At 34.1% G+C, this 63,351-nt stretch overlaps 2 protein-coding genes and 2 long non-coding RNA genes across 4 annotated transcripts; 1 reads left to right on the forward strand and 3 right to left on the reverse strand.

Moving 5' to 3' along the window:
* Positions 1-2,825: 2,825 nt before the first annotated feature.
* On the forward strand, positions 2,826-3,230 carry LOC120580182 (uncharacterized; the record flags this gene model as incomplete). Its single annotated transcript, XM_039833599.1, has 1 exon — positions 2,826-3,230. A coding segment is annotated over one exon (405 nt), but the record flags the coding sequence as incomplete, so codon positions are not given.
* A 12,001-nt stretch (positions 3,231-15,231) lies between these two features.
* LOC112421200 (uncharacterized) lies at positions 15,232-19,463 on the reverse strand. Its single transcript, XR_003011358.2, has 3 exons — positions 17,845-19,463; positions 17,624-17,703; positions 15,232-15,741 (listed from the first exon to the last, which is right to left on the reverse strand). It is a non-coding gene; the product is annotated as an uncharacterized lncRNA (long non-coding RNA).
* Positions 19,464-32,309: 12,846 nt separating this feature from the next.
* Positions 32,310-41,896, reverse strand: LOC25492123 (uncharacterized). The gene is made up of 4 exons (XR_003011197.2): positions 41,786-41,896; positions 40,333-41,686; positions 33,351-33,423; positions 32,310-32,547 (listed from the first exon to the last, which is right to left on the reverse strand). It is a non-coding gene; the product is annotated as an uncharacterized lncRNA (long non-coding RNA).
* An 18,158-nt stretch (positions 41,897-60,054) lies between these two features.
* Positions 60,055-61,867, reverse strand: LOC25492126 (vascular-related unknown protein 1). Its single transcript, XM_024783059.2, has 3 exons — positions 61,374-61,867; positions 60,862-60,930; positions 60,055-60,737 (listed from the first exon to the last, which is right to left on the reverse strand). Exons 1-3 carry the CDS (start codon positions 61,698-61,700, stop codon positions 60,579-60,581), a joined length of 555 nt encoding a protein of 184 aa, XP_024638827.1. The 5' UTR covers positions 61,701-61,867; the 3' UTR covers positions 60,055-60,578.
* Positions 61,868-63,351: the final 1,484 nt, after the last annotated feature.

Below are 63,351 nucleotides of genomic sequence, written 5' to 3' on the forward strand. Positions count from 1 at the left end.
ATTTGAGATATTGTTGGTGATGTATTATGAGACCTGAGACATGGTTTTTGAGATTCGTTATATGCGGTTGAGATATTTATGATGTTGTTTTCCATTGCGAGTTTTATGAAAACTGAAATTATGCATGTTTTTGAGAAAATGAAGACGTAACGTTTTGAATTCTTTTGATTATTTAATTCATTTGCATTAAATATTTCTTGTGTGGTTCAAGGGTGTTATAATGTTGGTATCAGAGCCATGTCAGTCTAGTACAGACCAGAATTGGGTGATTTTTCCTATTTGTATGGTATCAGAGTACGTTCGATACTTGTTATGTTGTTCGTATTTGTTGGTTGTTTTTCTTGTTGTATGCAACATGTACGAAAGTACTGTCGATACTTGTTATGTTCTTCTATTGTGAGTGTGAGCGAAGTGGGGGAGAAGAATGATGCTTCAATTGTTCTGTTAATTATGGTAATGTGGATTTTGCATTGTCTTTGGTTTGCTTTCCTTTGGAGCACATGAATGTGATTTTTGGAATGCATTGTTTAACAAAAAGTGTAACATTCTCTTAGAGGGAGGATCGGGTAGCAGAGAAGTTCTTAACCATAGGGTAAGTGGAGAAGTTTTTGGATAGGGAAGCTTGTGATCGTTGTTTCGTTGAAGGAGAAGAAGTTGCATGCTAAGTTGTCGAAGTGTGAGTTTTGGTTGCGTGACGTAAGTTTTCTTAGTCATGATTTATCGAAGGTGGTATAGCAGTGGATCTGTATAAGGTAAACACAATCTTGCAATGGGAGACTCCAATGTCAGTTTTTGAGAATAGAAGTTTCTTGGTTGACGGATTGTTATCGAAGGTTCGTAGAAGGATTGTTCTCCGTTGGATTTATCATTGATGCAGTTGGCTCGGAAAGGATAAGCGTTTGTTGGGATGCTAAGTGTAAGGAAAGTCTCCAAGAGTTAGATTAATTGAGCAGTTTTGAGATTTGAGTTTGGTGAGAGAGTTGACGTCGGGTGGTGTGAAGTTGAGAATGTTGAAGTTGATGAGTAACATTTTGGAGGAAGTCAAGCAAGGTCAGATGGTTGATTTGAAACTTGTAGATCAATTGGTGTTGGTGAATCAGGGAAAAGTAGTGGACTTCATATTGGGTGAGAACAGTGTTTTGATGTTTGGTGATCGGGTTTGGATACCGGTGTTTTGGCTATTGCAAGTAGGATCAAACAAGAAATTCTAGGACATGTTGTGCAAAGTTTTTCCAGAAAAAGAGTGCGCCTTCATCAAATTTATAGGTTGCTTTATGAACAAGACGTGTTCGTATGACGTCTTTCGATATAAAAAAGGATAAAACAAAAGGAAACCCATTAAATGAAAAATAAAGACTAAAAGTTTAAAATGCAGAAACATAAAGAAAAGGTAAATTGTATTGCATTTAAAATAAAAGTGGTTCGACAAATCATTTTACATACATTCTGTATAACTCTCTTCTCTCGCACCGGTACTTCGAGTGTTTTAGAATATCTATAAGGGATTTGTGACCCGTTTTTCATATGGAAAACTACTATTTATATAGCAAAATAAATGGAAAAAGCCTAACTCTGCGATCATCACTCCTTCCATTTGGAAATTTCTTGTCGCCCACGTTTCCATCAAGGAAACGCTTCTCTTTGAAATTCAAAATGTTCCCGCCTCAACAGTAATTCTTTAGCTTCGACGAATTTGGGTTCTTGCCTCACGTCTTGTTGAACTCCCGGGCCTTTAGACCCTTTCACGTGCTAAGTCAGAATCTCATCAAAATCCTCATGTTCAAGTGAAAAGACTTCGATTCCTGCAAAGATAAAATTCAACTAATGTTGACTGCATTAAATGAGCTAGTCAAAATTGCACGCTAACAAATTGCCCTCCAAAAATGCATTTTTCAACTGAAAAAGTTCGAAGGAAAGACTTGACATTTTTTTAAAACCTTAAGTATTCTCTTGGGAAAAAATGTGTCACGGTAATCATGACTTCCAAGAGTAGTCTTTTCAAATTTCCTTTCGTTATATGATTTCGAGACTTGGTGGGACACCACTTCCGCAGTTGAAAAGTTAGTGGGCCTCTCCATTTACTCTAAGGTTCCAAGTGTCCCTTGCAAACCTTTGGTCTTCAAATTCTTATAGCGCCCACTCTTCATCATTATAGCGCCCTTTTTTTGTCGATCGGTTTCCCTTGAGACTTTCAACTTTCAACTAAGTCAAGAAAACTACCACTTCCTTATAATCATGTTGTGCTAATCAATCAGGGACCACGACGAGCTTAACTTTCTACACTTTCCATTGCCTATAAGGATCGACTCTTTATTTTCTTCCTCAACACATCTTCCAATTCGAGTAAGAAAAATTTACATTTTCCTTCCCTTGTTTTAAAGACGAACAACTTTTGCAACAATGGAACAACTCCTAAAAGATGTTTTGCTCGTTATCGTCAAGAAAGTGGCAGCCTCTGGGACTCAGAATCTTTTGAGATTCAAATCTACTTTTATTTACCACAAAAAAAACTCGCCAACAAAAAATCGGTGCTTAGGGCTCTACCAAGAAACTGCTTTTGGTACATTTCTGACCATTGGCCCTGCGTAGAAAAATGAAATTTCATGCAACATCTTTCTCATAGCGGACATGAGGCATATTGTGTGGTGGTGGCGGCCAAATTTATTCACAGGGGACGCCCCAATCTTGAGTGAGTGGTCTTAGGACCAGAGATTGTTCAGCAGACTACTGAGAAAGTTAAGATGATTCAAGAGAAAATGAAAGCGTCGCAGAGTCGACAAAAGAGTTATCATGATAAGCGCAGGAAGGATCTTGAGTTTCAGCAAGGAGACCACGTGTTTTTGAGAGTCACTCCTGTGACTGGTGTTGGACGTGCCTTGAAGTCAAAGAAGTTGACTCCGAGATTTATTGGTCCGTATCAGATATCGGAAAGAGTTGGAACGGTGGCGTATCGAGTGGGATTACCACCACATCTTTCGAATTTGCACGATGTTTTCCATGTGTCGCAATTACGGAAGTATGTTCCGGATCCATCTCATGTGATCCAAAGTGATGATGTGCAAGTCAGAGACAACCTTACGGTAGAGACTTTACCGGTGAGGATTGATGATCGGAAAGTGAAGACGTTGAGAGGCAAAGAGATACCCCTTGTTAGAGTCGTTTGGGTTGGAGCGACTGGTGAAAGCTTGACGTGGGAGCTTGAGAGTAAGATGCTGGAGTCTTATCCAGAGTTGTTTGCTTGAGGTACATTTTCGAGGACGAAAATCTTTTAAGTTGGGGAGAGTTGTAACGCCCACTTTCGTTTAATTAATTATTTAATCGAGTTTAGACGATTATATTATATTTATATAATATATGTGTAAGTTTTGTTGATTTGGATGATTTTGATGTGTTTTGATGATTTGATGAGATTATGAGACTTATTTTATTGTTAAATAAAATAAGATTTGAAAATAAAATAAAATATTTAGTTGAGGGCTGTTTTGAGATTTTAGAGAGTTTTGGGGGAGAAAGTGAGATAGGATAAGATATTAAGAAGAGATATAAAAAGGAAAGACCTAGGTTTAGAAAACGTTTTGTACGTACGACTGTTTTTGGAGAAAAGGAGGAAAAACCAAGAGAAGAGCAAGAGAGAGTTTTAACGCCCACTTTCGTTTAATTAATTATTTAATCGAGTTTAGACGATTATATTATATTTATATAATATATGTGTGAGTTTTGTTGATTTGGATGATTTTGATGTGTTTTGATGATTTGATGAGATTATGAGACTTATTTTATTGTTAAATAAAATAAGATTTGAAAATAAAATAAAATATTTAGTTGAGGGCTGTTTTGAGATTTTAGAGAGTTTTGGGGGAGAAAGTGAGATAAGATAAGATATTAAGAAGAGATATAAAAAGGAAAGACCTAGGTTTAGAAAATGTTTTGTACGTACGACTGTTTTTGGAGAAAAGGAGGAAAAACCAAGAGAAGAGCAAGAGAGACCTAGGAGGGCTGCGATTTCTACACTTTAAGGTAAGGGTGAGACTAATAATTCAGTAATGTTGATTGCTATAATTCTGATGATTAATTGACAAAGTTAGGATTGAATTAGAAAAGTTTTGTAATTAGGTCAAATCCCTAAAATTGATGATCAAACGGTAAAAATTGAGTAGATTGATGTAGAAACTGTCCTATAACCTTAGAATATGTTTAGGATGAATTCTGGAATTGAAATTAGGCTTAGAACCATATGAGATCATGAAATTTTTGTAGGAACTGCATTCTGCCCGAGCCTATGTTCATCGCTCGCCATAGCGAGCAATGATCCTCGCCTCGCGAGTGATGAAGTTCATCGCTCGCCACGCGAGCCAAAACCCCTCACCTCGCGAGTTACATGTCGTAGCTCGCCACAGCGAGCAACCCTACTCGCCATAGCGAGCATGACCAGAGAGCATGTCGAATTCTGAGTTTTTGACTTTTGAGTTGAACCTTAGATGCTTTTGAGTACCTTTAGGTGTCTATTAAAGATTAGCGAATGATTTAGAACATGATTGAACCTGGAACAACCTTAGTTGGGAATCTGGCTTGTACTCGCCATGGCGAGCAGATGCTCTCGCCTCGCGAGCACTTCCAAAACTGAGTATTTTTGAGAAGTTTGAAACCTGAGTTGCTTGGATTGATTAGGAAAGGAACCTCTCCAAACTCACTACTAAGGTTGATTCTATCGCCACACACACTAAAATGCTTGAGACCCAAATCTCCCAAGTGGCCCAACAAGTAGCCACCTCTTCCCAAACATCGGGAGTATTTCCCGGTCAACCCGAAACAAACCCCAAAGCTCATGTCAATGCCATTTCTTGTGGGGGTAGTAAGCTGGAAGAGACAATTGCTAAAGCCAAAAGAATTTAAGGGAGAGAGTGTTAGGCTTTTTGGTAAGAAAGGTGTGATAGAAAGTGAGAAACCGCTTGATAAGAACAAAGCCCTTAACCCATTAAGGCTTACTAAGCTTAACTTGGAGGCTCAATTCGATAAGTTCGTCAACACCCTTAAGAAAATCTGCATTAAGATTCCCCTTGCGGAAGCTTTGTCTCGAATGCCTCTATATGCCAAGTTTATAAAAGAAATTTTTTCAAAGAAAAAGGCTATAGATCACAAAGAGACAATAGCTTTAACTAGGGGAAGTAGTGCAATCATCAAGAAGCAAACCCCAAAAGCTTAGAGATCCAAGTAGTTTTGCCATCCCTTGTGAGATAGGGAAAGAAACCGTAGACAAAGCCTTGTGCGACTTAGGAGCCAGTGTTAGTTTGTTGCCTCTATCCCTCTTTAAAAAGATGGGAATAGGAGAGTTGAAACCTACCGAGATGACATTAAAGTTAGCCGATCGTTCTGTTATCCCCATAGTTGGATATGTTGAAGACATCCCCGTTAAGATAGAAGGGATATACATCCCGACTGACTTTGTGGTTGTTGACATCGAGGAAGACCATGATTGCCCTATGATTCTAGGAAGACCCTTCCTCGCCACTGCGGGTGCTATAGTTGATGTTAAGGGTGGTAGGATAGTTTTTCAAGTGAGTGATGACATGGTAGGATTTGATATCGAAAATGTTAAGGAAGGTCCCGCCCTTTATTATTGCAATATGGTCAAAGAACATGATGTGAAAGAACGCTTTTTAGCGTCATCTACACAATACAATATCTTTGACCCTTTCTAATGGACACTTTCTTTAACGTCAAGCTAATGACTATAAAGAAGCGCTTCGTGGGAGGCAACCCACACATTTAACTGCTTTTGTTTTGTTTTGTTGTTTTTGTTTTTAATTATTTTGTAGGTAATTGTCCGAGTATGATTCAAGAAAACAGAAAATTTTGAAGTCAATCTATCCAGAACCTTGGCACGGCCCGTGCTCACACTGGCACGGCCGTGCTAGATCTTGCCAAAGCCAAATCTCCCCACATTCCAGGAAGTTGGCACGGTCGTGCCTGACCATCAGGTTTGCATATACACATCTTTTGGCCTTCTTCTTCCTTCACTCTCAACCACAAACATCTCTCCACCTTCAAACTTCTCTCTAAAACCTCCATAACCACAAAACCTTAAACCTCCATTTCTACCCCAAAACCTTACCAATTCACAAAATTTCTCCACCCAATCAATCACAAACACCATTCCACTCATAAACCCCCATTTAGAAACAACTTTCATCCATCCAAACCAACATCACCCAAATTCGTAACCCTCATTAACCTAACCCAAAAACCAGAAATTCTTCACCAACCTCCTTAACCAAACCCCTAAAACTCACTTAAACCTTCACCACACCACTAAACCAACCTTTTCCACCAAAACAACCCAAAGACAAACCATCACCGCCACCACACCAAATCAAAAGCAAGGTCAAGGCAATGGTTCAAAGAGAAGTGGAAAAGAAGTTGCAAGCTCATCAGGGGGCCCTCCCCCAAAGAAGAAAACACAAGCCAAGAATCATGGCATCACCTTCAGGGACAACAAGCAAAGAGATAGGTACAAAATTCTAATCTCTAAACCTTTACATCCTTGCAGGTACCCTGATAACCATGACTTGAATAAGCTAGGACTTAAAGACAATGTGTTTAATCTACTAGAAAGGTTAGGATGGGTTGATATGTTAAGACCTATGAGAGGGTATGAGAATTTCACCTACGAATTTTTAAGTTCTATTGTCTTTGCGAAAGATAGGTTGAATTTTGATAACCCTAACCATAGAGTTTCTTTCCGGCTTATGAATATTGATTATGAGATGTCTCTTCAACACTTTTGTGATGAGATGGGCTGCGCAAATGCGGGGTTCATCCACGACTCTTGCAATCAAGATTTAAAGCCGGTTGACTATCAACCCGAATTACCGGTCTTGACCAGTTTAACACACGTGCCAACAAAGCTAGCAACATTCACAACCCTGTACTTAGGTACCTTCAAAGGGTTATGGCTTATACTATTTGGGGAAGGAGTGAATTAGGGAACACTAGGAGTGATGAAATCTTCATGCTTTGGGCTATGCTGCACAAGCCCCCCGTTAACACTTGTTTTTACTTGCTTGGCTACCTTTCCCATATAGGAAATAGGTCCAATAGTAGGGGAGAAATAGTAGTTGGTGGTATCATAACATACATAGCTAGGCAACTAGGAGTGAGTGAAGACCAAGGGATAAAGAAGATTGAGGGAAACAATAGGCTAAACATAGACACCCTTATCTCTATGAATTTCATAAAACCTCGAATCCCCTTTGTTTATACACTCAAACTCAACGTGCCCACTTTGATATTACTGCCTAACCCATCTCGGACTAACACCGAGGTGGAAGAAAATTTGTTGTATGTTAATGATGACCCACAGGTGCATGTAGAACATAACAATGAAGACGTGGAAGGTGCCCACTTGCACCAAGAAGAGGAAGGTGCACAATTGCACCATGATGAGGAGCACCATGACCATGATGAAGGTGAAACAAATGAAAATGCAAGATGGGCATGGATGCATACCGAGGTCGAGAGGATAAGCACCGAGCAACAAAGGCAAGGTGTTGAATTAATGGGACTAAGGAATGATGTCCAACAGGGCAACCGCATATCCGAAGAAAATAACCAAATGCTTCGGAACATGATGCACCACTTTCACCTCCAAGGTCCTCCCTATGGACCTCAATGATAAAAATGTGAGCTTTCCTCTTCCTCTCTTCCCTTCTTTCTCCTCCTCCTCCTCCTCCTCCTCCTCCTCCTCCTCCTCCTCCTCCTCCTCCTCCTCCTCCTCCTCCTCCTCCTCCTCCTCCTCCTCCTCCTCCTTCTTCTTCTTCTTCTTCTTCTTCTTCTTCTTCTTCCTCTCCTTCTCTTTTATTTTTCTATCTTGAATCATTGAGGACAATGCTTCTCCTAAGTGTGGGGGAGCCTAATAAAGTGTCTTTAGTCGTAGTGTTTCCAAACTCCCTTAAACTTTATTCTTTTGTTTTGTTTTATTGTAAAAGGCATGAATAAGCAGCTTGTTTTTATTGTTTTATTATGACATAAATTTTTTGTTGTCTCTTCAATGGTCATTTCTTGTACATGAAAGTGATTTCTTGTGTTGTAAGTGTTCTTGCTATACCCACATCAAGTTTTAATGTGAAAATTCTCCAATGAGAAAAGCACCTAGTTGCAATCCTTGAGTAAGTGTATGAATAGGTATTTTAAGGAACACGTTCTAACTTTAATGGTAACTTGGACCCTTAAAAATCTTCAGAGTAAAAGTAGTATAAGTTTGTGTGGGAATAATTCTAATGTGCTGTAATGTGTAAACCAAAATGGGGCAGAAGAATATCACCAGCACGTGGAGGAAAGGATACCCCCTCACTAACTTCCTAAATGTGGTGATGACTTCTCAAACAAATTGTGCTTAAATTAAACCCTCTAAAAAGTGGAACTTCCTAAGTGAAGATGAATAAGTTGTAGCACTATTTAGGGTGATCATGGAAACTTGGAGGAAAGGATACCCCCTCGCGGACTTCCAATGTGAAATGATAGCCCCTAGGCATCTACAAGTCCCTAAGTGTTTAAATTATCAAATCTATCTAAACTCTCCCATCTCTCTTATATGAAATGAAGAAAGGATTTTTCTCGGTCACTTTAGTGTTACGGTTAGAACCTATTCCTCATAATATCTATCTTACAACGGAGCAAGAAAAGGGTTGGACTACACACACACACACACTCACTTAAGACTTGTTGTTAGGTTGAATAAGTTTACAAGGAATACTTGAAGTTGTGATTAGTGTACATTGAAATGAAACCTCGAGGGAGACATAAGCTTTTATTTGAATTGTCATATATTAATCCTTTTTTGTTGCTGCCATGTCTATGCCTTTTGCTTGAAGACAAGCAAAGATTCAAGTGTGGGGGAGTTTGATGAGTCATTTATTGCTTATTTTTATATGCTTTTTAGTTTAGTTTTAATTAGATTTTATTTTATTTTATATTAGTATTATTTCCTTTTTAGAATAGTTTACTACAAATTGCATTTTATTTTATTTCAGGAATGAATATTGGATGGATTGAGTCTTGGAGCAAAAGAAAGGGACTTGGAGCTTATTGAATGCGAAAATACGAAGATTGAGAGACAAAAATATGTCTCCCCAAAGTCAGAAGCTTGGCACGGCCCGTGCTACCCTCCAGAGTTACTTTTTGCTGCTTTTGCTTAGATTTTAAGCTACTCTATTTTTAACCCGAATGTAATTGCTTAGATTTTAAGTCGAATGTATGCTATAAATAGAGTAGCCATCCATCACAAATATTCATCTTTTCTCGGAATTCAATAAGTGACAATTGCTTTTCTAATTAAAGTTCTTTTCTTTTCCTTTATTTTCTTGTCATTTACCTTTATGCTTTCTCTCTTCTCCCCCATGTCTACGATGAACATGAGTGAGTAGACTTCTCCTTGTCTTGGGATTGTTGGATAAGTCTAAATGACATAATCCTAATCAAGCCAAGCTCTAAGCCTTAATCTTATGTAACCCTAATTTCTTATCTAAATTCACCCCTTTAACATGGATCAACCATTATCAAACTGTGGAAACGAAAGTGGAGGGTTTGATAATTGTTTATCCATTATTCCAAATATCAATTCATAAAACGAAAGTGGAGCTTTGATATTCGAACAAGTGAATTTAGACAAGGATTGCAAAGGCAGCCAAATAGTTTTTGCAATCTTTGAGACATATAGTTTCGATCTTCAAGGGAACTAATAATAACCAAGTCAACGAAATAGGCTTGGTTGTTAGAGGAACCAGAATCTAATAGTAATCAAGTCAGCGAAATAGGCTTGATTGCTAGAGGAACATAAGAGAAACTGTCTTCAGAAATTAGGTCTAACATAACATTATAAGCTTTTAGTTTGGTTTGTGAAGGACTTGTTATTTAGATGAAACCAACGATCCCAAGGCTCCTTTTATTATTATTATCTTTCAAATGCTTGAAAACCCCAACTTGCAATTCTTTTCTTCTCTAATCATCTCCAAAGGTTAATTGAATTAAACTACTCCCTGTCGGAACGAATACTCTTTTCATACTACTTCGGTAAGACCGTGCACTTGCGGTTTTATCTCATCAGAAACCCTCAATAACATTTTGGCCGGTGATGTTTCACCAACCATTAGGCCGGTTAGTGGAGTTTTGATACGTTTTTTGGACGGTTTTGAATGAAAAACATGTTTTCCTTGACTTCCAAATTACCTATGACTTGTTTTAGGCTATAAAAAGGCTTGGATCTTCAACATTTTCCTTCATTCTTCTTCACTCTCCTTTCTTACATTTTCTTAAAAAAAAAATTAGCTTTTTAGGTAGATTTTAGGAGAGTTAGTGGTGTCATGGTTATTGTTGACCGCTCATACGACCCCTACAATTGCGTTGCAGCTTATGCGGGGGGTCGTATAATGGTCAACAGAGACCCTTGACATCAAAGAAAGACACAAAATATTCATATCGTATTTGTCCGGATTATCTGTTCCGGAAACACTAACAATCTGGTATGGAATACGAAATCTGGACCAGGGGTAATTTTGGAATTTTTGCATAGCGCGTGAGAAGGCAACATGGTGGAAAAAGTAATAGTCAAATATTTATACTCACTTAACTAGGTAAAACGTCTAATTTTTACCATTCTTAAATAATTACCGCCAGTTACCTCTAACTTAGTAAAGATAACTATTCACATCAAAATACTTAAATAATCTCAATTCGAAGGTTACTAAAATATCCTTACTTATCAAATGATCAAAATACTCTTCAAGACTAAAAATCCACTAATCCCAAATCAAATACACACAAAGACAAATAAGCACATATAAACACATAAAACAAATAAATAAAATAATTCTAGCGAAAAACGGGCTATTACAACTCCCCCACTAAAAGAATTTTCGTCCTCGAAAATTACCTGAAGAAAACAACTACGGATACGAATCCCTCATACAACTCTCTGATTCCCAAGTAGCAATCTCGCCAGTTGGTCCAACCTAAATCACTTTCACGAAAACGATCTTGTTTCCTCTTAAGCGCTTAACTTCCCGATCTTCAACCCTAACTGGCCAAGTCTCAATAGTCAAATTATCCCGTACTTCCAAATCATCCACTTGAATCACGTGAGACGGATCGTACACATACTTCCTCAACTGAGATACATAAAACACATCATGAAGATTCAACGACGACGGCGGTAACGCAGTCTGATACAATATAGCTTCAACCTTCTCTATAATCTCAAACGGCCCAACAAAACGCGGTGTCAACTTCCAACACTTCAAAGCACACCCAACACCGGTTACATGATTCACTCTCAAAAACCCATGATCACCAACTTGAAATTAAATATCCTTCATCCTCTTATCATGATAAATTTTCTGCCTACTCTGAGACGCTCTCATCTTCTCCTGAATCATCTTAACTTTCTTCGTAGTCTCTTGCACATAAATGGTCCTAACAAAGCACTCTATCCTGACTCATACCAACATAACGACGTTCTACACCTCCTTCCATACAAAGCCTCAAACGGTGCCATACCAATACTATAACGAATATTGTTGTTGTAAGTAAACTCAATCAACGGTAAACATTCAACTCAACTTAAACCTTGCTCCAAAACACAAGCTTTCAACAGATCTTCCAAAGATTGAATAGGTCTCTCCATCTGCCCATCGGTCTGAGGATGATACGCATAACTCAACCTCAACTTAGTTCCCAAAGCTACTTGCAGGCTCTCCCAAAACTTCGAAGTAAACCTCGGATCTCTATCCAACACAATGCTAGATGAAATAGCCAAGCAGTTCCGCCACCGAAGCATTTTGGATCAGTTTTAAAATCATTCACTTTTAATGTGTATAACAATTACTTTAGTGCCTTACAAATAAAAAAAAATTGGGCCCCAACAAAATTTAAGCTCAGTGGCATAGCCTAGCCTTGACGGGCTATAGGCCGGTCCTGTCAGTTAGCGTTGGCTCCTCAAGTTTGATTCTCCTTAAGGGCAATTTGGATGGGCTGGTTTAGTTTCTATAAAGAAACTTATTTAAACTCCTGCAATCGTATTGAATAACGAATTATTTGTGTTTGATTTGTTTGAACTCCGGACCTTACCTATATTATGCATTGTCCATATCAACTGATTTAAGCTCACGAAGATATATATATATATATATATATATATATATATATATATATATGTTTTTTTGGTAGTAATATATACTGATATGTACCCATAGATAATCATTTTCTTAAAAGTATGTAAATCGGAAACAAGACACCTAAAGAGATGAAGAAAATCTTTTTTTAATACATTAATTTTCTTTAACGATTTGGTCTCTTAAGACTCAAGTGACCGAAGTTTAAGGCTACAACCAACTTCTGCTTCTGATGTTTGCCAACCAAATCCCAAAATTTTAGTTATCAAAACTAACTAACCACATTATAAAATAGCAATGTCCTTGTCCTTAAAAATTGCACAAAGAAATAGAATCTAATAGAGAGAATTTCTTGTGTCGCCATGCTTTATTGATCTTGACCTTTCCCATAAACCAACCTTTGGCATTGCATAATTAAGTTATACCAAATATCCCACAGAACCAAAAATCATGATTAGTAAATGTTTCAAAATCTTTTTGTTGGTTTCAATAATTTCGTTGATCATTGTTTCCATTGTCATTATATTAGTTTTCACAACCTTTGAAGCCAAGAACCCAGTTGTACATCTCTATCCAGTTGACCTAGATAAGGTTGAATTTTTCACACCCGGTGTAACAATTGTAAATTTAACCATGATAATCAGTGTAATGAACCCTAATTATGGAATCTACAAGACAGAAAATACGACCGGTTTCGTTAGTTATCAAAAGACTGTAGTGGCCATGGTTCCTGTTGATGCACAAACTTTGCCTGGTCATGCAACAACTAATGTGAGTGTTACTGCGGGTCTTATGAGTCACAAATTGATGACTAATGAAAATTTTGTGGCTGATGTTGGAGATGGATCTTTTAATATGACAACAAGAACAACATTTCATGGGAAAGTGCATTTGCTGAAGATTATCAAGATAAAGGCATTGGTTAATATGTATTGTGATATATTGTTTAAAATGGATCCAATGGATGCTGTTTCTAGCTGTGTAACCCATATGAGGGTTCTGTAATTGGGGCTTTTTTTTTTGTAGTTGCTTGCTATTGCAATTTTAATAAAAATGCTTCTGGTTAAGAAAAAGAATTACTCCTGTTTATGGCTTCAGCATTTCATTGTATATATTATTGATACTTCTTCTGATCTTTCTATTCTAAATGTTTGTAACCAAAGTTGGAGTACTCGAGTTAACGATCACATGTTTCTTTCAGACATCATTGATGTGTTTTGTGGTACTGTGGAAACAGTTATATCGACATGCATATCAATTAATCTCATAAAAATTGCTTCATGTTTCATGCATGGATACTGCTGCACAAAAGCGTTCCTTGTCACGTCGTGACTGTGAGATTAATCTCTAAAGAATTCTCGCACTTTGCGCTAAGTTTCTAGAGAACGGTTACAACATCCCAGGATATAGAAGCGCGACTTAACGTCACACTCAAGCTACGATGACAATTTCACCACTTTTCGCACACTTTCCTCCTCATTTCTCGTCACTCATTTGAGCGTTAGAGTGCTAACTTGTTTTGCAAGTCTCTTTCCGCTCGCCAGAGAATTATCTCATCCGCTCCATAATCTTTCCTCCCTCGCACTTGACTCTGATCAATAGCATGATCATATTCGACAATGCATCTCTACCCTGGTCTACTCCAAAACATTGGCACTGGAAGGAGGGAAAACTTCATCGTTTCCATCGGAGTCCTTTGATTCAACCACCATAACCGTTTCGGTGTTTCCATAACCATTTTTTGCTACGCTCTCTCGTTCACCTTGTGCTAAGAAAACCACTGATGAAAGCTACAACATAGTCGTGGCTCTTCCTTTGGGATCCATACTCTTTAGAGTTAAGCTGACACCATCCTCTCTCCCGTCGCAGAAGGGGACGTCGATGTTGCTTCTTCTCATGCGCGCAAAGAACTCACCTCCGTGACCACTGTTCTTTCTCTGTAAATGTTTTTGTTTAGCAAAATGACAAACATCACAAACAGTTTTATTGTCATTATCAAGAGTAAGTTTGTAGTACATTTATCAGGTGAAAATTGCATATACAAGACAAAGATATGCAAAGTTTGGCAACAAATATGATGTTCAACTTAAAATCAAAAGAATATAGAACATTAGTTAGGTAAAGATGAGGTGTGAAATGAATATTACCAACATGATTCAGAATGAGACAATTACCATTAGGTAAGCTAACTCTAACATGTTTCATGCTATAAAAATAAAATGAACTAAAATAGTGAAGAGAGGAACAAATATGGATACTGACACCATAATAATTAAGCCAAAAATTAGAGTTTGTAAACAATGAACATGAAACAACATTATATATTCCTGATGTGGATGATTCAATTGGAGAATAGCCTTAAGTGGTCACAGGAGACACAGTGACATGATTTGAACTATGAACAATTTGGTTGGAATCTGGATGGAACAAGTTGGCTTGCTTCCCTTGAGATAAACCATAACAGGGTCTTGTTTCAAACCCATAAGTGTTACCATTAGACAATGGTACCTTAGAAACTTCACAAGAAGATGCATTGATAGAAGAGTGTTTCTTATTTGTTGTGAATTCGTTGAGAAAACCACACCAATAAAAACTTGATGCGTGGAGCAAATTAATATCAAGTAATCGAATCAAGCGGGTAGCAAATAATCCAAACAAAAGTAAACAGCAAGAGATAAAAGGAAGAAAGAGAACACAAGAATTTGTTTACCCAGTTCGGTCTAATGATGACCTAGTATGAGGGAGAGAGCAGCTCTCCGTTCCACTATAATGATATGAGTTTCTTTACAAAGAGATATTGAGTTACAAGAATCAGTCTTCAAACCTAATTCTACCCAAGTCCCAGCCTCTTCCTGTGACCAAGAGACTCAATCCTAATAGTGCTTTGTTCAAGGTGAATCAAAACAATTCCAAACCTAGAGTTGTTGCAAAGAGAAATTATCTATAAACCCTAGTTTGAATGTTGGTTTCTAAACCCTGTTTTTCTACACACTTTATCATCTGATACAAGGCTTATATTTATAGTGGAAAGTAACCCCTTAAAAAATTGAAACAAATCTTCACTGAAAAATACGTTTTTATTTTATCCTCAATCGCACCATCGTGCCACGTTGCGATTTCATCGTGGCACGATTTTTCCAGTGACTGCTTCAAAAACTTGCTTCAACAATCGCGGAACGAGCTTCTCCATCGTGGCACGATTCTCCAGTTTTCAGATTTTAAGTTAACTCTCACATTATTTAAACTATGATAACCATATTTTGGTGATAAAGTTCAACGGTGTGTTCATCACGTTTGCAAAATGTTCAGAAGCTTGAACCACTCTTGTGTGAAAGCACGCCAAAAATGATTTGCCACGTCTTTGTGACTTTCTTGTGTGTCATATACCATACTGGAAGAGAAACATTGTTGCTTTCTTGAATGAATAACAAGTGAATACACCTTGTTGATAGAAGGAAGATGGTCCATAAGCAATACTTGGATCTTAACAACTAAGAATTGATCCTTCAATTCTGTTACAAATTGAATGACCTAATATTCAATTCTATAATTGTGTCTGACTCGCATAGCTTCACATCTACAAGGATGTTCACATGTACAATTAGGCATACGCCTGTGAGAGTTCAATTCTTCCCATGAAGGTAAAGAAGCAAGTCAGATTCTATCAGCTTTATAAAATCTTTCTTGGAGATATTATCATACATTTATGGAATATTCATGAAAAAAATGGTTCTGAGACATAATTAATTAATAACCAAGAATGAGTGCATGATTACACCTTCCCCATGCACCTCGACTTAAATTGAATTGATGAATAAGAGTTGATCCATTGATGAATGCAAGATTAACAATGTGATCTTCAAAAAATGATGAAGAGAACATAGATAACGTTAATTCAAGGCGAAATCAGCAAGAAAAACTCACTACAATCAAATGATTGTGATGAAGAATAAATAATCAAAGAAGAACGATGAAAATACGCAACAGAAAAACGATTATGAGACAGTTACAATCATGATTCAGTGGATTCCAGAGAACATTTAGAGAAATGGGACTCCCCTGTAAGATTAATATTGCATCATGAAGAAAACAATGTAAAATAGATAGTTAAACTCACTTACTTACACTGCAAGTTATCTACCAAAATTGTTAGTTACAGTTATTGAATGCAGTTAGTTTCACAATAGCATATCATAGTGCATCTTTTGTATATAAATAGAACTTGTACTCTTATTATTATTACTCAATGGAAATACTACATTCATTCAATTCATGTTATGGTATCAGCTTCCTTTCTTCCCTATCCATGAGAAAGAGTTTGTGACGATTGTAACTGTCTCATAACCGTTTTTCCGTTGCGTTTTTTCATCATTCTTCTTTGATTATTTATTCTTCATCTCAATCATTTGATTGTAGTGAGTTTTTCTTGCTGATTTTGCCTTGAATTAAATGAGTGAGTAATTTAAATGTTGGATTGCTTGTAGATTTATCACTAACGCCAATGATTTCACACTGTTTCATTGAGATTAAACTTAATACAGATTTATCACACTAATTTTTAATGTTAAATGAATTTATTAAATGGGAGTCCAGAAGTGGATGGTGGGATTGAATTCCTTAGATTAGTCGGTCCTTAATTTAGATATCGAGTTTAGAAAAAAATAAATTTATATGATGATAATATTCTCAAATCATAAAGGTTTAATTACATTTTTGGTCCTTGTGTTTTGATCTACTCACGAAAATGGTCCTGCCTCTTTAAAACAAAACAAAATTATCCTTCAATTATCATTTTTGTTGCATTTTTCGTCCTACCCCCGATTTTATCCTCCAAACTTATGTCATGCCATATCCATGATCTATTATGTTGTTTTCAAGTTAATCAACATCAGCTTTAAGAACATTTCATTACAACAAACAAACAGCTCAAGATTTATCAGTGGAAAACATCAGCTTTAAGAACAATTTATAGGGGAAAATATCATTTCATTCATTCTAATTGTCACATCTTCATCCTTCCTTCTTTTTAGCAAATTTCTCTCTTCTTCCTCGTCGTTTCTTCTTCAATTTTGTTCTTAAATGATGAAATGATGTTTTCCCTTATAAATATAAATTGTTCTTAAAGCTGATGTTTTCCACTAATAAATCTTGAGCTGTTTGTTTGTTGTAATGAAATGTTCTTAAAGCTGATGTTGATTCACTTGAAAACAGCATAACAGATCATAGATATGGCATGACATAAGTTTGGAGGATAAAATGGGAGGTATGACGAAAAATGCAACAAAAATAATAATTAAAGGACAATTTTGTTATGTTTAAAGAGGCAGGACCATTTTCGTGAGTAGGTCAAAACACAGGGATCAAAAGTGTAATTAAGCCAATCATAAATCATAGAAAACAAGTTTTGATGTTCAATCTCATCAACACAACTGTCAATTAAATTTTCACAACTTACTTACTTTTCCATTCACCTGGGTTAAAAGTGAGGGTGACGTTTTTTCTTTTCTTTTCAAGCGGGGCAAAGAGAAACATGATGTCTCTACAAGTCAATACCAAAACACATCATCATCAAGAGTAATACAAAATTTATGAATAAATAAGTGAACGGAGTTAAAGAGTGGCACATGGTACATTGGTGGGGAAGGTATCATTTGAAAATGAAACATTCTTTTTTACTTACGTGGCTTTTGCCTCAATGACTTGGCTTCATATCTTTGCTTTCTAACTGGTTCGACGGCTATTGCCCGAAAATTACGGGAACATGTTACCTTGTGTGTTTCCGAATGTGTGTTTGTTTGATATAGAGGGGAATGAATAAATATCAATAAGTAAAGGGAAATGTTACTTTATGCCTTTAAGACATAAGTTTAGAAGCCAAATATAAAAATTTATTTTTGAAAATTGTGCATTCAATATCTTGAAAAGTTAAAAATTTATATTTTCAATACAAAACTTATGTTTTATTTCTCTTTTTAGATTCTTAACTTGTGCCCTGATGGCACAAGTTAACACGACCCATAAGTAAAAGAACAAAGCAATAAAAATGCAAGAGCTAGGGTTGTTATAATAAATATAATTTATTTAGTTGAATAGTATAGTGATCAGAATCACACATATTAAATGTCGATAAATAAAACAGGCTAAAATGTATTTTTGAACTCTAAAGTTTTCAAAACTTGCGATTTTGGCCCCTTAAATTTGAAAATATCACATTTGATCTCCCAAGTTTCACCCCCTTTGCAAAACCATGACCCCCTTGATTTTGACCTGGTCAAAGCTGATGTGGATCCTTTTTTTTTTATGAAAAAATTGGCAATTGTGCATACAAATGGAAATTAATTAAAATTCAAAATTCAAAAATTAGAAAACGGAAATTAAAACTAAAAAATAAATAATAAACATTGAAAAATCTTCTACTTCACCATCACCTTCATCTTCAACCCCAGCATTTTTCTTCTTCTTCAAGACTTCAACCCTAATCTTCATCATCAACAATCAAAATCACATAAACCAAACCCAAATTTTATAACTTCATATCCGGATAAAATCTTTTGTAAACACCGACGCCAAACTTTTAATTGGATCTCCAAATCTAGATTTGCTTCCTTATTATCTAGCTACTAGGAAGATAAAAGTTTTCCAGTACTCAAACCAAAATTCCATTTGACTAATTTTTTGGTGTTGGATTGTTTTAAATCCAGTTTGATAAACCTGAATCTATGGATAATCTGAACCCAAAAGCGACAGAGAATGATGATAAAAAACCAATTCAAATCCAAATTCCAAACCAGAAATTTAAGAAAACATAACTTCAAATCTAAACTCAAACCCAAAAAAAAATTACCCCAAATTTAATTGGTTGAAGTTATTTCTTTTGACGTCGGTGATGTCGTTGTATTGTCAATAAGAAATCGAAAAACTCACAAAAATCTTGACCCATGCTATCAAAATCAATGCAAATTGGTGCTTGATCGTTTAAGTGGTTCTTCAAACAAAACAAAAAAACAAAAGTAAGATTTGATATGTGATGGAATTTTGATAAAGGTTGATGGTGGTGAAGGGTATGAAAATGGTATTTTTTGGGTGAGATTTTGAAGATGAATGTGTTGAAAGATGGTGATGGAAGATGATGTAGATGTTGAAATAATCGCTAGAAGCAAAGAGAGAATGCTTCAGGTGGGAGAAGAAGAGATTATTCTTTTTTTAATTTTTAATTTAAACTATTTTACACGTATGCATGTAGTTGGAATTTTTATGTAAAAGAAATATCCACATTAGTTTTGACCATGTCAAAACCAAAGGGGGGTGAAACTTAGGGGACCAAAAGTGTTATTTTCATATTTGGAAGGTCAAAATCGCAAGTTTTGAAAATTTGGGGAGCCAAAAGTGTATTTTAGCCAATAAAAAATTAGAGGTTGGAATATGCGCTTCAACACATCAAAAGTATACATAGCTACTAACTGGATTATACTTATATATTGAATTAATTCAGTGTTACGGTGTATGATCATTTCAATTCATTTTTATGCTTTATCTATTAAAATGGCTCTTCGAATTATAAATATTATTAGTTACTTTTTTTTTTTTTGGCAAAAAAAAATCATAATAAATTAAAACAAAGAGATACAGAGATTGAGGGGACATCCTAATTCGGGAATAACCCAAACGGGAGTACATCTTGATAAAAACAGATCAAGTGGATCAGCCATAAATTATCCTACCAAATATTCACGCATTACGCGCACAACCCAACAAATTCGTGTCCGGTCGCAAAACCAAGTTACAAAAAATATAGCAAGTGAACATTTGCAAAGAACAATAGGGTTTTAAAATTGGCAAATGGATTAATTGTCAGAACTGTATCAAAATCCAAGTGTCAGCTGCTCCTTAAACAGAAGTAAGCATAAAAGCTCTCTCGAGCAACAACAGTACCAGAGTGGAGGCAGACATAACGCCTTGAAGCCTGCAGATCTTAACAGGTCAGGAAAATCAGAGAATCGAAGAGGTCATCCTACCAAACACAATTAATTTCAATCAGACGCGTAAAAACTCAGATTGAGGATGAATCCAATAGTAACCACAAACCCTTTAAGGTTAACATACCAAACATTAACTATAAGTGAGGTCCACCTACGTCTAGAATTGAACAAATTATTTCATTGGCTATAGGATCTTATCCTTGGACTGGAATTTGAGATTAGTATCCAACCAAATAATTTTTATTCGATTCCATCTAAAAGAGAAGAATTAATCATAAATCTTGTATTCACAACAGAAAGACTACACCTTTGAATAATAAACAAGCCTTGTCCCATTATCCAAATAGTATTTTCTATCAAGTAATGGATTTGAGTTATATGATCTTGATAAACTCATCTAAAACATATTATCAAGGATCAAATAAGATTTGAACCTTAAGTATATTAGTGGCATTATTATTTGGTACAAATAAGTGTAATTTGCATTCTAGAGTCTATGTTTATTGACTATTAGACTCATTTAAAGGATGTGAATTTTACCTTTAAAAATACTTCAGTGTACCACCAACTAAGGTGAAACTGCATATGATATATTTGAACTATATACATATGATATGTATAAAGATATGATATGTATATAAACCAATAAGTATTTGCTAGAGATATTTTGCTCTCTTATTTCATCAACATTACTAATAAATTCTGTAGATGATAATATGTAAATTGGACACAAGTTGAAAATCTTTGAATGTGTTCAAAGATCTCAAGAATGAAGTAAAAAAAACAATTTTAAAAAGTATAAAGACCATATGAATAGGCAGTGATGGTAAATAATTAAGGAAAGACTATAATAAATAATTATATTGCAATTTGTTTTATATGATTTGATCTGAAATAGTTCGATTATAACTCTAAGACCATACACAATACGCACCCCATTTGGATGCTTAAACGAGTCTCGACCGTACACGTCATTCATATTATAATTAATACTGAATAAGCACCTAATCTCTTCAACCCAACACCTCAAAATAATTATGAATTGGGTCCCAACAATATAACTCTATATCATTAAATTTTAACAATAATTTATATACTCATTCATAATTATTAATTTTAAAATATTGAAGTAATTTAATTATAAATTATAAAAAAAAATAAAGCGAACATTTTTTTATTTTTATTAATAATTCAAGAAACTATTATTTGCTACTATTTTATAATTTAACTATTATTTGCAAATATTATATAATTTATTTTTTAAAATTAAAATAATACAATATTTGAATATAGAGAAAAAATAGAATTAATTGTATATGTGAGATCCATGAGTAATAGGAAAGAGAGAGAGAGAGAGAGGATGCCTATAAAAGCATCCATCTTTATAATCATCATATTCATTGATGTCACAATAAAGATGTCTATTTAAAACGGTGTTAAATAAGGGAAGGACCCCTATTGTAGATGATCTAAAACTCTTTATGTCCAGTATTGTTTGATTATAACTATAAGACTCTTTCTAATATTGATTTAGTTACATGTGTTATTTAACCACAATGAATTTCAATTGAATTAATCATAAAGACACAATATTTGATAAGAAGGTTAGGGTACTTAGTTTAACCTTATGATAAATTATAATTGTAAGATTTGTTAGATAAACTTAAGGAAAAAAACAGTATAATATATATATATACACACACACACAATCATGTGATGAAGAGATTGACCATCGATTGCAATGACTTGAACTAGTCTTCTCATGGATTCTTTGTTTGGGAAGTTGAACCTCCATTTTCAGTTTTGAGCATGAGTTAGACTTTTGATCTACCACCCCATTACTCAAATCACATCATTAGTGGTTGTTAACTATGTGATTGGGTACCTAACATGTGATGTTAACCATATTAGCCAAGTGGTTCAGACTAATTGTCTTTTTAAACTAATAGCCAGTTTTATCCAATTTAAATTGAAGAGGCTCATATTGTTTATTAGACGTAATGCATTTGAACTTTCCTTTTCATTCGTCAATTATTAGTCTAATCTCTAACCCTATCATGTTAATTATTAATTAATTAAAAGTTAGATCCTGCTGTAGCATGCGTTTATACGGAGATCGTTATCAATAGTTTCGTCCCTCTTTGGTAGTATACGCTCTTGGATTGAGATAGGCCAATTAACGATAAATTCCACCTTCAAATTATAATAAATTGTGTTACAACTTTCTTAATGTCTCATTTTCGATTCTCTTCGGTGTTAATTTAGATGGACTAAGACCATTCACAATGCCGCACCCCATTTGGGTACTTAAATGGATCCTGACTGTACATGTCATTCGTTTTACAATTAATATGTAATAAGCACTCAATCTCTCCAACCCAGCACCTCAAAATAATTATTAATTTGGTCCCAGCAATAAATCTATATCATTACATTTTAACAATAATTTTTATACTCATCCATAATTATATAATTTTAAAATATTGAAATAATTTAATTATACATTATTAAAAAAACAAACATTTTTCTATTATTTTTATTAATAATTCAAGAAAAAGTTACAACTTAAAAAAACAATATAACATGAATGATGAAAATTTGCATATTCTAAATAACAACTAATCTTGTTGACTATGACTCCCAAAACGTTGCCAAATATGCTCCACAAGATCATGTTGAAGTTGAAGATGAGTTTGTCTATCTTGAATTTGTGCTCTCCTTTGTAGGTACGGCGCAAGATTTGGATGAGGACCATTATGTATTTCACTCCTTGCAACATCATTGTTGGAATGATCATAATTAAAAATACCAACATATGTGTGTCGTTCATCTTCTACAATCATATTATGCAATATGATACATACATATAATATATGTTTAATTGTAATCATCTGCCTACCGGGCCACGTATAATTGCGAATCGAGATTGAAGAACTCTGAATGCACACTCCATATCTTTTCTTGCTGCTTCTTGATGTTGGGCAAATAATAGTTGAATAAAAGAAAATTATTTGCTCAACATCAGTAAGATAAAAACATACAATCGTAAACACATAAGCTGGTATGATTTATCAAACTCGTATGTTTTAAGACTAAGCTAAAGTAGAATCGTAAACTCCTAAATCATCAGTAAAATCGAGTATACTGATTTTATTAAGGTTTCCGTGAACTCATAAGAATTGACTAAAATTTGAGTTTACAGACGAGTTAACCCGTTTTCACGATCTAAAATCGTAAACTCTACGATTAACTTGAGAGTTTAACCCTAGCTCGCATGTACAAAATAGGTGCCACAAAAATAAAAAAAATCTTTTTTCCATATATCAATTCCCCATTCATATAATTCCTTTATGCTATGGCTAGTTTAAATTAGTGTTGCAGAAGCAGTTCAGCTCACTCGGCCTTTTTCTTTGGAGGAGGTTAAGAAGGCCGTTTGGGATTGCGATAGTTTCAAGAGCCTGGATCCAAATGACATCAGTTTTGGTTTCATAAAAGATTTTTGGAACGAACTTCAGGTAGATTTCATGCGATTTTTATCTGAATTTCACCACAACGGGAAGTTTTCAAAAGGAATAATGCAACCTTTATAGCTCTAATTTCAAAGGTGGATAATCCTCAACACCTTAACCACTTTCGCCTCATTTCTCTAGTAGGTTGCATGTACAAAGTGTTGGCAAAGGTCCTAGCTAATAGACTACGCCTTGTCATTGGCAGTATTGTTGCCTCACATGTTCAATCTGCTTTTATCAAAGGGAGACATATTCTTGCCGGTGTTTTCATTCCAAATGAAATGGTTGACGAGGCCAGAAAATTACACAAGGAAATGATGCTCTTTAAGGTGGATTTCGATAAAGCTTTTTACTCTATGGATCAGCATTACTTAGACGATGTTATGAAAAATATGAATTTTCTGGTTTTATGGCGCAAATGGATCTCAGAATGTGTCGGATCAGCAACGACATCGGTCCTAGTTAATGGATGCCCTATTGATGAATTTTCCTTGGAAAGAGTTTTAAGAAAAGGCAACCCTCTTTCTCCATTTCCATTTCTCTTAGCAGCGGAGGGGCTGAATGTTCTTGTACACTCCCTGGTTGATAACGACCTTTTTAGCGGCTACTCTGTAGGTTCGACTACTCTAGTGCATATTTCCCGCTTGCAATTTGTGGACGACACCTTAATAATTGGAGAGAAGAGTTAGGCCAATGTCAGGTCAATGTGAGCCTCTTGATCTTGTTCGAAGAAATTTCTGGCCTGAAAGTTAACTTTCAGAAGAGTTTGTTAACTAGTGTGAATGTTCCCAATTCGTGGTTGAGGGAGGCATCTCGAGTTCTGAATTGCAAGACCGACAGACGTCCTTTTTTGTATTTAGGGATTCCTATAGGAGGGGATTGTCGCCGGTTAAAATTTTGGGACCCTGTGCTTGATCGCATTAAATTGAAGATGACTAGTTGGAAAAGGAAGCATCTTTCCCTAGGTGGCCGTCTAATCCTTTTGAAATCTGTCATGTCTTCTCTTCTGGTCTACTTTCTTTCCTTCTTCATGGCTCCCTCAAGTATAATCTCTTCTATTGAGTCTATTTTTAAAAGATTTTTTTGGGGGGGTTGTGAGGATCATAGGAAAATCTCTTGGGTGAATTGGGATTCTGTTTGTCAAAGTAAAGAGGATGGTGGGTTAGGCGTCAGGAGGTTAAGGGAATTTAATTTATCATTACTAGGTAAATCGTGCTGGAGGTCGTTGGTTGAAAAGGGCGGGTTGTGGTATAGAGTCCTTATGGCTCGTTACGGGGAAGAAGGAGGGCGGCTCAAGGAGGGTGGGAGGATGGTTTCATCTTGGTGGAAGAGTTTAGCAGCTATTCGTGATGGTATAAGATGGGCATGGGGAGTTAGTTTGACGATAACATTCTTAGGAAGATATGTAATGGTAGTAGTGCATATTTTTGGACGAATAAATGGCTTGGAGATGTGTCATTTAGTGATATTTAGTTAGAGACGTTAACCTTTTGTTTACAAAATCTGATCACAACGTTGAGAGGTCTACTACAACAAATATTTGGCTTAAACATGTTACCCTAAAATTACTCCCTTCGTGTGGATCCTTTTTCGCAACTATCTCCCAACTAAGGATAACCTTCTTTCACTGGGCATCATTCCAGAAGAAACAACCATATGTGTTGGTGGCTGCGGGGTTCAGGAATCAGTTGATCACCTCTTCATCGCTTGTAGTCATTTTGGTCAGTTGTGGCTGCATATTCGGAGTTGGCCTGGTCTCTCTTAGGTTGATCCATACAATGTTCATGATCACTTTTACAAGTTTGCTCATTTAGGAGGGTTTCCTCGCCATACTCATCCGTTCCTAAAACTCATTTGGCTCTATTGTGCTTGGACAATTTGGAAGGAAAGAAATAATCGGATTTTCAACGACAATGTCTTGTATTTACATAAGTTGATTGATCAAGTTAAGTTACTTTCTTTTAATTGGCTCAGGGCTAAAATGATTAATTTCGCCTACACTTATCATGAGTGGTGGCGTCATCCTTTATTGTGTATGGGTGCCTCTATATAATTTTTCGTTTTTGTGCGGCAACTTCCTTTTGTTTTGGGTTTGATAACTTTGTAAAGACTCTAGTTGGCCTCCTTTAGCATACCTTATGCACGGGGGGTCACTTTTGTTGTGTTAATTGGTTTGTTAAAAAAAAAATTAAGAAAAAATAGTACATTTTCTATCAATGTTTTTTATTAGTGTAAAGTTTACTTTTTAATGAAAGATGATAAATATATATATCTTTAGACTCTTTTTGAGAGATTCATATTAGACAACTCTTAAAGTAGTTCAAACACATCTAAAAAATACCAGTGTCTTCTAGACTTAATAAGTGGCCGAATAAGAGAATACTTGGATCAATAGGACACTCGTTTTAAGGGTGTGGTTGAATGATATCATTTTTCAATTGGGTAGTTTATCTTCAATGTTCTTCCTTTTTTCATTTTTTTTTTTCAGGTTTTTTGGCTTTTTTTCCTTTTGAGGATTTTGGTTTCGCCCTACTTTTGTACATAATATGTTCTTTTTTTAATAATATTTGTGAAATGGATAGCAGAGGATGGAGGTTTCTTAGAGATGTCAAGTGTGTTTAAATGTCTTAAGTTTCACCTTGATGTTTCAACATTCTCTTAGTTCATAATAAATATATAATACTTAGTTGATCTACATGAGCATACCTCAGTTGATAGGGACAATATATTTCAATATACAGAGGTATAAGTTTAAATCCTAAATTTCACACTTATTCACTTTAAGAGTGAAATTTTATATAACTAAACAACTTGACAAAAAAATTAAATAATAGTGATCTATATTTGATATTACCATAAGATTTTGGGGTTTATTTTATATGGGCTTTTAAAAAAGGTTTTAAAAGTAGATTCTAACCATTTGTAATGAAAATAAAAAGTAAATTTTATAATAATTTGTAACAAAGGAAGAGTAAAAATAATATATTAATATTTACTAAAAATAATAGCGGTCTTTACGGCTTTTGAATCATTTTTTTGAGGCCTATATTAAGGTTCCGTTTGGATTGGCTTATTTTGAGCTTATGTGGGCTTATCTACTCCCATAAACCTTTTTAAAGGTGTTTGGGTAAATAAATAAAAACAGCTTATCATAGTTTCATAAGCTGCTTATGTCATATTTTAATAAGCCTAAATTTTCAGCTTACCCTCTAGCTTAACAAGGAGCTTATAAATTTATGTAACCTCCTTCGATTCTCTCTGGATCCACTTTTTCAAAACATATATTTTATTTTATTTTTTTGTTTTTAGAAAAAAAAACATATATTTTTATTATAATGTTAGTTATCTTTAGCGGTGCATAAGTAACAAAATTGCTATATGTTTATCTTACTAAAGTAACATACGTAACTAAGATTTCTTTTTTTGTTTTAAGGAAGATTTTTATTATTTTTTTGTTACGTAACAAAATGAAACTGAATAAAAAAAACAAACTTAACTTGCCTTTTTTTAGTAACAAATTGTACACTAATATCTATATATATATGATAAGTTTACAATCATAATTTCTCAAGTTTATTTATGCAGAGTGTTTACGCAGCATACAATTAGGTAACTTTGATTATTTTTTTAAGGACGAATATTGATTATACTATATATATATAATTATAATTAATATATTATAATATTGTTTTTTTACATCTTGATTAATTTTATCAAAATAAATCTTGATAATTGTGGTTCGATTCTTTGATTTTTTTTAAAATTAAAAATATTTAATATTTCGATAATTGCTTATGTAATGTCACATCCAAACACTTCAATTTATGTAAGTACTTTTTGATGTACATATCTAAACATAAATAACTTATCAAGTATAAAAGCTTATGATGTAAGCTCTAATGTTATAAGCCCTAATGCTATAAGCATCTATATAAGTTGTTTATCCAAACGGAGCCTAAGTTCACCCTTAAAATGATCAAAGTATGTGTTGAGTATACTTTAAAAGAAGAAAAATTCCACACCAAGTCTAAAGAGTACATGATTAACTTTAGGGACTAATCTCATCGTCTACTAGGATCCGTTTGAAGCTAGTGCAAATTTCAATATGAACTAGTCCAACACATAATTTTTTTATACATTGAAGATTTAAATTTGAGAACTTGAGAAGAACACACTGGTTAGATTCCAAGCTTTCAGAGTCATACCAACCTCTAAGGTTAATAAATTCAATTATAAGTTGATAGACACTCAAGTGTAGTGTAGCTAAATAGGTGGAACTAAAGCGCAACGATCCAAACAAGGATCATTAGCTAAATAAGTGAAGTTAACATTTTGGAAAATGCCAACAATTTCCTAATTTGGGCATTTGTTAATAAGTTTAAAGTGGAAATTTTTTGTTAAAAATTATTTATTCAACACATTAAAACAACAAAAAGTAATTTATTTATCAATTATTTTTATTTTAAATCCTTAAGAAGGCCTCTTAAGACACTTGTTAGTATAAACCTTAAAAAAAAAAAATTACAAACAATCTACTATAAGAGAATTTTTTTTTTTTTTTAAGGAAAATCTACGATAAGAGATGCATGTATGCACAATTCAACGAACTCAATAATCAATAGTTTCAATTTCTGTTTTAATTAGTTGTTTTCCTTTATAATCGGATGTGTTATCCTATGAACACTTTATAACATATTCAAAGGATTCAAAACAATAAAAAAAAAAAAAAAAAGGATTTATTACAGAACATTCTTTTAAATTTTAAGAAAACTTTTAGGTCATATCGTGTCTACATATATATAGCTAGATTTATATGTTTACAAATCATAAACCATAAAGTTCTCGGTTAAATAAGATGCGGTGTTTATTATATATCATTTTTTATATTAATTATCGAGCAATTATTACCTGGTCACAGATCCAAATCAAAAATATTTGAAGATACATACATAAATAGAGAGAATTAAAAAAAAAATAGTCACATGATTTTTTATGTGACTATTTGGAGAATCAAAAATATCTGGAGATACATACATAATTATATATCATTTTTTATATTAATTATCGAGCAATTATTACCTGGTCACATATCCAAATCAAAAATATTTGGAGATACATACATAAATAGAGAGAATTAAAAAAAAAATAGTCACATGATTTTTTACTTTTATCTTTAAATTTTTCTTATTTATGTGTTTCTGCCTAAGTCATTTTTATTTGTGTTTGTGACCAATTTAGACTTTATCGTCTAATGATGTATTTGTTTTAAGTTATATTTATAGATTAGTCTTCATGAGCTTAACTAACTTGATATGGATAATGAATAATATATGTAAGGTATGAGATTCAAACCCCAACCACCACAAAAATATATATTTATAGACTAGTATGTAGACCCGGACTAGAAATTTAGACTATTTTTTTATTTACAAAAATTGAAGTAACAATATATGTAAGGTCCGTGCTACGATTTTTTCCAAACCAAAAGTCCAAAAACTCGTCCAAAAATCGTGCTACGATTTTAATAGATTTCAAACTTCAATTTTGAGTCACTTTCACAACAATATATAATTTTTTATATTAATTATCGAGCAATTCTTACCTAGTCATAAAAATAGAGAGAATTAAAAGAAAATTAAATTAGTCACATCATTTTTTACTTTTATCTTTACATTTTGTCATATTTATGTGTGTGCCTAAGTCATTTTTATTTGTATTTGTGACCAACTTATACTTTCTCTTCTAAGGATGTAATTGTTTTAAGTTATATTTATAGATTAGTCTTTGTGAACTTACCTCAGTTAATATGGATAATGCATAATATATATAAGGTCCATGGTTTAAACTTTGAAAAAAAAAAAAAAAAAAAAGTTATAAACTAGTATGTGGACCCGGACTAGAAATTTAGACTATTTTTTTATTCAACCAAAATTGAAGTAACAATATAAATTTAGTTTTTGTTTAAATAAAGGGTTAATGTCACATACTGTCAACGTGATATCCACTACTTCTATTCATAATTATAATATTCTCTCACATTACTCATAGAAAAATATTTCATGCGATCATTCGAGGTTAATAGTTGTTGATCTCTTTTAGGCCTCGTTTGGATTGACTTAGAGCTTATGTGAACTTATCTACTTCCATAAGCTTTTTTAAAGTTGTTTGAATAAATAAATAAAAATAGTTTATCATAGTTTCATAAGCTGCTTATGCCATATTTTAATAAGCCTAAATTTTCAGTTTATCCTCCGGCTTAACAAGGAGCCTATAAATTTATGTAACCCCCTTCGATTCTCTGTATCCACTTTTTCAAAACATATTTATTTTTTGTTAGTTATCTTTGCATAAGTAACAAAATTGCTATACTTATCTTAATAAAGTATAACACGTAACTAAGATTTTTATTAATTTTTTTTAAGGAAGAATGTTATTAATTTTTTTGTTACGTAACAAATTGAAACTGAATAAAAAAAAAACAAATTTAACTTGTTTTTTTTTTTTTTTTGTAACAAACTGTACACTAATATCTATTTTATTTTATTTCTGTTTTTAACTATTATTGATAATCCAAAGTCTCGATAATTAGCTCTCGGTCTTCCGATCGAAAAACAACGTCGATGAAGACGTGTAGGTGAACTATTACGCGGAGGTGCTTCTAACTTTCCCTGAATTTCCCATTTATCACCTAGTTGGGATGTTTCAGCTTCTCTCTGATACATAACCTCTCTGTTTGCCTATCAAAAAAAAAGATTTTTTCAACAATGGTGTAAGACTATATTATTATAAAAAAAAAATTAAAAGAAAGCTTATCATATACTATTATACTTGTGTATGATGATGTTTAGACTATTTATTTAAACCTCTAATGTTAATTTTGTCTTATATGAATATTGATATTTTTTTAAGGACGAATATATTATAATATTGTTTTTTACATCTTGATTAATTTTATAAAAAAAAAATTGATAATTGTGGTTCAATTGTTTGATTTTTTTGTTAAATTAAAAATATTTAAAATTTCGATAATTACTTATGTAATGTCACATCCAAACACTTCAATTTATTTAAGTACTTTTTAGTGTACATATCCAAACATAAATGACTTATCAAGTATAAGAGCTTATGATGTAAGCTCTAATGGTATAAGCTCTAATACTATAAGCATCTATATAAACTGTTTATCCAAACGAGGTCTGTCGACCAACGTTCTCAAAGGTTTTTGTCCATGACTCACACCATTTTCAACTATCGTTGCTCATTAATCTATCTCACTTCCAATTGTTCTTTTTCAGGTTTTTTCATGCACTCCTTTATATTGTTATTAGTTATTATTTTATTGAAATCAGTGTAATCATCTATTGTTAGTTGTATGCTACATAAATTTTCGGAAAAAAATTCATGGTGTTCCATATTTTTAAAAAAAGAAAATTAGAATGTTGATTACGTATTTCAATCTATTATCTTTGTATCACAACACCACTATTCTAGTTTTGAGGACTGTGATGTATCAGTATTAGTTTCATTGTGGGAGTTTTTATTTTCTTTAAGTTTAGTGGGTTTAGGGTTGTATTAGGATGATTTGAATTTGTTTTTGGCTATTGCTTGTATGCATGCATTAGAATTTTCCCGCTTCTAGTGCAATGGATATGTACTCTGTGTGACCTATTTTGCATTTATCTAGAGTTTGAATTTGTGTTTTCAATAATATGTTGTTGTTCAAAAGAAAAACAATGATGCGTTGCAGGTGATTTCTCACAGCCTCTACTTGTATTACAGGTTCAACTAGTTTAACTTGGGGCACAGGTTGTTGCCCTGGTTTGCAAGATTTCACTCATTATTAGGCCTTTCAACTATTTGTCGAGATTTGAGATTCTGGACTTAGGCTTGAGGAACTTGTTGATTCCTTACTTGGGGAATACCAAAGAAATATGTTATTCTCCCGATTTGGGGGGCTAAAATTTGATAGCTTTGGTTTGTGTTTTGAATTAAACAATTAAACATTGTTCCAATTTGTTGTGTTAACATGTTAACCATTTCATGATTACTCTTAACCGTTTGTTGCCTTAATGATATTAAGGAATATTTTTGTTAAAGATGGTAGAGGATTTCGACCAGGAATACTAGATCCTGAAGCCAAATGTGTGCTGTAGCACTACACCAAAAAAGGGATTTAATAGCACTTTTTTTGACCTTCAATAGCACTTAAAAGTGCTATTAAATCCCCCGCTATTGTAAGTACAGCACTTATAATAGCACATTTAAAGCGCTATTGAAACCCTATCATTAATAGCGCCTTCGCTAAAAGAGCCATCATAGCCCACGTTTTCATGACTAACACAGGTAATTCTAACAAGATTTGATAGCGTTTCTTTTAAAAAAGGGCTATTACAGACCCTGTCTTTAATAGCAGCATGTTAGAAAGTGCTATCATAAGCCTCCTTTTTTTTTTAAAAAAAAAATTATTTTTATAAAAGGAATTTCGTTAAACATAAAAAACATTATACAAATTATTCAACATATTCATTATAAATCCTTAAAAAAAAACATAACCATTATAAAAGATCCTAACAACTAAATACAACTCTAATTCCAATAACAAGTATGAAAATTACATCTTTCATGAAATAAAAGTTTCTTGAAATATAAGAAATGATCAACCAAACTGTACCACAAAATTATAATAAATGATCAACCAAACTGTACCACAAAATTATAATAAATGATCAATCAATTATTATCCGAAAATTGAATAAAAACCTCAAAACAGTATAAATCAATCCTGTATATGATTTTTTACACTTGGAGTGTTCTTAACAAATATCAAATGACACCTTTAAAGATCAATAATTTCTTTATCAACTTCAGACATAAGCTTTTTCCCAATTGTTCCACCTGTGTCATGGAAGGAAAAGAAAAACTTATACTCTACATATACTCACTTTTTTAACTATAAAGTCAATTCAATAAAAACATACATTTAATCTTTAATCATAATCACAGTATACATTTAATCTTTATGTACTGCATGAAATATCATTCACTTTTAATTATAAGAACAACATCAAGAATATAAGTATACATTTAATCTTTTATGTACTGCATGAAGTATCATTCAATTTTAATTATAAGAACAACATCAAGAATATAAGTATATTGAGAACAAATTGAGAACATAAGCACATAGATACACACTAAATTTATATTAGAACAATATATGTTCACTACAAATTTAACATTCCTACACAAAGTTCAACAAGCATTGTATAAAACACTGTATTTTGGGTATAACCAAATAAAAATTTCCTTTTACAGATTATCATTCTCATAGCATTTGATTCATTCTGATAGCATTTTGGGATCCCGCTTATCTAATTTTCTTACCTGAATCATTTCTCTAAATTGAGATAGTAGGAACACACATAAGCACTTAATTTTCATTATTCATTTTTCTTATATTCATTTGATACCATGAAAACCTTTTTTTTGCTAAAAGGTGTATGTCAATTGTTCAAAGTTCAAACATGAGATAACATATGAGAAATTTGATCCTAAGGCTAGAAAACGGTCTATCATGTAACGTAACACAAATACACAAGAAGATATCAGTCATCATGAATTGTGAAAAACAAAAACCTAAACTTTAAAAACATGTAGTCGCAAACAAAGATAGGAAGAGGAAGTAATCACAACAGTACCCCAATGAGCATGTTGAAATACATCGTGTGTTAGCTCAAAATCTTGTTCAATCCTCTCAAGAGCCAACAATACCTGAATACAATTTAGAAAACATTAAACCAACAATAGTATGTAATTCATATGTTCAACTAACCATCAAAGACAAAGGTATTGCATAGTCTAGTAAAATGTGCAGCTAACTTGACAAAGGGTCGATGAACTAAACACATCTAGAGAGTAAATTCAATTACATCAAACAATCATGTCATCGACATTGAGTTTTAATAGGGGCTGAAAACACAAAAATTAGTGTTATAAATAATATGGAATTTTAGAGCATTTGAAACAATTGAACATATGGAGAAGTATATATCATGCTAAATGGATCCTAGAGAAAGGTTGTTGCTGGATCGTGGGGAATGAAAAGCCCATCAATGTATGGGAAGATAATTGGATTCCTAGTCTAAACAGTTCTAAACTCCTAACCCCAAATAACATGACAGTAGGTGTTTTGCTAGTTAGGGACCTAATAGACTTAGAATCAAATTGTTGGAACCAAACTCTCATTAATAGGATTGTTAATCCTATAGATCAGGAAGCTATTTTAAAAATCCCCATAACCAATACTAATTATGTGGAACTACACAAAGGATGGTAAATACTCTGTTAAGAGTGGATATTATGAGATAAAAAATTGGGAGAGGCAAACTAGCACATGCCCTTCAAGTTCAGATCATCATAATAAACTTTGGGACAAAATTTGGTTAACCAATAACACTCCTAGACAAAAAACACTTGTGTGGAAGATTCTTTAACAAAATCATCCCTGTTAGAGAAAGTTTAAGCAAAAGGGGAATTAGATGTAATATTCTTTGTCCCATCGATTGTTGTTTTCGCAGTCATTTTGGATTCAAACAAGAAGCATTTGTTTGAGGATATGAAAGTTCAACACATTAGGAGAGAAGGGAACCAGGCTGCTCACATTTTGGCCTAAGAGGCTCATATTATTTTAGATAATGTTTGGTTGGAGGATAATCCATTGGCCATTTCACACCAATTGTACATTGACAAAATTCTTTTAGTTTCAAAAAAAAAAAAACAAGAAACAATTGAACAAAAGCTAATCAACAACTTCATGAAACCTATTCATGAGTGAGGGATAAGGTCAACTAACCTTGTTGCATTTGAGTAAATTTTATAGTAGGATATAACCTCACCAAAATCAAATCTCAACATACATACTTGAAGTGGAATAAATATTTGTATGTACTAGCTCAAAACCTCCAATCATATTACAAGATAATATGCCTCAAACACTTAGTCCAACCTGTACTACACATACAATAGGAAAACTTGCCAAACTCCAATATATGCTTGAAGAACACACGTTGCATACCAAAATCCAATGCAAAGAGATATCAAGAAACACTTCAAATCAAAGGAATACAGTAGTGAGGGAGCTTGAGATGTTTTCCTATGAGAATATTTTGTTCTGCATTCAGCTATTTTTAATATATATCTATTTTTCTTTCATTGGCTTTCAATCATACTAGACTGAGTTTGTACAGAGATAGAAAATTAACACGTAGGAATATGTGAAGGTTCATTTGTTTCATTAGGAAATTGACTAAGAATATATGACTTGCATTTATAGAAATCAAATATATGCTCATTGAAAATTGAAGGCACATAATATAAGTAATACACTTAGAGTGTGTTTGCAAGTTTTGTTTTTGTAGGGGAAGGCTTCGAAGGGCTAAGCTTATGATATATATTTGATTAAAAAAAAAAAAAGTAACATGATAATATATGCTCATTTATCATGATGTTCTTTCAATTTTTATAAAGTATCAAATCAAATATATATATGAACATATAGACTAAACCCTCTAAAATTCAACTCGTAAACACACTCTTATGAGCATATATAAATTTATAATGTAATAATATCTCTGTAAACACAAACATACATTAAAGGAGTATCAATTAACCAAACAATATAATCACTAGTTAAATCATGAATGATCCTTTCCAAAAAGAAATAAACTACAAGATTCACATAATTAGACTTGAATTTGGATCGTAAAAAAAAATTGAACTAATCTTATACTTTTTTTTTTTTTTTGAAGGATAATCTTATACTTTTGTCAATCACAATTGACTACATGTGAATATATCATTTCATCTCCAAAGAAGTACCCACTCAATAACAACTACAAATAATAAAAACAAACAAACTCTACAAAAAAACAAAATACAACAAAACCTAGTCATCAATCGGTGAGTAACCAAACTACAGATAAAAATGAGAGAGTTGATTGCCTCCTTAAAGCATATAAAAGTGCTAACAACTTTAAAGTGTTTTTAGTGAAATTTAACCATAAAAATTGGAAGAAAAACTTCCAATAACACAGAGACACACCGATACCAATACAAACAAGCAAAAACAAATGAATAAGCTAAATTAGAGCGAGGGAAAAAAAAAACCTTAATTGAATTTTGCATTTTCTCTTCTTGTGGATACCCGTAGATAGAGATCCGTAATGAAGAATGAGGTCATCGAGAAGAAGATTCTTCAACTAGAGATTTGGAATATTTTATTGAAATTAAGATACGTGGAGCAGGAAGGAGTAAAATTCCTAACCCTAGCAGAAAGAAAAAAGGGGTTTTGGAGAAAGAAGGATCAAAGAGAAAGAAAGGGGTGAAGGCGGTGGTTGTGAAAAAGAAGGCGATGGATGGGTAGGAACGAAGACCCAAGATTCGACGCAGAATTATGGATGAAATCCATGGGAGGGATGGGAGGTTTGATATCGACGATATGTAGAGAAAGAGGAGTGGAACACGATGAAGAATGAGATAGAGATGGATTGACTGTGTTTTTTTTCTAATTTTAATTTTAATTTTAATTTTGATCTCATTTTTTTTACGTTCATTTATATTATTTCTTTATTACTAATTAGCAAACTAGGGGGTCACAGGTTCGACACCAAGATATGATAGATTTTATTCAATTAATCTTTTTATTATAGCACTTGGTACATCAGAGTCGCTATTTTTGGCTATTGGCATTAATAGCGTTTTCGATAAAAGTGCTAACATAATGTTCAGCGTTAATGGCATTAATACCGTTTTCCATAAAAGTGCTAACATAATGTTCCGCATTAATTGCATTAATAGCATTTTTCCTCAAAGTGCTATTCTAGGGGCTCTGTTCTAGTGCTTTGATAGCACTTTTTATGTAAGTGCTATTAAATGGGCGATATTAAAGCTCTTTTTTGTGGTAGTGTAGGGGGAAAATGCATTTATAGGCCTACCATCATTAGTGTTGGCATAGCATAGGATTACTCCCTGGTGACCATTGGTAATGTAAATTGAGACATAGAAGCAAATTTAGTGTCCATTGTAGTATTTCCAATTAAGGCATTGGTTCCTCTTGGGATCATAGGGAAGGATAATGGTGGTGGCACAGAAGTCACCATTCTTGGTTGTGTCAATCCAGCCATTGTCGAAACAGGTGTAGGGGCACTTATCCCCATAATTGTCAAAACTGACATATGAGCAGTTACTCCTATAGCAGTTGATACATTGGCGTTGTTAACTGTCAAAACAGGCGTCAGAGTTGATTGTTCATGTGTGGTTTGAACATTCTTATTGTTTTGAGTAGATGTAGTAGCACTACTTGAATTTGAAGTTGTATAAGGACGAGCCATTTCTAGAAGTGATATGCCACTTCTTAAATGCATACAAAAACAACATTTACCCAGAAAAATTTCTTATGCAAGAACAAGTATCAACAATTTTTTGAAAAAGTATAATTTTCTTTATACCGGTGTTTTTGGTGAACAAGAATGCTAGTTTTAAGAGTTGCTTGTAGGATCAAACTAGCAATTATAGGACATGTTGTGCAATACTATTTTCAGAAAACTTTGAATGTTCATCATCTTTATGGTTTTTAATATGAAAAATATGAAGATAATTGTCTGATTCGACAGAAATTAATAAGATGTTTGAAATATACTGGAGTTTTGTTGTGGGAATTGATTATGTTATAAACAATAATAATAATAGAGAGATAAAAAACTTAAGTTAGAATGAAGTTAGGGTTATGAGAATGGTTGAGAATGGTTGATGTTATAGGTGATGATGAATGTTAGATAAAGTATTAGGTTATAGTGTAGCTATGACTGAGAGTAAAGAATTTTCTAATGGTGAGATGAATTAGTGTCTTATAAGGTTTTCATTGAAGAGATGACGTAAAAGACATACCATTGTTTTAATGAGAAGAATAAATGTGATAAAGGTAAAACTTTAAACTAAAACTGAAGAATAGGGTATTGCCTAGGGTTGGAAATAGGTCAGGCCAAGCTAGGCTTTGATAGGTCTGAGTCTGGCCTACGAAAAAATTTGCAGGCCTGAGCCTGGCCTATGGCCTTTCACAGGCCTATTCTTTTGGCCTGGCCTGGCCTATTTAAAAGTCTGGCCTGACCTGAAAACCTATTTACAGGCCTACTTACTATTAAAGTCACTAAACATTCCATTTTATATACTTTTAAATAGGTTTAATAGGCCTCAAAGTCTATTTCAGTATAAGACTTGTCTATCACTACTATAAGGCCTTAAAAGCCTATTTCACTATAAAACTCCACTATGAAGCCTAACATGCATAAACAGGCCGGCCTATTAGGCTTCATAAGCTTTTTTGATAGCCTAAGCCTGGCCTATTTACTTAAATAGACTTTTTAAAAAGCATAAGCCTAGCCTTTTTAATAAACAAGCCAGGGCAGGCCAGGCTTAAACAGACCAGGCCATAGGCCCCTGTAGGCCGGCCTGGCCTATTCCCAACCCTAGTATTGCCTTTATAAATGAGGACGTAGTAGGTGAGAGAAGTTAATGTTGGATATATGCTCTAATGATGATTTCGAATTGACTAAAATATGGTTTTAATCCCTGCAAATATGCCTCGTTTTGGTATTAGTCTCTGTAAAAAAAAAAAAAATTGTTTTTGGTCCCTGCAAAATTTTTTGTTTTTGAAAATAATCCCTGAGGGACTATTTTCAAAAACAAAAAATTTTGCAGGGACCTTTTTTAAAAACAAAATATTTTGTAGGGACCAAAAACTACAAAATTGGTTAAGTTATAATGTGCCACATATGCAAATCATCACAAAAGTGGCGTCAGGGACTATTTACAAAAACAAAAAATTTTGCAGAGACCAAAAACAATTTTTTTTTACAGGGACTAAAACCAAAACGAGGCATATTTGCAGGGACTAAAACCATATTTTAGCCTTTCGAATTATGATGAGAGAATATATATGTGTATATATACATGTACGACGTTGACTAATGATGAGATAATACCATTGTATGATGATGATTAATAATGAGAAAATATTTTTATATGACGTTGAATAATGTTGAGACACATGCTACTTATGATGACGAGTAAATGATGACATAAATACTATTGTGGTGTAAATTAATGATGATGTGTAATGTGTATCTTTTGGTGATTCTATCCTCATGCGTCATATCATATTTAGGACAATGACGTGTGTATATCCAGTAACACAACTCTGACATACCAACAATAACGAGTATAAACGAGTACCGATATGCATATAGATTATAAGGATGAATTACATCTTCTTATGTACATATTGATATGTTGAACTTAATGTTATGTGAATGATGGGTGTGGTTATTGATGTTAAAATTGATGATTGTTGTTAACGGTGTGCATGAATGATGACGACAATAAGCTATTAATATTTTATGTTGTTCATGTGCTCTAATTATATATTATGAATAATAATTTTCACCCCTTGTTATTGTTGTGTACCCTTGGTGTCTATACTCGTGGGGTACAGATACCCAGGATGAGGATCTCTAACTTCATGACGGCTAAAAGGTGGCAATGGGATATTTTCTTCCGTCAATTTTTGTATTAGTGAAAATTATGTAATCGAATACGTGCTTTGTTCTGTAACACTAAGGTCATGGGTTTATCGTTTGATTTATGTTTATAAAGTTTAAAGTTTTGGAAGTTTTGTTTATTTTACCCTTGTGACGAGAACTGAATTTGTTTCATTACGATGGTTAAACTATTCCCCTGCTGAATTTTGACTATTGCTATACGAAACGGTTAAATGACAAGTATTTGTAACACCTTATATTTAAATATATTATTTTTAGTTAATAATTTGAAGTTGGGGTTTTAGGATGTTACAACGCATGTCTTCCTCTTAAAACTCTTAGTTCTGAATCAAGTTTTGTGGATGAGAGGATTTGTTTTTATAGGGTTGATTTCCAAGTGGGCTTACGCTGGAAAATTGGGCTTTTACCACAAACCCTCAACCAAAATCATCAAAAGCCTCGAAGGCGCACGAGCCCAACGGGCAGCCTCACGTACGTTGCGCGTGTGTAAAAATTGTCATTGGAAATATCATGGCATGTTGCCTCTGGACCGTGGAACGATGGACTATGATTGTGGAACATTGCCTCTGCATCATGGCACGTTCTGACAGTTCCAGAACCCTGAAAGACATTGTTCTACTCTCAAAAATCACTTATAAATTATCATGGCATTTTTTGGCTTGACCTTGTTCCAGCTAGGGTTTCTCCTCCTCTACTTTTCTCTTCTTTCTTTTCCATGTTCAACAATATTGTCTCTTCTAACTTCTAAGGTTTCTATTTATATTCGGGAAAGTCACTTGTTGTAATTCTTATCTCCTCTACTCACTATTCTTTTACTTCCTCCCTCCCCCACTTATTTAAAACTTATATTATACACCCTTGACTCTATATTATTTTATTTTTTATTCCTCTTTTCATTTTTATTCAAACTCTCGTAACATTTTCCATGCATCATCATAATTCTATTTTCTAGACAACAAAATAGCACTCAAGAAAAAATAACATCATCATAATAATTACCAATACTTCACATATTAAACCTCATTGAATCAATTAAAAAATAAAATAGGGGTGTTACACAGCATACCTGGGGAGCACTGCAAATTTTCCTTCGAACTTGAGATAAAATTTCCTCAACTTGTAATGTCTTCAGAGGCCTCTTGAATCTTCATTCATTGTCTTCTCAATTCTTCACGAGGTGCTTTGGTTTGCCAAATTACATGATTTTGCAGTGAATTAGATCAAAACCATGCTAATAATTGCTTGGTTTCGGTAAAACTAGAACTACATGACTCGGTATGGAAATATCAAAAAATATCCCTTAAACCATAGGCAATTGTTCTAAAAATCCTCTAGTTTGGGTCAAATCAAAACTAAAATGACTGAAAAATTGCTGAAAATAACGTAAGATGACATGTCATCCTGCGACTTGTGTTAAACGAGGGTGATAAGCCTTACACCACAAAGGAAATCATTACAAAAAATTTGAAAAATAGAAACGAATGGCCAATGTAAGATGTTTTCTCTCGGTAGGGGATACAACGAATCCTCATTTGCATCAATGAAGGATTTACGAATGGTTTTGGCATTAGGAACAATTAACTTGAAACCTGCGGTTCTTCAACTATTTGAGTGTATTGAGGATTTCAATGCTTCCATGCAACGTTAGAAAAATGCTCAAGTATGAATAAGTTTAATGATAGTTCTAAAAAAATTTGTGTGTTTTGCCAATATGCACGTCTGTTGGTGGATATGGACCTTTCGCCTAATATTTTTCATGAGATATTGGTGACAAGGGAAGCAAAGAGAACATATCCTAAAACAATTCAACTTTTGGAATGCTACGAAAACATCTACAAGAGAAGTGAAGTGACCTAAAAGTAGGACATTTCTCGAATCATAACACATATGGGCTCGGTCCCTACCAGCTCATGGGTTCTTAAAGTACTTCACATTTTCAGGCTTGATGCTTGGGGCGTTCTTAAATAGATTAGTGGATCGACCCATATCCTTGTTACTCTTAAGGGATAAAAGGCTACAAAAATATCTATAAAATTAAAATAGAACAAAAATTTTAAAATATTATTATTTATTGCCTTATTTCATTTCATTACCATCATCTTATAATACAAATCCATAAATACAAGGTTCTTCACATTAGGAAAAAAAAAATTCAAACTATTGGAGTACCAAGACAATAACAAAATGACATCTCATGGAATATTCAAGAAGGAATATAATTTGTGTACGCTCTTTAGTATGGAAAACATACATACTCATGTATGCACATAATCTGTTTTGGAGAACTCTCGTATACATTTATATATTGTAACCAAAAAAAATACATTTACATATGGAGTGGTGCATACACTTCGCTTTGCCAGGAGAATGACACAAGGTTTTTGGACAATCTGAGTCTCTAAAGCATCTAGTAAACTTAGCTGTAATGAAAAATGAGAATAAAATAGTGTAACAATAATAAGATAAAATATTATGTATGAAGTAAAAAACTAAATTTTAAAAGAGTAAAAATGGTTTACCTTCAACATTCGTTGCAACTAGAAAAAGAAAAATAAAGATATTTATAATATAAACAAACTTGACAATTTCAACCATATTTACCTTTTTTGCATGTAGGCAATGGTTTTATCTCTTTATTATTTATAATGCTCAACCTCTCCTTTCATCAATTAAATATTTTTTAGTTCTTATGCACTTCTAATAGCCATTTTAAAATATTAATCACTATTAAACATCTTTAAATATATTAATGGTCTTTGTTTGTAATTTTATTATGCATGATATAGAGGTCACATCAAAATTTATCAATTATAAGAAGTTATTCTTTTTTTGTAACCATTCGCGATAGGAAAGGAAAAATCACACAAAATAAATAATATTTTTGGACAAAATATTTATATATTAATCGTGTAAATTATTGAATCAAAGTTATCTACCAAATGTAGTGAATTAGGTGTGATTGGTGTATTGTTAGATTAAAGTTAACTACTAATTGTGGTGCATTAGATGTGATTGCTTTATCAATTAATATTTTTTCATGTAAGCAATGGTTTTATCACTTTAAGATTTATAAAGCTCAACCTCTCCTTTCATCAATTAAATATTTTTTAGTTCTTATGAATTTCTAATACCATCCTAAAATACTGATCATTATTAAACGTCTATAAATATATTAATGGCCTTAGTTTGTAATTTTATTATACATGATATAGAGGTCACATCAAAATTTATCAATCATAAGAAATTATTATTTTTTTGTAACCTGTCGCGGTAGGAAAGGAAAAATCACACAAAATGAATAATGTTTTTGAACAACATATTTATGCATTGTTGTGTAAATCATTGAATCAAAGTTATCTACCAAATGAAGTGCATTAGGTGTGATTAATGTATTGTTAGATCAAAGTTAACTACTAATTATGTTGCATTAGATGTGATTTCTTCGTGTGACTCATAGGCTATATATATTGAATATGCTGGATTTGAAATTTATAGATAATTCCTCAAGAGAGTATGAAAATTTTGTCCGTCAAAGTACAAAGAGTACTTAACCCACAAAGACGGAAAAGGTACAAGATATACTCGACCCACTAAAAACCAACATTCAATCAAGAGTCAATACATAAGAGTGGATGTGAATGTCACGCATAATACAAATAATTTGCCCCTTTTTATAGCTAGAAGCCATCTCTAAGAGGTTAATTTTATTCCTTCTACAATATCCTCCATCTCCACTCTCCTTAAAAAGAAAATGATCTTATTCCTAACCTCCCAAATCTTCCGTATTGTGACATACCAAATGAAAGTTAGCTCCGTCGGGTGTTTTTTGCTCCATGACAAGGTTGAGAAATACTCAAAAAGAGAAATAACATTTTCGGGTAGAGAGATGCCAACTTCGATCCACGTAAAGATCAATTACCCTACTCTTCCAACAAAAAGACACCTATAAACAAATGATCCTTCACCTCAACAGTCTCTAGACACCACACACAATTTGGACCATCTTCTACTAACACCCCCCACCCATTGACGGTAAATTCCCACAGGTTGGAAGTCTATCAAGGATAAGTTGCCACGAGATCATTTGAACCTTTGATAGAGCTGAGCTAGTCCATGTCCCCCTTAAACCCCTTCAAGTCGTCTCCCTCAAATGAGAAGAAAAAAATTATCACTCAATGCAACATATTGGGATATAACCGTGAAACCATGTGAAGTATATCACACAACCAATTGCACTTATCCTCCTCTTTTGTGGCTTGACGAGAATCTTACCAACCTTTTAACTCACCCAAATCTTGGTTTCTCCCATCCAAAAGGCCCCATCCTCTATTGATAACTCCAATTCCACTAATTATCTTTCCATCACCTCATTTTACTAATTTTACTATTCTTTTGAAGAATTAATGAAAATAAACAAGGAAATACTTGAGAGAAGGATTTCCCACCACTAAGTATAATGCAAAAAAAAAAAAAAAATGTTGAATCCCCATTTCAAATAATTTTCTTTGCATACCCCATAAATGAATTTTGATTGTTATCCAAACCCTTCCCTAAGGCAAACACATCCATCCACCAAGTTGAAGTAAATTTAAATTTATTTCTATAAAAAAAAAAAATACCGATACTCAGATTTTCCTTTATACTTCTTCAACATGTCTTTCCACAAAACCTTTTTATCGTTCAATAAGCGTCATTTCCACTTACTTACATTGGCCAAATTTAAAAACATCATTTCCTTCATCTCCACCACCCACTCAAAGAGAGAAATAACATTTTCGGGTAGAGAGATGTCAACTTTGATCAACATAAAGATCAATTACCCTACTCTTCCAATAAAAAGACACCTATAAAACAAATGATCCTTCACCTCAACAGTCTCTAGACACCACACACAATTTGGACCATCTTCTACTAACACCCCCCACCCACTGACGGTAAATTCCCACAGGTTGGAAGCCTGTCAAGTATAAGTTGCCCCGAGATAATTTGGACCTTTGATAGAGCTGAGCTAGTCCATGGCCCCCTTAAACCCCTTCAAGTCATCTCCCTCAAATGAGAATAAAAAAAATTATCACTCAATGCAACATATTGGGATATAACCGTGAAACCATGTGAAGTATATCACGCAACCAATTGCACTTATCCTCCTCTTTTGTGGCTTGATGAGAATCTTACCAACCTTTTAACTCACCCAAATCTTGGTTTCCCCCATCCGAAAGGCCCCATCCTCTATTGATAACCCCAATTCCACTGATTGTCTTTCCATCACCTCATTTTACTATTCTTTTGAAGAATTAATGAAAATAAACAAGGAAATACTTGAGAGAAGGATTTCCCACTGTCGCGTCATTTTTTGGAGATCAAGGCTATTTGATTAGCTTTTGAATCACTAATTATTTCACGACTGAACTTTTAATTTTTAAGAAAAAGGGGAAAAAAGTTCAAAACTACCCCAGTTTGAAAAGATTTTGGGTTCGGGGGTTAGTTACATAAAGCGAAGGTATTAGCACCCTTTATGTCCGTAGTACTCTACGGGAACCTCTTGATTTTATTTAATTTAATGTGCTATAAACTTGCTTCCTAAAAAAAGTTAATGTGATGATTAAAAAGAAAAGAAAGTGAGACCTAATTTATCTACATTTTTATTGTTTGAAAGGACATGGTCCTCTGCCTACGTACCCGTGAAGGATCAAAACCTCGTAGTTCGGGGTAGTGTTTTTATTAGTTTTGAAAAAGGTTTTAAAAGGAAAAGCCAAATGGCAAAATAAAAATTGATTTGTGTCTTTTATTAAAAAGAAAGATGACTCGAAGTATGATTAAATTGATTGATATTTGATTAAGAAAATAAAATGAAAAAAGACGATCACTTGATTTAGTGGATCAAGGTTTATTATGAAAAATGTTTTTGTGATTTTTTGGTTATTTGTATGTTTTTGTTGTTTTTTTGAATAAAAGCTAACCTAAAAATGTAAACTAACGGAGCAAGGAAATTAAAAACGTTTGTAACCTAAGCTAGAAGCATAAAATAAAGCATACACCCACACACACACCCATGCACCTAAACTATTACAAAAAAATTCTATTTACATTCTAAGGTCTGAGCCTAATTTACATTCTAACATCCTTGCTATAAAATAAATGACATAAATAAATAAACATGCATGAGAGAATATAAAATAATAATTACAATGCTAAAAGATGCATGAAATGATAAAAAAAAAATGGTTCAATCACAAGGTGGGGGTGCAGCAGCATTAAGGAGTGTACAGAAACAAAACAAAAAGGGAATTGGGCCTGGAAAGGGTTAGATCGGTTCGGTTCCAACCTGGATCGGTTCAAGAGAACCGAACCGGTTTGACATGTATATATAGGCTATGGACCGGTTTTTCTTTCATTTTTACAAATCCACTCTCTCCCTCTTCCCTATTCCTTCTCTCATCTCTTTGTTCTCTCTCATCTATTTTGTTTCTTCTCCGGTTGGAGAATGGGTTGTCAAAGCAGACTCCGGTGCGGTGGCCGGCGAGCCATCGCGGCGACGCCGCCGCACCGGAGCTAAAAAAGCTCTCTTTTTTTTCAAAAGTTTTCACCTTTCTTGCTTATTTTCTCCTCTCTACCTGTTTCTAAACCTTGAAAAACTCAAGAAATATATCTACAGCCTTAGATCTAAGATTTAGAAAAAATACTACCTTTTGAAAATTTTCTTTTGATTTCGGCTTAGGATTTGTGTGTCTCGGCCAATCAGCTTCTGCTTGGATAGGGGGCCGGTTCAGTTGTGTTCTGGATCGGCGTCAACTTCTGTGCGTGTTCTGTTCATGCTGCTTGCTGGTTGTGCGATCTGGAATCTACGTTCTGTTTTTCTCTGTGTGTTTGCTGTTGTTTCCTGTGCGATTCTGGCTTCTTGTGCATCTCTGGCTCCTTTTCTCTCTGTTTCCTCGTGTTCTTCTTTGTGTTGTGCAGGTCTCTATTTATAGAGTGAGGTTGAAGCCAGAAATCAGTAGCTTGGGGAGGAGAAAAAGCAATTTCGGTTGTTGGATTAGGATGAAAGAAGGAGAACGCGTTTGTGTTCCTGTGTTTTTGCAGATGAGGCTTGGTGAAAGCTGGATTGGAATGGCATACGTGTGACAACCTATTATTCTGAACCTGGACCCTTTTGGATTTTTTTATGGATATTAACAAATGAATAAAGTGATAAAGGAGAAAATAAAAATAAAAATAAAATCAACGCAGACTTCTTTTGGGCTTATCTAATATGGAATTAAAAGTAAAAAATAAAATTAAGATTAATTTAAAAAATTAAAGATGGAAATAATTGATTAAAGACTGAGTGAAAGAGGGCCCGACTCGTAAACAAAATGAGGTATTTTAAAATACCTTCCTGTCGAATTTTTACTGAAACGTCAGAGACTGATCAGGGTTCAACGACGTGTGTCAGTCGGGTCTTAGGTCAAAAATTGGGGTATGACAGATGCCCCTATTTAAGTTTCTTCGTCCAGAGATTTGAAGATGAAATCTTTGATTCGATGGGCCGAAGAGACTTAAATACAAAAGTGCACCAATTTTGACCTAAGATGTTATGAATGCTCATGATGTAATTATGAATGCAGATAACAATGATGACTTGACTGGAATGAGAACTGACAACGGAATATCTAAATTCGTTGAAGAAAAGGGATCCGACTCTGCTAGGGGAATATAGTTTCACTGGGGAAAATAATTGTCTACTATCGTATTAATAGCTTAACAGAGATGATTGATAACTTTTACTTAACTATCGATGAGATAGCTTAACAAAGGTAAGAATGAGAGAAAATATCGTCTAACTACCGATGAAATGATAGCTTAACAAAGACGGTTAATAACTTTTACCTAACTATCGATGAGATAGCTTAACAAAGGTAAGAATGAGAGAAAATATCGTCTAAATACCGATGAAATGATACCTTAACAAAGACGGTTAATAACTTTTACCTAACTATCGATGAGATAGCTTAACAAAGGTAAGAATGAGAGAAAAATATCGTCTAACTACCGATGAAATGATAGCTTAACAAAGACGGTTAATAACTTTTACCTAACTATCGATGAGATAGCTTAACAGAGGTAAGAATGAGAGAAAAACCTCGTCTAACTACGAAAAACCTCGTCTAACTACCAATGAAATGATAGCTTAACAAAGCCGACTGATAACTTTTACCTAACTATCGATGAGATAGCTTAACAAAGGTAAGAATGAGAGAAAAACCATCGTCTCACTACCAATGAAATAATAGGTTAACAAAGCCGACTGATAACTTTTACATAACTATCGATGAGATAGCTTAACAAAGGTAAGAATGAGAGAAAACAAACTTGGTCAGTCACACTGGGGACGACACTTTCGAGAAAATAAAATGTGATTTCGGATTATTCATTGGTTGGAACTGACCGTTTGAAACATGATGAAAGATAAACTCAAGCGGTCCTTTCGTGGACTAGGGACTTGAAACAAGATAAAAAGAAAACTCAAGCGTCCGTTGGTGGACTTGGCACTTGAAACTGACAGATGACATCTCTGGACCAGACACACTAGGGAGGACACTTTGATGATAAGAAGGTAAATGCAAGATGTTCATTTATGGAAACTTACGGGTTGACAAAACGATAAGTTAAGACCGAACTGAAGAGACACGACCGAAACGATATTCTGGATGACTGATGCAATTATGTGTGAATTGATGTTATGCATATGCTGCGTACACAAAAACGTATGAATATGTGAAAAATATTGATGAATGCATGATTGTATGAATGTATGGATGTGTGAATGTATGAATGTGCGACTACATGACTGTATATGACATGTGACTCGATGAACGGAGACAAGACAGGTAAGATGGGAGATGGACTGACATCGCAGTACAAACACTCGGAAAACTTCCTTGGAGATGATACTATTTTGAACAAAACGGGCCGTCAACGGTGTAAGAACCTGGCATAAGGTAGCAACTAATGCCTCTTGGGGGTAAAGCCCATTGTTGATAAAAAGTATGGAAGAAGTCGCCATTTGTGAACCGGCACAGAGTGTTCTTCCATTGGTATGCTTCAGCAGTCATGTTTTTTTTGTTTTATTTTTTTTTTGACAATCCCTAACTTTTGCCTGGACCGCCCTTTCGGGTTCAGTCCACCGGGAATAAATTCTTTTTTTTTTTTTTGCCCCTAATTTTTGCCTGGACCGCCCTCTCGGGTTTTCAGTCCACCGGGACGCTCTCTATTGTCTAAGCCACCTTTTCAGGTTTTCAACTTAGCGAGCTTTGATTTTTTTCTATTTCTTCGACTGTAACAGCATCTTACTCAAAGTAGAGGTCCTCTCCATACTGTTTAGCCATGTTTCTCTTCCGGAGTGTAACTGTTCTCGAGGCGGATGTTGATGTACGCTTCACCTACTCACGAGTTCAAAGAGAGTGTGTTTGTTGTTCACACTTTTCAAAAGATGTAAAACAAGTTTTTGTATTTTGAAAATTTTTGCTTTTTTAAGTATTGCCATAAAAAATAGAAGAAATTATGCAAATAGAATAAATGAGAGTTCTGAATAAACGGGCACAAGCTCAAATTTGATGAATTGAGTGGTGACCTGCCAAGGGCATGGCTCCACGGATCTTTGAAAATTTTGGGAAAATGGTAAATGTAATGGGAAAGGTACATTGAACACAGTAACCACTATTCTCCCTAACAATCTTGAATGCCCCTGTTCCGAGTCTTTGATCTGCAGATGCTTCAAATCGGAGGTCTTTTGATGGTCAAGATGCCCCAAGTGGATTGTGTCTGATCAGATGCAGTTACTTTGTCTTTTGATCCTTAACTTTTGCATAGATCGCCCTTTCAAGTTTTCGATCTATCAGGATAATCATTTTTGTTCTTGTCTCTAATTTTTGCCTGGACCGCCCTTTTGGGTTTTCAGTCCACCGAGACGCTCATTTTTGCCTAAGCCGCTTTTTCAAGTTCGCGACTTATCCAGCTTTTATTTTTGACAGAGTATCTCTTGACTGCACCGGCTTGCGGGTTTGTCAACATCCACAGTCGCAAGAGTCTTTGCACACAGGCCTTCATAGTTAGGCATCCACTTGCCCCTGGAGTTTGGTTGGAAAGGTAGTACCTTTTTGGGCACAAAGTCTCTTTCTTGAATTTCACGGGGACGAACCTTCTTGTTGGAAATTTGTTTCAACCTCTTTTGACATGGTTGTACAAGGTCGTCAAGCATTTTAAGTTCAATCAAGCTTGGACTTCGGCAGAACTCCTATTGTTGGGACTTCGACCTCCACAGGAAGCATGACCTCCATGTTGCATACTTGAGGGAAGGAGGGGGGTTGCCCCTGTTGAAAAGCAAGAGATCCGAGCAAAGAGAATGGTAGCACCTTGAGCCAGTCTTTCTAAGCGATTGCCATCTTCTGGACTATCTTCATGATTTTTGTTTGTAGCTTTGACGGCTATGATGCCCCAGCATGTGAGAGATCTCATCGGGAGCCTCTTCACTTTCCTCTTCTTCAGCTTCGGATACCAGGAACTCAAAGTTGGTAGAGAGTACATGGTTATTGTGTTCAACGGGTTTATTAATGCATGATTCGATTATTGATTTTGACAAGTAAGTACAAGTTATGATTATGCAGACATTTGAGAATGATTTTTTTCTTTTTTTTTTGGTTTTTTGTATTACCATTTTCCAAGAAAAAGCACAAAATGAAAACAAAGTCGGGATCAAAACGACCTTTTTATTAAAGATGACAATGCTCAAAGCAAAAAGCCCTACATAAGTTCACTTTCATCTTGGCGGGACGAAAGGATTCTCTTGAAAAGATAACAAACTAACAAACATACCACTTGAAACAAATTGAACAATGGAAGAAAACATCAACATTGACTCGATTGCGGTTAAACCCTCCTTTTGTTGGAATACTAGGTACCATGATCTGGTAGCAGATTGGCTTACACATTTGGGTTCAAGTCTCGAAGGACAAATCTTTATCTCGGATTAACTTTTGGACTGCGGCCTTCAGAGCATAGCAGTATTCAGTATCATGACCTGGGGCCCCTTGATGAAAAGCACAAAACTTGTCAGGTCTATACCATGCTGGTAATCTTTCTGGCATTTTAGGAGGCGGCCTGGTCTGGACCAAATGCTTCTTTAGCAATGAAGGGAGCAAATCAGCAAATTTCATGGGGATCGGGTCAAATTGTGTCCTTTGAGCCTGTGGTCGAGGTTGACCTTTCACCATATTCACTTCCTGGCCTTTCTTTATCGAACTGCCTGCGGGGGCGCTTTCATTGACCCATCGTCCTTCTCGGACTCCTTCTTCCAACTGTACGCCCATACCAACCATCTCAGCAAAGTTCTTGGGCGTACTTCCGACCATCTTCTCGTAGTAGAACTGATTGAGAGTTTTTAAGAAGAGCTTGGTCATCTCTTTCTCTTCTACACACGGGATGACTTGGGCAGCGGTATCCCTCCATCGCTGGGCATACTCCTTGAATGCTTCCTTATTCTCTTGAGTCATTGCCTGAAGATCGCTTCGGTCTGAAGCCATATCCACATTATAACTGTATTGTTCCACAAAAGCTTCACATAGATCACGAAAAGTTTGGATTCTTGTTTCGTCTAGATTCGTGTACCATTTTGAGGCGGGACCAGCCAAACTCTCTTGGAAGTAATAAATAAGGACCTGATCGTCCCGAGCATATGCATACATACATTTTCAAATGTTCCTCAGGGTAGGAGTTCCCTTTATACTTCTAAAAATCTGGGATCTTGAACTTGTGAGGTATCTGGACATTCGGCACCAAACAAAGATCATAAGCGGTCTTTCCAAATTTTTCTTTCCCACGGAGAGCCCTCATTTCTCGATGCATTTCATCATATTTTTCCCGCAAGTCATTCACTATATCATCGGGCTCCATGTTCCCTGAATGGAAGATGGGTTCTTCATTTTGTGGGATGGAAGTCATGGCAACTGGAGGAGCTCTCACAGGAGGCGGAGGAACATAAGTTGCATATTGATGAGTAGGCATCCGAGTTTCGCAAGCAATAGGGCGGAATACTTCTCTGAGACAAATAGGGACACCCCAAGGACGACCTTCTGGCATAGAATTTGGTGGAGTACTGACAGGTATCGTCCATTCAGGGACAATAGAGACAGTTGATTCGGCCTGAGTGCTGATAAGAGGAGGAGGTGATGGTTGATTTTGTGCAGCCGTCAATCTTAGTTCGCATGGCTGCCACTTCCTCTCGGAGCACTTGATTTTCTTGTTCGAGAAACTCCATCTTTTCCTCATGATTGTTCGAGTGTTGTAAATGCGAGTGGGTTTCAGACGAGGACGCCATGACTCTTTTGAGATGGATTGACCTTTAGCAGAAAAGACACAATGTAAGACTCAAACTCGAAATTATGAATGCAAAATGATGCATGATATGCTTATGCAAAAAATAGACACTTTTTTGAAGGACTTGTCAAAGTAATTGTAAACTTGATAAGGAACATTATTTTATTTGAAAATTGTGAAGATGTTGCAATTGGTTCCATTTTCAAAAGTAAGAACGGAAGCAGAAAAAAGTTCTTAACCAAAGCTAAAGCTTAGTTAAGATTTTTGAAGTTGTATTTCTTGGTGTTCCTTCTTTACAAGGTCTGTATCTTTGATGTTTACAAGAACTTATCCAAGTCCTTCGATATTAGTGAGAAAAAAAGTTTTTATGAATGAATGCATGTATGCATGATTATGCTAAAGGATATGGAATATATGGTGAGGTTAAGTCCACCATATTGGAGCCAAGGGTAACAACGCCATTTGGTAGGGACTATGGTTTCAAATTGCACTTGTAACAAAGGTTCTACCAAGTTCCCAAAGTCATTAACCACTTCCAAATATTATCAGGTGACGGGACTACTCCCATTCCAACAATATTCGTAGGAAAGTCTCGTTTGGGTGTAGTATCGCGTATCAACCAATTTAAGACTACTCTTGATTAGCCACCGCACTACATCCTAAAAGGCCAAGATGGGTTAATGGTAACTAAAGGTCCTCAACATCGACGGTCACTTGAAAATACAATGCCAATACGACTACTCATGCCAACATAAATTACTTCCAAGATCCCTCCATTGAGTGGGGTTATACCACATGAACCAAAACACGAGACTTGACTCTCGGAAAGGCACTTTGGTTATACCACCATCCTATCTTATGTTTCCCTCAAGCCCGGGTGTAGGACTTATCTCACCACTCACGTTTAGAAAGAAGGAAGAAGAAGGAAGAACATATATACACGTATTTCCATCTTTTTTTTTTTTTTGTTTTAAGCAAGTTATAGCACAAAGAATTAAATAAAGCCAAGTTGGCTCAACCCTCTTAGGGGGGTCCCCAGTGAAGTCGCCATTTCTGTCGCGTCATTTTTTGGAGATCAAGGCTATTTGATTAGCTTTTGACTCACTAATTATTTCACGACTGAACATTTAATTTTTAAGAAAAAGGGGAAAAAAAGTTCAAAACTACCCCTGTTTGAAAAGATTTTGGGTTCGGGGGTTAGTTACATAAAGGGAAGGTATTAGCACCCTTTATGTCCGTAGTATTCTACGGGAACCTCTTGATTTTATTTAATTTAATGTGCTATAAACTTGCTTGCTAAAAAAACTTAATGTGATGATTAAAAAGAAAAGAAAGTGAAACCTAATTTATCTACATTTTTATTGTTTGGAAGGACATGGTCCTCTGCCTACGTACCCGTGAAGGATCAAAACCTCGTAGTTCGGGGTAAAAATTGACGTTTGATTGGTTGTGTGTTTTTATTAGTTTTGAAAAAGGTTTTAAAAGGAAAAGCCAAATGGCAAAATAAAAATTGATTTGTGTTTTTTATTAAAAAGAAAGATGACTCGAAGTATGATTAAATTGATTGATATTTGATTAAGAAAATAAAATGAAAAAAGACGATCACTTGATTTAGTGGATCAAGGTTTATTATGAAAAATGTTTTTGTGATTTTTTGGTTATTTGTATGTTTTTGTTGTTTTTTTGAATAAATGCTAACCTAAAAATGTAAACTAACGGAGCAAGGAAATTAAAAACGTTTGTAACCTAAGCTAGAAGCATAAAATAAAGCATACACCCACACACACACCCATGCACCTAAACTATTACAAAAAAATTATATTTACATTCTAAGGTCTGCAGAAAATAAATGACAAGAAATAAATTATTTACATCAAAGCCTAATTTACATTCTAACATCCTTGCTATAAAATAAATGACATAAATAAATAAACATGCATGAGAGAATATAAAATAATAATTACAATGCTAAAAGATGCATGAAATAATAAAAAAAATGGTTCAATCACAAGGTGGGGGTGCAGCAGCATTCAGGAGTGTATAGAAACAAAACAAAAAGGGAATTGGGCCTGAAAAGGGTTAGACCGGTTAGGTTCCAACCTGGGTCGGTTCGGGAGAACCGAACCGGTTTGACATGTATATATAGGCTATGGACCAGTTTTTCTTTCATTTTTACAAATCCACTCTCTCTCTTCCCTATTCCTTCTCTCATGTCTCTATTCTCTCTCATCTATTTTGTTTCTTCTCCGGTTGGAGAATGGGTGGTCAAAGCAGACTCCGGTGTGGTGGCCGGCGAGCCATCGCGGCGACGCCGCCGCACCGGAGCTAAAAAAGCTCTCTTTTTTTTCAAAAGTTTTCACCTTTCTTGCTTATTTTCTCCTCTCTACCTGTTTCTAAACCTTGAAAAACTCAAGAAATATATCTACAGCCTTAGATCTAAGATTTAGAAAAAATACTACCTTTTAAAAATTTACTTTTGATTTCGGCTTAGGATTTGTGTGTCTCGGCCGATCAGCTTCTGCTTGGATGAGGGGCCGGTTCAGTTGTGTTCTGGATCGGCGTCAAGTTATGTGCGTGTTCTGTTCAGGCTGCTTGCTGGTTGTGCGATCTGGAATCTACGTTCTGTTTTTCTCTGTGTGTTTTCTGTTGTTTCCTGTGCGATTCTGGCTTCTTGTGCATCTCCGGCTCCTTTTCTCTCCGTTTCCTCGTGTTCTTCTTTGTGTTGTGCAGGTCTCTATTTATAGAGTGAGGTTGAGGCCAGAAATCAGTAGCTTGGGGAGGAGAAAAGGGAATTTCGGTTGTTGGATTAGCATGAAAGAAGGAGAACGCGTTTGTGTTCCTGTGTTTTTGCAGATGAGGCTTGGTGAAAGCTGGATTGGAATGGCATACGCGTGACAACCTATTATTCTGAACCTGGACCCTTTTGGATTTTTTTATGGATATTAACAAATGAATAAAGTGATAAAGGAGAAAATAAAAATAAAAATAAAATCAACGCAGACTTCTTTTGTGCTTATCTAATATGGAATTAAAAGTAAAAAATAAAATTAAGATTAATTTAAAAAATTAAAGATGGAAATAATTGATTAAAGACTGAGAGAAAGAGGGCCCGACTCGTAGACAAAATGAGGTATTTTAAAATACCTTCCTGCCGAATTTTTACTGAAACGTCAGAGACTGATCAGGGTTCAACGACGTGTGTCAGTGGGGTCTTAGGTAAAAAATTGGGGTATGACACCCACCACTAAGTATCATGCAAAAAAAAAAAAATGTTGAATCCCCATTTCAAATAATTTTCTTTGCATACCCCATAAATGAATTTTGATTGTTATCCAAACCCTTCCCTAAGGCAAACACATCCCTCCACCAAGTTGAAGTAAATTTAAATTGATTTCTATAAAAAAAAAATATTACCGATAAATATTGGAATTAGGGCCAACACCAAATTAATGAGCATCACCCTTCTACCAAGACTTAGAAATCTATTTGTCGAACTTCCTAGCCATTTCTCCAAATCCTCAATTACCAACTTTCAAGTATCCATATTTCTAGGATTTGCTTCAACCGACAATCCCAAATAAGTAAAATGGAGGGCACACACCTTAAACTTCAGGAGAAGATGATGCCGCATCCAAAAAAGAATTTTACACATTAATCCATATCGAAAAATTAACTTTAAGCCCTATAATCAATTGAAACCGTCTAAGAATTGACTTTATACACCATAAATTTTTAACACAAGCCTATCTGATAAAATAGAGTATCATCAGCATTGCAAATGATAAAATATTAACTTTGCTCTGCTGACCATAGACCAAGTTTTCTTTTACTAAAAGTTATATCCCTTTTACCAACAATTTTTCATCCACAAACTATGTTGCTAAAGATGGTCGATGCAAGACTTTTGTGCCTCATGCTAAGGCACCTGTTCAGAAATGGGTTCATTCAACCCACAAGAATTTTCGGTATGGGAAGAATAATATGGTGAAGGGAAGTACCATTGCCACTATCACAAAAAATGTTGTTGTTGTTGACACTGAGACTCCATATGAGTCGTAGAAGTATGCTTATAGTAACAATTAAAAAGGGAAAAAATCCTATCACAAGGACTCAGTGGAGAAGGTATCAAAGATACAAGAAAGCTACTGCTAATGACAATACTTTTGACCCAAAGGGAAAACAGAAAGTGGTCAAAATAGCTAAAAGACTAGTGAAAGAAAAACTATCACTTCCTCTTATCAAGAAAAATCATCATGAAAATGATGAAATGGACTCAGATTTCATGGACTCTGAGCTGGATTTCGACGTAATTTGTAATGTGGTCTCAATTTTGCCTGCAGAATATGATGTAGTTTATGAGGTTGAATAACCTAAAGATGATTTCGACCCAAAAGACATGGAAAAATATAGACCCATGTGCTACTATGTTATAAATTATGGTTGTGTTGATGAACAGAAGGCCATGTTTAAGAAACCAAATGGTTCCATAAAGAGCCTCTTGCAACCCTTGTTCATTCAAGCTAGAGTTGACGATATTGGAGTCAACAAAGTTCTAGTAGATGACGGTGATGCTGTCAATTTAATGCCCCAATCTTTACTGTGGAAGATTGGAAAATTCAACATAGACTTGAAGCCTCGCAACATATTTCAATTGAATTATGAATGAAAAGTTGGACATTCCCTTGTTCAAAAACAGGTAAACTTGCTCTGTTGCAAACAGATAAAAATTGCAACTTTCTAACCCTTAACTTTTATATTGTCAAACTTACAAAAATAAGTAACGCGAGTTGTTTGGACGAAACGAAAATCCTTTTGGATACGATACTCTACTTATCACTTTCTTTCTTCGTAAGCGATTTAGTACACATGCCATATCCGACCATCAAGTTACGATCCTTTGAAATAAATAATTCCTAATAACACTTAATAGCGAACAAAAAAAAATGACGTTAAATTAAATAAATATCCAACAAAAATAAATAGAGGTTCATCTTAGAACTCTAACCTAAAAATAATTAGTTACACATGGTAACTAAAAACAAATTATTAAAGATTAAAACATACCCTAGAAAATCAAGGAGAAGATATAAACTCCTCCGAAGCTCTAGAATTGCCTTCCTCTTGAACTGCCACAGTTCTGAACGAGAAATTCTGGATGAGGAAAGCTTGTATTTATTGTGAGAGTTTCTAACTGGGTTTGGGCTAAAAAGGGATTTACCCAAAATAAAGCAAGAAATTACGGCTGCGCCCCCGAGCATTTCAGATGCTCGGGGCACATGAGTTATGCCCTAGGCGCGTGGTTCTGCTTCCCAGGACCAGTTTCTTCATTTTTCCGTCGTTTTAGGTGTTTCTTTCCAAATAAATTGCCTCGGGTCTAGGGAACAGTATTCCTCCCACTTTAAAGTCTCATGAGGCCTAAGTTCGTATCAATCATGAGCTTAAGCCACTTACAAACTATTAAACATTAGTTCAAAGAATAGCTTAAGTTCGTATGAGAAAACCCAAGTTCACATTTTCCACAATCCCACCCGAAAATCAAGTTTGACATGATTAAGACATTGTACTAACCTTACAAGCCTTGTCTAAGTCTATAAGAACTGTAGATCAAGCTTGCAATCCTTTTTGTTCACAAAATTCCAAGTTTTGACAATTTCCGAAAAACCGAAACGACACAAACTCAAGTTTCAAACCCTTTAGAAAATCCAAGTTTTGACCATGTAAAATATGTTCCAACAAAAATATGAATCAAAACAGCAAAATAACACATCATTTTCAACTCTAACATCTCAAGTTCAATTGCCAAAACATAGCTTATATCACGTGATCACTTACAACGACATTTTAGCTCAAAACCCGTTTTCACCGATTCAATTCCACCCAAAATATTTCTCAAACAATCAACACATTCACATTCCCAAATACATAAATGCATACTCAATTATTCACTCTAAATACTTCATTAAACCCAATATCAAGTTTGGAAAAGTTCCACGGCTCATAGAAAAAGTTATGATAAGTTTTCACAAAAATCCACATGACCCATGTGTAGTAATTTTATGATAACTCAAGTTCAAAAAATCATTTGGAAGTCAAACCAAAGCCATTAGAGAGCTAACATAATTATCTAAAACTTTCATGTTTACACCAAAGGCCAATTCAAAACAGAAACGTGTGAAAAAGACACAAGAACGCGAAATAAGAAATGTTGTCAGAGAGCATTTCGCTTAAGCGAAGGTTTCTTCGCTTAAGCGAAGGTTTCTTCGCTTAAGCGAACTACTTACAGTAGATGTTCGCTTACAGCTCGCTTCCGGTTCGCTTAAGCGACAGTCATCAGTTATGCAGAATTTTTCATGGGTTTAAACCATTTTTCACCCCAAAATCCAAATTTTGATCTCTCAATGCCGAAATGTGTTTCCAAATGTTGTTTACAGGTCAATATAACTTAAAAGGACTCACAAAGACTCAACAAACATGAAAACAATTGACATTATGACCAATTCACCAAGTTTCACCAAAACACCAACAACATCTCATTTCTCAACAACAAATCATGAATCATGCAAACCCAAGCCATGAATTATCATCAACAACATGACTTAGCAACAACGACATCAATTGATCATGAAACTTATCACAATTCATCAACAACATAGCATAATTCACCAATTGAGCATATTTTCAACATATACCAACTTCTCATACTTTGAACATGTAATTCAACTAACAACAATTCAATTATCCATAACTTCATACATCTAAACATGTCATCACAATTAGAGCACGAATTTCATCATTTATGAACAATTAATCAATTCACCCAATTAAGCACTTTTCATACACTAATTAAAAAATTGCAATAATGATTATGATGAATTCTAACCTCTTTACCTTAGTTAGATTAATCTCCCTAGTTTAGGCTTCAATTTTGGTCCTAGCTCTCTTCACCCCCTTGATTCGTCAAGTTCCTCTTCTCTCTAACCCTTTCTTCCTCTTGCTCCCACTTTCTCTCTCTAACTCTCCCTAAAAAATATCTTATGAAATGAAAGTGTGAGGAAATTTCCTCTAAGACAAGGTTTTTATAGCAAGTCCCCCTGATGGGCCTAACTCTAAAGCTTAATGGATTTAACCCATTTCAACTCAAATCTAAAATGTTTCTATACACACAACGGTAATCACTAATAACGGTCAAATAATGGTAAAATACTACCAACGGTCACTAAACGGTAAAACCTTAATTTTACTCTAATAACTTAGTAAAACAACGGTTCTCACTAATCACTAAAAGTAATTCTCACCAAAACCTATAATTTTACCCGTTCTCACAAAATGACCAAAATACCCCTAAGTCCAAAATGACTAAAATACCCTTCCAACACGGAAACCCATGAAAATGCACCCAATGATGAATAATTACACGCAAGCACATATAACACACAATAAAGTAATTAAAATAAATCTAGCTAAAAATCGGACTGTTACACTTTACACTTTAGAGAAGATGGTGCTGGCTCCAAAAGGAATTTGACACATTAATTCGTATCAAAAAATTAACTTTAAGTCCCGAAATCAATTGGAACCGTCTAAGAATTGCCTTTAAACACCATAATTTTTTAACACAAGTTTTTCCGATAAAAAAGAGTATCATCGGCATATTGCAAATGATAAAATATTAATGTTTTATTTGTTTTCAAATATTCATAGCAAACAATAAAAACTTCAGATTTTAACCTTTTTTTTATTAAATTTCTGCATAAATAGAAAACAAAATTAAATTAAAAAGTTTTCAATAACTAAAAATCTAATGAAATTCAAACAAAACAATCCAATTAAAAAGTTTTATTAAATATAAATATATATATATATATTATGCATTATCTTTTGTGGTGGCCGAGGGTTGAACCTCGGATCTTGCATATATTATACATTATCTTTATCAACTGAGTTAAGCTCACGAGGACGCTACCATGTTTATATGATCATGAGGCAACTGTTTAAACTCAAAATAGGCATGTAGCATAAATTTCATTAATATGAGCGACAACGATCAACTTTTTCATTCAATAAAGAACTACCCATCTTACTCCTTCTGCTTGTTGATTTGCACTGCATGCACTTTGGACTGAAACAATCACTTATATATTTCAAACAATTCTAGATTGTGTTTCTGCAAACGCAATAAAAAAGTCTTAAGAAGTTTTTACAATACCGTCGTAATTGTAATTTTTCTGCATTATCAAAATTTGCAGCATAACCACAACCATAATTTTTATGCTCTTTACCAAATTAGCAAAAAAATAGTGTTCTTCTCTTCCTATTGTAATAATTTTTCAGAATCCAGATATATAGTAAAGTTCTATCCTTTTTTATTGAGAATATAATCAATATGGAGAAAAACTAAGGAAAAAAACTATATTTCATGAAAAAACTAATAAACAAATTTATCAATATTTTAAGGGTTAATACAAGTTTGCCCTTGTAATATTAGCGATTTTCAGTTTACCCTCTGTAAAAAAAATTGTTTAGATTCCAACCCTGTAATTTGAAGATTCTATGGTTTTAGAGCTTCATGAATTTTGACTCTACGAAATCAATGATATGACGGGAGGGCTAAACTGAAATTCTCTCAAATTACAGGGTGCGAAAATACCTTAAATTTTGTAATTTTATGCCATGAAGGTCTAAAATCAAAGAATCTTCAAATTACAGGTTGAAATCTAAACAATATTTTTACCGGAGGTACACCGAAAATCGCTTATATTATAGGGGTAAACATGTATTAACCCACATTTTAACTATATATATTTGGTATATATAATACAAATTATGTGTACAGTCACTGATATTGATCATACTTTACAATTCCATAACTTGATCCACACAGAAGAACACAAAGAAAAAGAGACAAGAAGGAGAAGAGAGAGAGAGAAAGAGAGAGGATATAGACAAAAATATCAGTCATGATCACCCTAAATAATTAACCAACAAAGACAAAGGAACCAAGCAAATCCCTCTTTGCTTCAAGTCTATGCAATCAACATTCTTTTCATTAAATCCAAATTCATGCTTATCATTCATATGCAGCAACTCTGAGTGATTTTCAGATGATGTGTACCCTTTACCCTACACAATCATTTTCATGAGAAATCATAGCATAATTGTTAGGTATATATTAACAACCAAATTTAAATATTAGTTTCTTCTCTTAAGATGAAAAGCATATATCATAATATATATCAAAGTTTACCATAGAACCTGCTTGTAGTTGATCATCAATCTTCCTAGAAGCCATTTCATTTGGACTCAAGTCTCTCACCTATAATAGTAAAAACATGACCAATAAAAAAATTAAATTAGACAGAAAAATTTAAAAATAGGAAACTTAAAATCACTAAATTATGTATGGAATTAAAGAGAACTTTCATTTTTTCCGTCACTAATTTCTGTAGTTAATTATTTTTTATTTTTTTCAAGAAGTTAACATGGATTATATTGAATTAACCACCGGTTTTTATTTTTTTTTCTAGTATAAATAAATCAAATAAATAGACTCATAACATGAATGGTGAAAGAGGCCAGAATTGAAGTCACGGTCGCAGTATCACAATTCTTCATATTGTCGTTATTAAATACAATTGATGCAACCTGAATCTCAGTCGCATATACATACAAATACCTATATGTCACGACTGAGATTCTGATTGCATTTATTTTTGCAAAACCTTTACCATAATAGGTAAGAGTCAAGAAAATTATTACCTTGGGACTATTGACAGGAGAGCTAGCAGTATCTTCTAAAGGGTCATCATCTGATATAATTTTGGATCTTGTTTTCTTGAAACAAAGTTTCTTTGGTAACTTTGATGCAACTTGATTGTGATGATGAGAAAATTTCCATGCAGCACAAGAAGCAGCATCTGAAAGCAAAGAAGAACCACCACCAGAACAATAACTTGGTTCTATACCTTTTGAGAAATCATCAAAGTAAGTTGTCCATCCACTTTCTTCTTGACCACTTTGGTTTTTGGTTGTGGTGGGTGTGGTAGGTACTACTTTGCCTCTTGATGAATTCAGAGAATGATCCATTTTGTATAATTAAGCAAAAAAAAAAGTAAAGCTTATAGTTAGAGAAAAACTATAATATATTTATAATTATATATGTATATATATACAGTGGTTGGGTTTGGCAAGAGGTTGAGAAAACCTTTTGTGAAGGGATTTATAACCGAAAGTTGTGAATGAAGAATGGAGAAAAAAGGGTTTAGAATCTTTGTGGTGGGCCACACATGGTGTTAAGTAAGGAAGTTAATAAAGTAGACAGTTGAAACTCCAACCGAAAACAAACCAATGCTAGAGAGAGAAAAAACGTGCTAAGAGGGAAATTTTATATAGATAAAGATAGGGTTGACCTTTGTGGTTATGAAAGGTTTAGTTTTTGTTACATAAAAGGATTGGTTTGGTTTAATTGAAATGCACCCTTTTACATTGAAATATAGTGTGAGGATTCATATTATTGTCACATAAGTTTACTTTTTTTTTTTTTAACAAATCAAAATGAATTATATTGCTCAAACGAAAAAATGATTCACCCCACATAAGATGTGCTAAAAGTGATGAATCAAATAAACTGTTACAAATACAAGGCACCTAGCAAAAAGATGCCGCCACCAACTCAAAACAAAAGGACAGAATCGCCACCAACTCAAAACAAAAGGACAGAATTACATGACATCCATATAAATGAACGGATACCTCCACCAATCATGAAAATTAAAAACTAATATTATTGTCACATAAGTTTACTTTGTTTACTTCTTTCAAACAAACAAAAATTACATTGTTACTACATTTTTAAAAAAGGTGTAAATTGATTTATCATTTGTTGGAATAAAGAGAGATGTTTAAATATCATAGATAAATAAAAAAATATGACACATTTTTTCCTTGAAAACAATGGCATATTTAAAAAAATATATATAAATTGTACATGATATGATGTGGAATCCAATTGAGGCGATTGAACGATTTTGAGAGAAGTTAAACTAATGAAATGATTAGAATATATTTATATGTCCATCGGTTCATATAGGAACCTCTCAACAGACTTATTAAGAGAACAATTCAAACCGATCATGAGTTGTTCCAAATTATTACACAATACTACATTCATTCATGCATATAAAATAAGTGCAATTATATTTAATAAATGATACAATGTTTTATATTTTACTAGTGTTTTGTGTCCGTCTTCACTTTTTGTTTTTATTAAAAGTAAAGTTATAAATGTTTGTCACTTTAAATGGTAACAAATCATGTTTGTCTTTTTGAAGTAACAAAAAGATAAGTTATGTTTATCTTTTTCAATTACACAAATAATATAATAAATATAATATAAATTTTTATTTTTTTAATGACTTCAACAATATAACAATATATTATAGACAAATTATCCACGTGAGCTTAGTTCCGACAATGCATAATATATGCAAGGTCGGGGGTTCAAATCCCAACCACTACAAAAAAATATTATAGACAAATTGTTTAAGGGTTTAATTGGAAGAATGAAAAAATCAAACCAACAATATTATAGATTTTATTTAATGAACAATATTATAGATTTAATTAATTAAAGTTATCAACAGATCCAACATCATTTTCTTTAGGTAAATAACAATATATTTACATATTTTTTCTTAGCATTTAGCATTTCTCTTTTTATTATTAGTACTTATGGTCA

Source organism: Medicago truncatula, chromosome 4 (assembly GCF_003473485.1).
Source record: "Medicago truncatula cultivar Jemalong A17 chromosome 4, MtrunA17r5.0-ANR, whole genome shotgun sequence".
NCBI classification, from domain to species: Eukaryota; Viridiplantae; Streptophyta; class Magnoliopsida; order Fabales; family Fabaceae; genus Medicago; species Medicago truncatula.

Bases quoted from the DNA above. Each gene is read 5' to 3' on its own strand.
- LOC25492126 (XM_024783059.2), bottom strand. From the start codon at position 61,700: ATGGATCATTCTCTGAATTCATCAAGAGGCAAAGTAGTACCTACCACA. The intron at 60,931-61,373 runs GTAATAATTTTC...TTACTATTATAG, and splicing joins CTCCTGTCAATAGTCCCAAG to GTGAGAGACTTGAGTCCAAA. The intron at 60,738-60,861 runs GTAAACTTTGAT...ATGATTGTGTAG, and splicing joins AACTACAAGCAGGTTCTATG to GGTAAAGGGTACACATCATC.